This window comes from Phyllostomus discolor, chromosome 3 (genome assembly GCF_004126475.2).
Source record: "Phyllostomus discolor isolate MPI-MPIP mPhyDis1 chromosome 3, mPhyDis1.pri.v3, whole genome shotgun sequence".
In the NCBI taxonomy this organism is placed as follows: Eukaryota; Metazoa; Chordata; class Mammalia; order Chiroptera; family Phyllostomidae; genus Phyllostomus; species Phyllostomus discolor.
The window spans coordinates 65,682,861-65,754,949 of record NC_040905.2 but is presented as its reverse complement, the minus strand read 5'-3'; the positions used below and the strand labels follow the sequence as shown (position 1 = coordinate 65,754,949).

At 36.3% G+C, this 72,089-nt stretch overlaps 1 protein-coding gene and 1 pseudogene across 2 annotated transcripts; both read right to left on the bottom strand.

Moving 5' to 3' along the window:
- Positions 1 to 1,629: 1,629 nt before the first annotated feature.
- Positions 1,630 to 3,209, bottom strand: LOC114494582 (annotated as a pseudogene).
- A 15,156-nt stretch (positions 3,210 to 18,365) lies between these two features.
- FAM174A (family with sequence similarity 174 member A) lies at positions 18,366 to 48,233 on the bottom strand. Of its 2 annotated transcripts, none has more exons than XM_036020588.1 (3): positions 47,580 to 48,233; positions 30,222 to 30,371; positions 18,366 to 18,927 (listed from the first exon to the last, which is right to left on the bottom strand). In XM_036020588.1, exons 1-2 carry the CDS (start codon positions 48,014 to 48,016, stop codon positions 30,233 to 30,235), a joined length of 576 nt encoding a protein of 191 aa, XP_035876481.1. In that variant the 5' UTR covers positions 48,017 to 48,233; the 3' UTR covers positions 18,366 to 18,927; positions 30,222 to 30,232. The 2 variants fall into 2 exon arrangements, with proteins under 2 accessions (XP_035876481.1, XP_028374697.1); XM_028518896.2 differs by having other exon boundaries at positions 30,237 to 30,371; positions 47,580 to 48,230.
- Between the last annotated feature and the right edge of the window lie 23,856 nt (positions 48,234 to 72,089).

Genomic DNA, 72,089 nt, shown 5'->3' with positions numbered 1-72,089 from the left:
GGCCAAAGGCTGCTAGGGTACAAAGACGAAAGAAATGAACAGAAACCAAAATGTGGATCTCCACTAAGGAATGCAGTTTATTAGAGGTTTCTTCCTGGTAACTAATGCATCAAATATCCTCACTATTTCTAATTCTCTTTAATTAACAAAAGTGTGGGATGATTACTTTTATGTTTTAAAGGTATTGTATTGGTGAAAAACTACAGAAATGGTCAATTAAGTTCAAGGTGATTTATTTATACACTATACTTTTATATGTACATAGATAAACATTTTTCATACATTCTATATATTATTTATTTTATATCATTTTTAGTATTCTCATAAAATATGTATTTATTTCCCACTATTATTAACTGAGATACCTGTAAAATCTTAACTGCATTTTGAAAGTGATCTCTACTCTGTAAGAGTCGAAAGGTGTCTTCAAGCCCAATTTTTGTAACCCATTGAAAAAATGGTCTTGGGCCCTATGGCCAATTTTTAACAACCACATCCCATCATAACAAGAGGAATATTAAAAATTAACCAGAATTAATACCATAAAGTGGACTATCTTCATAATAACAATTTCAAATACCTCACAACCCCAAACCATTTTCTATCTGGAAAGATTACTTTTAATAATACCCCCATTAATTCTGTGATACTTTGATTTATTAAAGACCACCAACCCATTGATCTTTTCATTTTCTCTCAAGATTATTATATTTTCATTTCTCTTAAATTCCATTGTTAAATTATTATTATTATTATTATTATTTCATTTGAAAGTACTCCTAAATGTCTTGTGTTCCATTCTTTCTTTTGCACTCATTTGGCAAAACCTAAACCCAGTTCCACTCAACTATAACATAAATAGTTTAATGTCTACACAAAAGTCACTCCCCATTTCCTTTCAGACAGAATTCTATTATTATTATTATTATTATTATTATTATTATTTTCTGATAGCCATGCCAGGTAATACAGGAGAGGCTGACTCAACCCCAGAGGTGGATTCTGCTTACACTAAGCCAACCATGCTTTCCCATGCCACTTGCTGGGAAGCAGCTTAAGTGTGAAAGAATGACAGAATTGTGGTCAATAAAAATCAGTTTTCTAAGTGGCTTCTAGAACAAGTTTCTTCACACTTACAAAGAGATAGTGGTGTTATAGTCTCTTTGGTTAGATGTCTACACCTGCCACTAAAACTGTAGCAGCTATTTTGCATCAATTAGGAGAGTTAGTCATAGAAAAGGCAACACTTCAAGAATAGCCGAGAGAAAGTTTCATGAACTTGGATTACTGTGTACCATTGACTTAACCAACTCTGGAATATGCAATGCTAGGATTTTTTACTTTTTACTTGAGAATAAATCTCCCTTACTGGTTGATTTTGTGCTTTGTCTTATTTGTGACCCAAAGTATTCTGGGGAATTTGAGATACTAACTAGCAAGTAATTATGTACCTCATTTTCCTTACAAATTATGAACAATAACTTTGAATAAACACTTTGTACTCCTGAGCACTGAGTAATGCCCTATCTTCCCTTCTAATTTTTCTTCTCTAGTGACTCAAATTGCAATTTTATGCCATCTTTTTTTAAAAAAGATTTCCTTATAATTTTCTTAGTTTTACTCTTATTGATAATCTTATCAAAACCAGATGTGAAATCCTCATTTTCCTATTACTAATTTTTCAGACCTATCAGTGTCTGCATGTAACTTCTCCTTTCCTGTGGTTACATCTGAAGAAAAGTTTGTGCTCCTGTAAAATACCAAACCCTCCTCTTGAATTATAGATCTCCATCATCCTTGTTTTCTAGAGAATTTTGATTCCTTCTCTGGGTTCTTTTTCTTTTCTCCTCTTTCTCCTCCTTCTTCTTCTTTCTCCTTCTTCTTAAATGGAGAATGGGAATTGGGGATTGTGTCTATATCAGCTGTCAAGAAGTGAGACACTGACAAGCCACCTTCGTGAGGTTATCCTGAGCCTTTGTCTTTGCATCCTGATAGTATTCCTCCATTTTACTCCAAAAGAGGCAAAGACACATTTTCAAGATCTACCAGGACAGAAATGTTTTGTTTTTCTGGTCCTTTTAACCCTGTCAGGAAGTACTTCTTGAAGCCTAACTTGCATTCTTCTTTATAACATCTAAGTTCTGTCCTTTTAAAGGACTTCCTAGATCTTTCCTAGATTGTTTTGGTTCTTTTAGATACCTTATCTGGGCCAACCCTACCAGCCTAAGAATAACTCTGGATCAGGCAGTATGCCTCTACCCTTCATCAAACCAGGCAGGTTGAGAATCACCGAATAGAGAATGAGCCTTGAAGGATAGGGGTAAGGAACAGTTTATTTTAAGGTACCTTCTAAAGATTTCACCCCAACCTCCCAAATTAAAAAATATAATCTCTAAAAAATAAGTGCTTCATCTTTCAGGTTGCACCTAATCTTCCAACAGCTTCAGTTTATTTGGTCCCCAGATTCTCAAAGTTTTCTCCTTTTCTTTCCCACAATCCATGGCATCGTGTAGCTGGTCAGCAGGAACAGTTGACATAGGCTGGTTTGAACTGCTGGTTTGAACCTTTTTGGTAACACATTGACATTAAGGTGTCCCATGGCCAAGCAAACTGCTTTTGGTTTATAGGAGCTGACAGTTCCTATCTTGCTCCTGATGGTACTTTCAGAGAAGCTAGAGGCTAAATGAAGCTCATGAGGATTCCTGGAATGTTAGCCACCATGATGTGGGGATTTCTGAGTGGAAATCCACATAAGGTCCAGGAGGCAGAAGTTTAGAGGGTGGCAATAGTCGGTGAGAAATAGAGATGCTAGGTTGGTTTAGTCTGAATAACTTGGGCCAAGTCAGCCAATGGTGAGAGGTACATACTAATGGTGGAGACACTGTGGAAGAGTCCCAGCTGCTGAAGCTTGGACTCAATATTAGGCACCAGGAGCAAAAAGTAGCCAAAACCCAGGAGAAAGACCCCCAGCAGGGATTGTATTCATAGGAGTGCAGCCCGCTTCAGAAGGCAGTAGTGCAGGCACACCAGGATACTGTGGTCTGAAGCACAGTGCCCATGGTATTGCAGATGATCAGGGCCCTTGCTCCCTTTGAGGTCCTGTAACTCAGCCAGCTCAGGTTGTTGACATCTCGGGTGAAAAAGGGCAGGGACTGGACACTGTCTGGATTATCTGCATGTGCCTGAGGGCTGAGCTTCTTCAGGTCAAATGATCAGCCTCACCCTAACACCCTAGTGTCATGACCACCGACCAGAAGTGACCGCGGAATGCTGCGGATGGCTCGTCAACACACAAGAAGAACATACACAGAAACAACCAGGTCCTGTGGGGAAATAGGAACTAAATGGCCACTCTTTCTAGTGGGGAGCACTCCATTCCCCTGCTGGAGAGGCTTTTTATTGGTTTTGTGTGCATAAGAATTCAGGTAAAGCTCTTTACTCATTGCTAGGAAGTAAGGATCAAACAACATATAACAAGGAAGTCTGAGGGCCTATTCTGAGTCAGGGTCAAAGAGCTGTAAAAAGCTTTAAGGAACAAACTTACTTCTTCCTTGGACCCTTATCATTCAATTGAGAACATTCTAAACAAAGCAGGTATCACAGGATTTTACATATTTTTTCTTAGGCCTGATCACTCAGGGAACCTGCCCTTTCCAGCCCAGGGCTGCACCACCCTCTGTCATTGTTTAAGGCTTAGGTGGAGCAAGGGAAGTAAGGCAGCCAAGAGATTAGGAGATTTTCTCACAGACAATGAGGACTCAGACTATGTCAAAGCCGAGGGGCGAGGGTCCATCATCCCCTTTTGCTGTAGCCCCAAAGTCCTTCCTTGGGGGCCTCCCACGTGATCGTGCCTGTCTTAGATCATTCCCCCCTTGGGGAATCTTACCCGTCATTGGCTAACCAACCAAGCATTGGGGGCCAGGCAGGGTGAAGTAAAAGGAGCAGAAGTGGCTCTCCAGTCAGGGAGATAAGCTTTTGTCTCCTTGCTGGCTTACGGTCCAAGGTCATTCCCTCAGCCTTAGCCTAGGTGGGGGTTACAGCTTCTGATACCAGGCAGGGCAGTTCCCAACACCCTAGCCCCTTTGACTCCAGGTTCTAGATGCAACCTGGGACTGCAGCCATGTCTCAGTCCCCGCTGACTCCTTTCCTGCCTCACTGGCCCAGCCGTGCTCTCACAGACCAGTGGAGAACAGGCCAAGAGGGAGAACATGTCAGATCCTGAAAGGAGCATGCCCGCCATGTGGCCTACCTGTCTGTCTCTCTATGTCAGCTCCACACTGGGCATGGGGAACAGGGTCTGGACCCCATTTCTTCACTCATGTTCATTGAAAAAGAGAAGTGTTTTCTAGATTGCTCCTACTTCATCTCAAGTTCAGTTTTCAACTTACTTTTTCTGGCTTAAATCTCTATCATTTTAAATTATACTAATTTTATAAGGCCACCAATAAACTTCATGTTTCCCAATTTAATATGTGCTTTTATGCAGTTATTAAAACTTACAAAGGCATCTGATGCAGTGGACTACTCACTCCATCCTTCCTAAAACATTTTCTTCTCTCAGCTATGGTTTTTCTTCTTTTTCAGTTTATTGCTTTCCTTTTTTTCCTCTTCCTCTCTCCCTCTCCCTCTCCTTCTTATTCTTTTTAAAATTCTTTGTGTATCCTTCTTCACTAAACTTTTACAAGTTCAAGTTTCTCAGAGCTAAATCTGTGGCCTTCTAAATCTATATACTGTCTCTAAGTGACCAGTGACCTCATCCATTCCATGATTTTTTTTCAAAATCAAATATCACTCACACAAACACATATACACTTTTTCTGTGATCTGTAACATAATAGGCCAAGAACACTTATAATTCTTCACAAACTCTATACATTGGGCTTCCTCGGACAGTGAGTTCTCTGAATCTATACAATCTCACTAGGTCATTTTATTTACTCCATGATAAATACTATTTTTTGTCGATAATGCACAGATTTTTTTTTTAAATCTCCAGATAAGAGTCATGAATTTAAATACTACTCACTGCATTCTGGTAATACTCAAATGCACATCTCATTCCCTCTGTGTTCCTAACCCATACCTACCTGTCTACTTGATATCCCTGCTTGTTCATCTCACTGAAATCTTACTTAAACATGAGTAAAACAAAATGTTAATTTGTTGGTTATCCCAAAAAAGATACCTTCAAAGCTAACCTCTTGTTAACCTTCTCTATGTCAGACTAGTACAACTGACCCAATTGCTGAAGTCAAAAAACTGGGACACATTGACACATTTTGACTCCCTCCTTTTCTTTATGTCCCTCTTCCAATCTCTCAGCAGGTCCAGTTGGTTGGCTGTGAGTCTAAATTTTATCAGGTATCATCCATTTAGATCCATTTCCTCTGCCACCACCTTACCCCCATACACCACTTATTTCATAATCATCCTAACTGGTTGCTCTAATTTTTCTCTTAACTCATTCCAGTCTATTCTCTATATAATAGCCAGAGGGATCTTTTAAAACTTAAATGAGACTCCTTCCCTAGTTTAAACCTTTCCATAGCTTCCTATTTGCATTTCAGTTATATTAAACCCCAAACTTCTTGCTAGGTCTTTATAGCTCTGCGTAATCTGGCCCGTTTTGGCTTCTTAACTTCTCACTAGTCTCTTCCACTAACTCACTAAACCCCAGGCACCGTGGTGTTTTCTGTTTCTTCAATTGTTCAAATTAGTTTCCATTTAGGGAACTTTGAGATTCTAATTCTCAGGAATGGTTTCCTACTGATTTTTCACACATCTGTCTCTTTTCATTACTCTAGGTCTCATTTTAAATCTACCCTTTTTGAGAAACATTTCTTGAAATCTATGTTAAGTAGTTTACCAGGCCCCTACCAATACTTTGCTAGCATAGCAACTATGTATTTATTTCAGATTTCTTATCACAATGAGCAATCATTTCACCGATGTTTGTGTACTGACTCACTATCTTTCATTTTAAGTATACTCTATGTAAGTGCAGGTTTTGTCAGGTTTTCTCACTTGTATGTGCAGACACTAACACATAATAGGTACTTAACAAATTGTTTTTGGAATTAGTGACTAAATATTAAGACTCAATAACATCACCCATAACCCAAAGAGGAATGTGAGTCCATAAACAATTATACAGAAGGCCTGAGATACTTTCTAATTTTTGTCTTAAATTTTCATGTAAACCTTTTAATATTTTAATATTCAGGATTCTTTATATTCAAGCCATGTCTCAATCCAAAAAGAAACTTCAAAACCATAAATTACCTTTTCAAAATAAATAGAATGTAAATTTCAAGTTGAGACAAAAGGTAACACAGACCCCTCCAAAGGGGAGATAATATACATAACAGTGATAGCTATTGCTTCTTAAGAGTTGATATCATGTAGATACTGTGATATACCAGTTTGCACTATCCCATTATCTTTATCACAGTAAGCCTATGTAATGGTATCATCCTAATTTCTTGAAATGGGGCTCCTGAGGGCTAGAAAAACTAGGTAAGTAATATCCAAGGTCACACAGCTAACACGGTATGGATGCTGCTGGGTCTGAGTGCTGTGTATTGTATTTGCCACTGTGCTATGTGGTTTCTCAACAGGAAGGACAATAGAGTAAAAATTATGTGTGGCAGATTTTAGATATTCACTTAGCCAATGTATATTCTTGCATCCTTTTTAGCTTGCCTTCTGTAAAATAGAGGTACGTTGTAAAGTTAAAAACTGCAATTGCAATACAAAGCATACATCTGTTAATAAAATGGAAAATGAGTCAGCCTTTGACAAGGAGATCTGATCTTCTGGTATACATAATCACAGAGGTCTGTCTTTCTGGGGCAAGTTGTAGTTTCTGTTATCCAGTTCCTAGAATCGTAAGGGTTAGGTGACAAAAATGGCATCATTCATGTTTCCTTTGAACAGTGTTTTTCTGCAGATTTTACAAACGGTTGCTACTTAAATTAGTAAGAAATGTGTTGTTCTTGTGCCACAATTGATTCAGTGCCTGTTACTAGAAATAGGTTGCAATAAGCAACAGAAACTAAAATGTGGAATTGACTTAATAGAGCAAGTGGAGAGATGAGAATTCAGTCTGAGATACTGATGCTGGAAAACTGGACACATCTCTATATACAATGAAATATATTTGGTCAAATTGTCACCTAATGAACTTCATAAAGCAAACTGTACAGGGACAGAGGCTGTACCGTTAGAAAGGGGGATACTGACCAGGATGTTGGCTAGTGCTGGCTCTATTATCACCTTTAGGAAAATTCTATGAGAGCTAAAGGAACCCAGGTGAGATGCAGAAGCATGGAAGCACAAATGGGAGGAAATGCCACTTTGGTGAGAAAAGTACTCTCTCCCTGCAGTCTGATGTCTGTATTGTCATAGAATGCTAAAATTTGGAGACTTAAAAAGTTAAAAAATAAAAACACATTTCTTACTCTAAATAGAAAGCATGGGAAGGGCAGCAAAAGCAGCAACCTTAGCAAGAGGCAAACTGTTGCTAAGGTAAGCCAGGCAAATGCAGCCTGTCTGAAGGCAAAAATAAGATTAAGGTTTGGCCTTCCCCCAACTGTATTACTTTAACTCACCCCCAAGGCAATGGCCATTCAGTTAAGGGAGGGAGATAGGGAAGAATGTAAAGGCCAGCTATACCTACACCTACCGGACACTGGACACATGTAACACACTGACACTCTGGAAGAACTGCATGGTAGCCGAACACCTTCTGGACCACACAATCGTGTGCCTGTCATTGCTCCACTAAAAAAGCTGTGGAACAACTCCTAGGATCCCTCAATACACAACCAGAAACAACTGCTTTTGAAAACAGATCTATGCAGTATCTCGGAGGGCAGAGAGAGGGACCTCTAAAATGGAATGAGAGAGTAAAACATCGGCTGACCCAGAGCTTACTCTGCTGCCAGTTCAGGGATTCCTTGCTATTCCTGATTGGCAGGATTTAAAAATTGCTATGAATGTTACTTCTCTTTATTTTCTTAATCCTCTTTTCCCAAGTGGAAATTTTCATAACAGCTAATCTGTCTTCTCCAACACTGGGCTTGTTTTTTGGAGACAGATAATTTGTCTTTTGGTTAACAAACTGCCAGAGAACCAGGAACTACAAGTGGTCCCTTTGTTGAGATTACCTATCATGAAGATTACATAACTTGAATTTTGAGTTGGCTGCAGTAACTACAAGAGCGTTTGAGAATGTCTCCATAGGAAAAGAAGCAGTTATATTCTACTGTTTGGAAGAATAGCATACAAAAAATATTAAGTATCCAAGGTATGGACTACAGAAAATATTGTTCATTTTCCACCAAATAACCATTTTCTTCCTCCTCACTAAGGGAACGCCTACTTTTTTGTGAGTTGGCAATGAACCCAGAAAAAAAAAAGCACCATATTTTCTAGTCTATGCACTGCTCCTTTAATACATTCTGAAACAACTCTGGCAAATGAGAAAAGTTAAAGTGTGATCAGAATTTCTGGGAAATTTTACTTTCCTTATGTGGTAGTTATCCCCAAAGATAGCCACCCTAAATTCCTTCCTTTTCTTTACAGGCATGTTCCTTCATATATCAGGAGGCGAAGTCTAATTCTTCTTTTCATGGGATGGCTTTAGTGACTGGTTTGACAGATAGGGATAGAGCAGAAGTGACACATAAGAATTTTTCAAACTGGGTCATGTGAAATCTCTTAGTGGCAGAACATTTAGTGATGACAAACTGGAGTAATGTAGGGAATAGAAAATGGTCCTAATGAACTGGTATATCAGGTTATGGATTTCCCAGGCAGAATGTTGAAAGTGTCTATTGTTTTCTGTTAGATGTATAGGATAAGATACAAATAGAGAAAGCATGAGCTTTTTTTTTTTTTTAAAAAAAAAAGGTATTCAGTTTTACAGAAGAATTTAGAAGAAAAAGAAGAGTTAAGACTCATGGACTCAAAAATAGAACTATTTATCATCTTTGGTCTTCCCAGGCAACAAAAGGTTTCTCAAAACAAGAAATGGCCTGAGGACTAAACTTACCCAAAGTATTTCTAGTAACATACAACAGGAGGGTGAAGTTCAATGGTGCATGTAGAGCGCCCTTTACTCACACCTCAGAAACATTTATGGCAGGGTTTCAACCAGACACAAGGGTTTCTGCAAATGTCAGAGTGACTTACATGCAGAGTGACATGCAAACATAACTAGCAAAAAGGGCTCCAAAGAACCTTCAGGATGTAATCCCACACCATCAAGACTCTCAGCCCAAAATAGAGAGTAACCTCTCTGGGGGAAAAAAATTGTGGGATGGCTTTTATCTAATTAAAGTGAACCCCACCCAGTAAGAATGGACTAAAAGGGACAGAGGCAGTTCAAAATAAAAAAAAAAAAAAAACCCTTGACAACCCCAAACTTCTGAAGGCAGAAAGTAGGCTGAGAAGCTATGCAGCAGCAAACACAGGTAATTTTTAAATAAAAAGAAGTTTTAGAGCAGAGTGAGAAACTAGGGGGCAGAGGTAAGCAGCACTGAAAATTATTCTTAGGGGGCAGAACTTGGCTCCAGTCAGAAACTGGTGACATGTGCTCAGCTCGACTTCAGACCTCCTGTGGATGAGTGGTCATGATGTGCATCCCTTAATACCACCCCTTTTACTTTGGAGGTGTCTTTTGCAAATCTTATACTGTTATATCACCACTATAATATTGATTGTTTATTAAGTTCATTGAGCAGGTACATTTTCTCTTAGATCAAAAGTCTTCCATTAGAGAGAAATCCATGCTTGAGAAGCTGCACCTGAAAAATTGGATTCTCATCTTCCCTTGAGCCTGATTTAAATTATGAATCCTAGATTTTAAACCAAAGCTATAATGGAATACAATTTGAGGATATTGGAAAGAGGTTAGTCTATTTTCCATGTGGAAGGGACATGCATATTGGTAGCCAGAGAGCAGCAGACTGAGGTAGTCTCCCAAAAGGGCCACTATGGATCCCTTGCTTGTCACGTGACAAGCGTGGCTCTAATTTCCTTCCCTTGAATCTGACTACACTTTAGTTATTTTCTTGGCCGCTAGAATGTGAGGAGCAATATTCTCAAATACCTAAGACCAGGTCATGAAAAGCCTTCCTGCTTTCAGTTTCAGCACTCACTCTCAGGGCTCTCCCTCTCAGAACCCAGCTGCTGCTGCGCTATGAGAAGCCAAAGCCACAGGCAGGCATTTCATTGGAGCTCCCAGGCAACAGCCAGCATCAGCTCAGCCACAGAGTGAGTCACCTTGGACTCTGAGTCCAGTTAAACCTGCAGAAGCCTCCAGACCCAACACAGTCTGACTGCAATCACATGAGATCCCAAGTAAGGAGAGCCAGCTGAGCCTAGTCAATCAATACATGGCCATATGTGATGATAATGAATTGTTCTAAGCTACTAAATTTTGAGGAGTTTTGATATAAAAAATAGATGGCAAGAACATGTGTGTTCAGAACTATTTTTCTTCTGGTCCTTTCCTCCTTTTTTCAAACAAAGACATGAGGCCTACAGCTGGAACAATCATCCTGAGATCCTGAAGGAAATTATCAAGACATTTTTAGGGACTTTGACCCTGAATTCCTTAAACTATAAAAGAAGCTAGCAATCACAAACTTTCTAACTTCAAGATATTAGAAAAGATAATCTCCTATTTGTGTTTCTGGTCACACACAGCCATGTAACCAGATACTCCAGGGATGAGGGAAATGTATAAAATAATACCATAAAGTGTGTACTTCAGTAAACAGAGAATGCTGGTTCAAGTTTCAAGTTTTGTGGAAAAAGAAAAAAAAAATAGTCATACAATTATAAAATTGTCAGGTTATATAAAATAACAATCATATTAGCTGCTCATACTTAAAAAGATGTAGTATGATGCAGTATCATTTACCCATTGTTAACAAATATAAATTTATCTTTCACAGTTACATGTTTTATAACATCTTTTCAGCAAAGGCATAATGCCAGATAGTCCAAAGCAATTTCACAAAATCAAAAACAATGAATCTGTTTTACAGCTGTTGGTAGTCTGAATTAATCAAAAAATAAATTACAGAATATGGAGGAATTGATGGCCAATGATTGCTACTACCAATCTTTTTAAAAGCATCTTGCTAGTAAGCTTTTGGTAAATCAGATAAAACCCAGTAGTGTAAATACTGCATTTAATTAAAGATGGCCTTAAATGCTGATAAAAACATGGTTAGCATCCTTTTATGGGGCCAGGAAAGCCTAACTAGAATATTGCCTGGATGGAAGACTCTAAATTAATCTGGAGATTGGCTGAGATAGTAGCCAGTAACAAAGTAAGGATTTCCTAATAGAACATTTCCGTTCATTTTATGAAATCAGAGATGCTAACAGTTTAGCCCATAGAGTATATATCCAATAATTTTAACTTAGAAAAAATTAAATTGGGTAATTCCAAATGCCCTCTTTGACTGTGTGTATATATGACCATGGTGTTGATTTGGATATGTGAGGTGAAGAAGATACTAAAGAAAATTCATGACTTCAGGCTTGTATACTTCAATGCCTGTTGACACCCATCACTAAGATTGGGAACATAGAACAAACAAGGCCTCGTTTGTGTGAGAATGATCTTTAATTTGAGGGGTCAATGGACTCTCCATGTGGGTGTGAGAAGCATATATAGGAAGTATATATGGCAGTTCGATATATAAGTCTTGTCAGAGAAAATGTAAGGAAATACACATATGTGAGTAACCTGCTGATCAAAACGGCCTTCCCATGCCATTCCTCTTGGCTTATTTCCTACTTTAAGGTTCCTTACCCATCTATTTTTTTAGAGCATTTACTTTAGAAAACTTGTATTTGTAGATTCTCCTTGTTCCTTTGAGATGTAAAATTTTAAAAAAACAACTCTCCACAGTTTTACAATCCAGGAATGTCCTTCTTGGGGACCTGAATGCCAACTGCTGGGAGCATAAATAAATTTCAAGGGAGACTGTACCTATACCTCCCAGTTTTAATGGGAGACTAGGAGCCTAACTTTGAAGGAGCCACATTGCAAAACTATCTCCTATCATGAAGACATGGGTTTAATTTGTCTTTGGATAAAACAAGTTAGAAAATAGATGACATGATTTCCCCCAACAACTTCCAATCCAGTACTTTCCATTTCCAACTAGCTCTCCTTGTAACAGGGTGCAGCCAAGAGGGGACCCCCACGTAGGGATTTGTAATAGGGCCCAGAAGAGCTTGGAGATAATTGGCTCCACACCACAGGGCCACACCTGCCCAGAATGCTGGCAGCTGTGGCCAATTGTGAGAGGAGCCCAGAATGGAGCTCCAGAAGAAGATTGGCGCTGGGATTTAAACGGAGGCACAGCAGACAATGGGCATCTCTCTTTTTGGGATCATACGTCTGTTTAGGGCCAAGCAGCTTTGGTGTCTTCATTGGGACCATGCGGCTTGGGTGAGAGTCAGGACCATGAGGCTTTGGAAGTGTTGCCTCTTGCCATGTGAAGGGTGCCTGGAGGACTGTGTGCATTTGTGGAGAACTTTAGTTTGTGTTATTTCAAATAAATAATAAATTCCTTTCCTTTTCACTGATCTTTGGTATTAAGAGACATCTTTCCTCAGGTAGCAGGCAAAACAGACCCAGTAGGTGGGGAGGAAACCCTGGAGAAAAAGGGGGGGTCTTTTATATCATTCAGCCCTCCCCTGCTCTGTCCTGTAACATCCTCAGTGCTTAAAAACCTTCTGCTTTTTGTTTCAGTGGAGTTGAGTGTAAATTTAGTTCTGGCCTCTCTTCACTAATGCAGTAGCCTTCAATCAAGTCTTCCTTGCCTGTTTTACTTTATCTAGTACAAGTTTTGATTTGATACTGTCTATATATAAAACTTAAATCATGAGTAGTTGTGCCTAGGGAGAGATCAGAATGTGAAGAGGCAAAACCAAAAGATAGAAAGAGCTACACCCAAAAAGAGAGAAGAGGAAAAACAAACAAATGAAGGATAGCAGGAAAGCCAAGGACAAACAGTGATTCTTTTTTATAAGTTGTTTTATAGACTATTTGGGGAAAGACTGCCTTAGATGCTATTAAAATTTACCCTTCAGTTAATAATATAAATCAGTAGATGGTGTATACAAACAGAACTTTTTTGCTTTCTGTGAAATTAATTTTACTGAATTATATTGTAGTATGATGCTACTAGTCTATATTAAAAGACATTATAAGAAAGATATGCATGATATACTTTGCAGGTTTAATGTAAACATGTTGAAAAAAGTGTTCACTACTGTTATACAAGAGGACCTCAATGACATTACTTTTGAGAACCTGGTAAAAGAAATATCCCTCTAGTCCCTGCACTAGCAATAACAGAACAACTTCACTTCTCTCTTGAGTGACATTCACGGCACATTTATAGCAAGTGTGAGGGATTTCATAGTACAGATGTGAAACAATAAAATCATAGTATGACCTTAGTTTCCTACCTTTTGTTTCCCTGAGCCTCAATTCCTTCACTTCCTAAAGTTGATTTTATCTTTTCATTATATGTACATTTATAAACAACCTTACCCCTTCTTTGGAAAGTAAAAATACATTTCGTGAGCTCATATTCAATAGACCATTCTGCTACTACTAGCTGTTTCATTTGGGGCAAATTCCTAATCTTTTTTCAGCCTCAGTGTTCTGATATCTGCAAAGTGAGAATAATCTCCCCTTCAAAGAGCTAGTGTAAGGATTGAACAAATTAACAAATCTAAAGCTTTTAATACGTTACTGTTCAGTTAGACTGGATTATGAGTTACATGTGGAGAATACACCTGAGAAAAAGAATTATTGGATACTTAAGTTGAGGAAAATGATGGAGCCAGAATCAGTACAAGGTTTGTTAGTCTCTGAAACTCTGCTCTTACTCATGATGTGGTTAATCTTCAGACTGGCAGAGGATCTCATTCTGAATTCACAACAAAATCACTTCTGGAGCTTCCTAATACAGATACTCAGGCCACTCCCTATACCAAAATAATATGAATTCTTGAGTGTGGGATGAACACATGTATATTTTTAGAAATCTTCCATAGAAGATTCCCTGCAAAAAAGAAATCTTTTGCTCCTCAATATGCTTAAGAAGCGTCTTTTTGGTCCTGCTGAGTTTCGGGTTTCAAGGCCCTAGATATAAATGCTTTTTTTTTTTTATCATGCACATCATAAGGAAGTTAAAAGAAAATAAAACTGTACATAAATATCCAGAGAAGGTGCTTTTGCGAGGAATATTAAGTACCATGAGAGGCAAATAACTCAGGAGCAATAAGCAGTAGAATGCTGTGGACATGAGAAATAACCTTGATTAATCCACTCCTATCTGTTAAAGTCTATTTTACCACAGAGTCAGAGAAGGCAAAACAAAAACCTATGGAATATTGTGAAGTAAAATTTACATATGTTGAAAACAGAAATTAAAATGTATTAGAAAGCACAAAACAAAGATTTGGGATGACTACTTCAGGAACCTGGTTTGCCATATTCCAAGAAAAAAATGTTGCCAGCAGAACTGTCTAGAGTTTGTCATTTCTGAAAGATTGTACCTATTGACTTTACATCTTAGATTTGTTAAATCCATAGCTCCATGGTGTACCGCAAATATGACAATCCGAAGACAACTAATTAAAGGTCACATGTCTGTTGCTTAGAAATTTGTAGGTTTCCTAGGCCTCTCTGACCACATTGGTGCTTGTCTACCTAAAATTTAGCTGACTTATCCAGAAAAAGCTATGGGCCCATGAGAAACTTACTGGGTAAAATACAGCTGGAAAATTTGTCTGAGGATCTAGTTAGAAGTTTCATAGACATATTTTTAGGAGGCTGGTAGGAGGCACAATTGATCCAGCTGCAAAGAAAAAAAAAAGAGGGAGGCAGTATGGTTTCTTTTAGGGAAGGAGGTTAGACCCTGCATGGATGAAGAGTCATAATAGATTCAGTGGGAAAAAGTAGATAAAACAAAAGGATAAGAGCTAAAGTCTGGAAAACCTGAAGCTTAAAGATTGCCATTCTTTCTGTTTTGAAAGTAAAGAACGAGAGGGGGTTGGGAAAGAGAGAGAGAAAGAGAGAAAGAAAACAGCCTGAGTTACACTCCTCTCTGTTAAGAATTTTCTTCAGGCAAGAGAGTAAGCATGGCAGATTAAGAGAAATTAACAATCAGAGATGTTCAGTTTAGTGTGCTTTAAATGGCTAGTTGAGAAAGGTATCTGAGTAATTTTGCCTTATTTCTGGTGATATGGCATGGGTCTGAAGGAACTGTATTATAAGAATACAGAGAGCCCAAATAAAAACAGATATTTAAAGTGTGAAGCAAAAATACAGCCAGACACCTGGCTAGAGATCCTACACTGTGGTTCTGTACTAGGATCTTTTCATGGAACATGCAACATTATTGCTTTCTCAGCCAGCCAGACATGGAAGTTTTGTGGAGTGTCCCTCCCCTAATTTCTTCCCTTCTACCTTTATTCCTTTCTTGTAAAATGATGTTGTCCTGGGCAGGCAAAACATATTGAAAACTGTGGTTTTCAATATTCAACTTCTGATATAAGGACTGATACTGTGAAATGAAAGGAAAAATGAAAACGTATCTTAGTAAAACAAGCACAGCTTCTGTATTGATAACTTCTGCTTGATTATTGTAAGGCACTGAAGTAAAGCTGTTTATGAAAGCCACCCTTGAAAGTGATAGTGTAGCTAGAGGAGTATTCAGGGAAATAAGTATTCCAATTACATGTTTATGGAATGGATTATTTCACTGCACTCATTCTTTCAATCTTTTTAACTCCTAACATGAGAGAAAATAACTCCCTTTCCTTTATTGCTCCCCTAAAAAAAGTAAATTAGATAAAGCTATACTGAATAAGTGAAAGCAAATAAAATTAAAATTAAGGTAGCAAAGGAAAATTAAATAAAGAGGGTAAGTGACAAAAGGTTAACAGATTACATCCTTTGTAAGGTAACTAAACCCCCAAACCAGCTAGAAGCTGGCAAGGTGGAAGGTGAGCACCCACCCAGCTCAAGGGTTTAATTTTCACCATAGTGGTTATTTACCTACTAATCGAGAGAAACTAGGCTGAAAGGAGCAACTTGCTTTACTAGCCCCACACAGTGGTTGGTCAGAAACTTCCAGTTCAAGTGTAGAATATCTATAAATTACTTAGAAGCTACCCTTTCTCTCCAGTTACTTGTCTCCTGAGCTAGAACACAATTACACTAGTGTCCATTGAGCTGTAATTTCTAGGTTAGGTTCTTGCCAACAAAATAGCCAAAAGGAAATACAAAATGGGAAGGAAGAATAGGAACATGTTTTCACAACATCTAAGATAACACCATCTATTTTATCATGTACATATATAGCTTTGTAGGTGAAATCCTACCATATCTAATGAAGCTAAAATCTGGCATATTGTCTAGCACTTTAATCAAAGTATGGCTTATTACGATGATTATAATAGTGGATTTGCAGTTCAAGAATGAATATATAAAAGTAATGAAATAAAAGCATTTTTAACAAACATGCCAGAATTTCCATATTCAGTTGAAGTGGTCACCAAGAGAAATTATATTTCTTTTTCTTTAAAGGTTTTATTTATTCATTTTTAGAGAGAGGGGAAGAGAAGGTGAAGGAGGAGAGAAATATTGTGCGGTTGCCTCTCGGGCACCCCATATTGGGGACCTGGCCCACACCCATGCATATGCCCTGACTGGGAATTGAACTGGCAACCCTTTGGTTCACAGCCTACACTCAATCCACTGAGCTACACCAGCTGAGAAATTGTATTGCTAATAAAGTGCCCCCACTGCTTAAAACATTTTTGGTAACATCCTCTTTAAACCCAACTTAAAAATCATTTATGAAAATAATCATTACTTTATCTTAATAATTAGGATTTTTATTCTCCAACAGATTTAATTCTTACCTACACTTACTTTTAATATAAAAGTTTATAAATAACTATTATTGAATGATATTAATAATCACTTCCTAAGGTCCTAGAGTATATGCTTTTCAAATATAACAAAATGGTAGGTATGGGGCTACATGTAATTCAAAAATATGTTCTAATAATATTTTCAAATAAGGAAACTTCATATAGGAAATATGGAGTCTAACTTCTCTTGAAAATTAAAACTAAAAGATTTAGCAACACTAGGCAAGTATTCTCTCTTAGTAACCATTGGTGAGAGCTGAACAGAAGCTGATCCCTTTAGAAGAGGAAATGTATTTTTGCTTTAATCCCTGCTTACACAATATACACAAACACACTGACATGGGTAGACTTGACTCATCGTGTGATGCCAGTTAACACACAGGTAAACCTAAGGAGGCATTTTGGGTGGCCAAATCTCCAACTCATCTCATTGCTAGATTACCCATCCTTGCCTTGTAGAACTCATATATGGCCTTAAGATAAAATGTACTTTAGGGGAGAAACTTATGAACTGGCATACCCTTCACCATGTCTGAACATCAGCTATGAGGCAATATTCCAAGCAGAGGTTTGGAATTGACTTTGGCTCTCGAGAAAAGACAGCAAAGAGCAGAATTCCAGTACATAACAAATGGGCAGTGTGAGGGGGAAAAAAAGCTATGTTGTAACCCACTGTGAGATGGGGACTACTATATGTTCTAGGCAGGAGTATTCAACCTTTTGGCATCCCTGGGCCACACTGGAAGAAGAGTTGTCCTGGGCCACACATTAAATACACTGTGACATGTAATCACAAAAAAAACCTCATAATGTTTTAAATAAATTTACAGTTTTGTGTTGGGCTGCATTCATAGCCACCCTGAGCTTCACGAGGCCCACAGTCTGCAGGTTAGACACTCCTCTTAAACCTTTCCTGACTGACACACATTTAAATGACATCCCTGTCCCTTGTAAGAAACTGAGTGTGTGATCTGTGCTTTTGCTATAAGTTCTCCTCTAATTTTTAGAATGTGAAAAACTGAAGCTCGATAGGGTTGAAGCTCAACAATTCATTCAGAGATGATAAAATCACTTTTTGCATCCAGGTCTCTCTGACTCTTACTTGATGCACTTTAATTCCTTACCCTCCTATACTGTAATATGATTAAAATGTTTGTCATTTTTATTTCTCAGTATTATTAATAAAAATATCGGCTTTGAAATTTACTGGTTTCTGAAATATCTAATCAAAGTAGATATCCTGATTCAATAAGAAATTTGCTAAAATATAATAACCCTTTGACAGATTTTTTTAGAAATCATATAAAATGCATGTTAATATATAATAATTCAATAGTATGGGTTTATTTTATAAACAATTCTGTCTGCAACACTTAAAATAATTTTAAATCATATTTATTGTTTTCCATACAACTCACACATTTATCAATATTTAAAAGACCCAAAGGCAAAGTAATAAATTTGGCTTTTTTCCCCTCACAATAATGGGAAATACATCTTGATAAAGAAATTTTTAATTTTTTTTTATACAGCAGTTAGTTGTTGGAATTTATAGTTCCAGGAAAAAAATAATTAACCCGCAAAATCAAACAAACAAAGTCATTAGTATATAAAACAGTTTCCAATAATACAGTAAGTGGGAAACAAAAACTGATCAGAGAACACCCTGCTTTAAAGTACCTTTCAAACAGATGTCTATTATAGTACAGTTTACTCCAAATAACTCTAAGCCCATTAAGAGCACTTCTATATATATATGTATATATATACAAAAACATAGTAAAACAATATAGTATTTATGGCAATAACAAATTAAGAGCTGTCATAATATATGTGACTTAAATACCCCCCCAATGATAAAGTGGCTTCTTATTCCTTAAACACAAAAATTCTGCTCTTCATTGTAGAAAGATGAAATCTTTGCAAAAGGCACAGTCTTATCTGCAAGAAAAATAAAATACCATTAAATGCTCATCCTGGAATAAATTTAATCCTATTTTAAAATATTCCCAAAGATTTCGAGTGGCAAGAAGATAATGAAAGCACTTAATCTAAGGGAATTATAATAAATGACACCAATAAAATAGGTGATGGCTTTGTCGATACTAATTATATCAGATATTATAGTTTACATTGTAATTCTCATTTTTTTAAAGGGGTTTTATATGTAACCAGTGTAGATAATTAAAGAATAGTTCATAGTTTTACCAAGTTACACCCTCATATAATATTCATAAATGACTTTAATTGACTTAAGTATAAAATACAGTTGTGTCTATAATTTCTGTAAATACAATTCTTAACTGATTGTATTTCTAAATCTTCAGAAACAAGAATCAATTGAAGCAGCAGGCCTGGAAGCATATACTCTACTAAACAAAAAACTGCTTCTAATATTTATAACACAGTAACAGAATTCATCCAAACCAAAGATAAGGTCTTCCATAAACATATAATGGGGCAAGTTTGCTCATTTTCTTCCTTTACTGACTAGTTTATGGTCAAAAGAGTTCCTACTTTCACCACATACATTTTTACAGACGTTAATTCTAATTATACACCAGGGTTTACTGTTACTTAATTGAAATCATAGCTTCTAAGAAACTTCTGCTGATTAGAGTGAGTACAACCAAAGGCATTTAGGCAAACTAGAAGAATGGCCAAAGGTATGCTAATTTGACTAACCTAATCTTTTCTTACAATCACCAACATTTACAAATTCAAGGGTGATACATTTGAGAATGAGTAATGCTCTCTTCCAACTTGCTGTTTTATTTAAATCTTTAGTAAGCAATTTTAATCTCTAGATTGTTATAGGCTAATGAGATTGTAATATATTTTAACTTGGGGATAATTTAAGCTTTTTCAAAAAGATGTTGAAGGTTATTAAAACACAATTAATATGTAGTCCTCATTTTATACAACCCTTTCTTTCCCTTTTAGCCTTTGCTTCTGCTTTGACAGCTCTCAACCGAACCACTGAAACAACTTCAAAAGACTGGACCTTCAAAAGACTGGACCTTAGTTAAAAATGAACTCTAGTTCATTTTTACAAGGTCAACAAAATCATTTTCCTAGAAAATAAATTTCATGCCATTACTCCTTCACTCCAAACCATTTTTACAAATAGCAAAATCCAAATCCTTAATCTGTTGCTTTTTAACATGTTCTTCATGATTTGGTCCCAAAATCTGACTGATGTGTTGTGATCCTTTCACATGTCATGTGTTCTGTAGCAGCTCACAACATGCACACACTCTTGCCAGGACATTCCTTGACTCATGTTTTCAGCTCTGCTTGAAATAATACTCTTATTTGAATCTCTTATGCATTTTTTAAAAAGATTTTATTTATTTATTGTTTTTAGACAGAGGGGAAGGGAGAAAGAGAGAAACATGAGTGTGTGTAGTTGCCTCTTAAGTGCCCCCCACCAGGGAATTGGCCTGCAACCCACACATGTGCCCTAACTGGGAATTGAACCAGTGACCCTTTGGTTCACAGGTCTGTGTTCAATCTGCTGAGCCATACCAGTCAGGGCAAATCTCTTTCATATTTTTAAAAATAACTACAACCCAATTATCACTTCCTTAGTGAAATCTCCTATATTTCTATCCCTAACTCAGTTTCTCAGAAATCTCACAGCAATTTAAAAAATGTAGTGCATTTATTAGCATGGTACAGGGTAAGAAACCCAAGAGTTCCTGATGTCTGGAAAAAAAAAAAAAAAATATATATATATATCTGGTAGAATCAGAGAAGATTGGAGACACAACCAAGAATACACAGTGTAATTTGTGTGGACCTGTTAATAAGAGGCTTTTGACAGAAAAAGCAGGGGTAGAGGCTAAAGCCCCCAAACCAAGCAGGGCTGCAAGTGTACCCTCTCCTATGCATGGCACTATACTTCACAATTTCTAAAACACATATTACATATTTTAACATCTTTGAATCTGGGATTCATCTCCCAATTGCCGGTATCTTAGAACTGTGTCACAATGGTACCGCCCATATGTGCACAAAACTGACTGAAGCTCTTTGTATTGTTATTCCCACTGAGTTGTTGGTCTTATAAGGATGAGTTTAATAATGTTTAAAATGCCTTCAAAATATAGTATCATGAATCATCACTGACACAAAAGTTATATATGTAGAAAGCTATGAAAGATAACAGTAGGCTATAATTTGATGTCAGTACACAAATGTCTGTCACTAAAACAGTGGTGTCAATTCCATATTTTTGCCAAAAAACATTTATTTTAAATGGGAAGACATTTCTGGTAGACATAGCTTTGTTAATTTCTGTTCTAAAGGAGACTATTACACACCAAGAAATGCACATGATGGTAGAAGAAATTGACAAATACTTTAGGTGTATTGACAAGCTGCCCTACATGATCCCTATATTAAGTAAAAATAGCATTATATTGTTTCATAATTAAATTGACTATTTTTTTTCCTTCTTAGTGCTACAGCTTAAAATTAATGTCTTAGAGTAAATGACTAATGGTGCAAATCTCCACAGAACTTAGATCAACTTGGAGTAAAAGGAGGGGAAAACATGGAGAATCTTTAATTAATGATGTTTTAATCTTGAATTGACCATGTTTAATCTAGAAATAACTACTCAAATTGACAAGTTCAAGTTCTTCACCATTAGAATTTAAGATGCAAAAAGTTAAGAATGTTACATTCTTGCTCAACCACATGCTATGATAGTGACATGCAGAACCAGTACAAACAAATCTATAGTGACACAGGAAAACAGACAACCTCAACACTTAATGCCTTGATGGCTTCCAAATCATGAGGTTTAATTGCCGAAACCTAAAGATAAGATTAAATGTCAAATGTTCTGTGCTCTATCTTAATAATCATATTTTTCTGGACAGCTCTTACTCTCTGTAAAACTGCTACTCATGAACAATGACTCCTCAGCATCCTGCCTTCATTGTGTTTAGGAACACCCAAACATTCCTCTCTTGCCAGTTGCCGGATTTAACCTCAGAAAATACTTTGAATAACCAGCGCTGTCTACTCAACGTTTATTCACTCCTTGTAGTTTGCTAATAAAAATATTTTTCTTTCTTTTTTTGGTGAGTGAAGGGCAGTAGAAGGGGGTATGAAAGTCTCATGGGAGGAAGGGGACAGTTCTGAGAAATTGTGATTTCCTGATAAAGAGGTAGACGTGGCGTGATTCTTGCCCACCACCGTCTTGTTGCCTGGAACACGGTTGTGATGGATGAAACTACAGCAGCCATATGAACCAGGACAGGACAAGCATGAGGAAATGCTTGAGAAAGCTGTATAGATGTAGACTTGGCCATCAAATAGCCATTGAATTGATCCCAGGGGCCAGTTACTGCAGACTGCTTAGAACGTTGGGAAAATGTTTGAGTCTTTGTAATTCCAGGTTCTCTATGACCAGTAGTAAAAATTAGTCAAACTTAGAGAAGCATAGACTGGTGGCTGACAGGAGCTGAGAGAAGAAAACAGGGAGTTGCTATTCAGCTGTTATAAAGTACCAGTTAATGCAAGACGAATACATTCTGGAGATATGTTGAACAACCTTGTGCCTACAGTTAACAATACTTATTGTGCACCTAAAATTAAGAGGGTAGATCTCATGTTAAATATTCTTTCCACAATAAACAAATGCCATGCTTTCTATGAGGTAAAGCAAGTGCTTAATATTAACATATTTTACAGAAAATCTAAGTTTGAGTATTTTTCAAGCTTCAAGAATGCTCTGTCTCTACACATTCTACAATGATACAATAATTTTAAAAAGATATTCTTTTCAAGAAAACTTAAAAGCCAACTTGGGAATCTGAAACTATCAAAATGGTTATAAAATCAAATCAAATTTGAAAGAAAAAACTATCCTAGTGCAGTTAAGAGCATTGTTATTTTTTTTGTTCATTTAAATAAATTTGCAAATACTAGATTCCTGGAGTTATTTCTCTTCCCAGGTCTTCTTATAGTAGATACAATGCCTGTGAATTTTTTAGAATAAACACAATCTCAGAGCACTGCGAAAGGTTAATGCCTTAAGAACTGTGTTTAGGGCTTTTGCTGCCCATAAAATTGAGGTCCTGGTTCGTGTATTGTCTTAACCCCATTCACATAAATCAGCCTTCAGGGTGGTCATGCTCTGCCACTCATGTCCATCTCTCCCACTATATTCCTCAGAGAGTTGGCAGTCCCGACACAGTAGAATATAAATCCTGAACCAAACAAGTAAGCATTTCATTAAATAAAGTACTATATAAACAGAAACCTATAATTAAACTATTGTGTAAGAGTTTTCATTTAATAGAATTAGTTTAAACCAGATCAATTAAACACTTTTGCTCTAGGTCTGTGCTATCCTACACACTAGCCACTTGCCACATCTGGGAATTTAAAATTTCAATTTATTAAAATTCAATAAAATAAAAAATTCAGTTCCTCAGTCACATTAGTCACATTTCAAGGGCCACATATGACTAGGGGCTATTAAATTAGACAGGGCAACTCCAGACCATGCACTGGGATGAGACAATAGTATTACCAGTTAGAATTTAATGGAAGGTGACTTGACTGGAGGTAGTGAACACACAATACAATGTATAGATGATGCATTATAGAATTGTACACTTGAAATCTATATAATTTTATTAACCAATGTTACCCCAATACACTAAAAAAAACTAAAATGGTTCTAAACTACAAGCTATATTTAAAAATAAAAAAAAGAATTTAATGTTACATAGCATTTGTTAAAATAATATACAAATGATTCACATTCCTATCCAATAAGCATACTGTGATGTCTAATTATTAATGGAGCAAGACAAACTTTCTTCTAAGATTCAATGTCTGCAGAAAAAGTAAAACATACAAAAAATCCCACATGAAGGCTTATCTGGTTAAGTAATGACAAAGAACACCACTATCCCCTTCAGGTGCATCAAGCTCATCTGAATAACAGTGTTTATTCTGATAATGTTGTGCTCTACATTAAAAGCAGTGTTTTAAAAATTAAAACTATTTTCAAATTGATAATTGTTTAAATAAAATTTTCTCAAATAGGCTTTCTGGTTAAATACTTAAATTGAAACTGCTTTCTGATTCTGATACACTGCCATTAAAACCCATAAAATATGTTCTGGCTAAGTAACATTGAGTACAAATGCAATAAACACATACAATGTGATATTAAACTTAGTGAAACAGAAGTAGCTAAAGTGCAAATTTAGATTTTTCTTTAAAAATTACAAACATGGCAAAAATTATTAAAATAGTCTTGAAGTGATATTACTAGCTTAATAATTTTACTATTCAGTAGAAATCAAAACAGCAAGAAAGCACTGTTCCCATTTTTTGTGTTGTAAAGCATGGTTTCAAAAATGCATTTTTAGAGGCTAGTTATGAGTATTTGTTTCCAATATTTTTGAATTGTATTAAATATATAAAATGTTTCACTTGAGGAAAATGAAGGTAATTTTTAGTCAGTATATACTCTGATTCCTCATCAAATTTTTGGTCTGAGAGGGCTGAAACAATGAAAGAATTGGTATTTGTGTTTTACTTTTATAACTCCTTTGTGCAAAATGTTCCCAAAACTAAATACCTCTACTTTAAAAATCAGGATATCAATTATCAAATTCAAGGTAAATTATATTAACCAAGGTGCTCAAGTTATTTTTTTTCTACAATGTACATATTTTCCCAACTTGACTGTATTAACCTCAGTGCTTAAATTTCTAGATATAGTGGTAATGGTGGTTGCTAACTCCTTAATATCCATTCAATCCCAAAAGATAATTCTGAGCTAATCATGGTACTTTGATTTTTCTTCCCAGGGTTTACTTTAGAAATGACCACATGACCAATGATATGGAAAACAAAAACAACAAGAAGCAAGTCATTTCCAAAAAACAAATCTATTAAGAGTTTCTGGGGAAATTTTTCTCATTTCTAAGAAAGAGATGTTAAGAGAACTAGTCCCTAACTTCCATTGAAAGTTAGCATTCTGGGTATGATTATAGAAATTACTGGCATCATCCTATTAGTCTAAAAATGAAGCCAACACATGAAAATGGGCAGAACCAAGGTGTTCATGGAGGAAAGGAGCCAGAGGCCTGATACACTGTGCCTGGAGTCAGCCCTCTCTGTGACAACCTTCTACATGAAATAACACATTCTCTTTAGGAAGTTTACATTAAACTATATATTGGCAATTCCATGTCATCCAACCTTATACAAAGGATCAGTGAAAATAATTACCTCCAATCCTAACTACCAACTACAATCATTATTAAAATTTTGATATATTAAAAGGCACGATAAAACCTTCCGTCTCAGAAATAGCTAACTACAAAAGGATAAATTTATACTGTGATAAAATTGTAAGCAAGGAAATCCATTTACATCTCTGGAAATGACTTGCTTCCTGTTATTTTGTGGATAGAATTTAGAAAATGAGGAGGAACTAATTTTAGAAAGCACTTAAACAATGAAGGCAGCATCCATAAGCGATGATGCAACAAGAACTACCAGCCATTATACTGTGGACTAATATGTATTGCAATTGGCATGATAGGCAAATCAAAGTATTTATAATCCTCATCTTCAGGGTCTTCATTTGAAAATGAGTCACAGCGGGTACTGGTATAGATAAAAAATGAACAGAATTTATAATTATTCTCTTCATAGTTCTCTTCATAGATATAAATCAAATAAGTATTTAATAAATGGAATGAGTGTGCAGGAAGAGAAGTCTAACTCATTAAATCTAGCTGAGCCTCAGTTTTCCTGTCTTTAAAATGAAAGCAACAGGAAATACTTCACAAGACTGTCTTGATTTCATATAGTGCATGTAAGGAACCTGGTACAATGTCTGGTACATACTGCACTGAAGTAGATACTTACTAACAAGTGACTATTAAATCATCCCTATGGTAGTTCTGTTACCCAGTTCTCTCCAGACTTCTCCCTGGACTCAGTAACAGGACCCCTGACCTTATCCCTCTAAAGGCATTTGACCACCATTATCCATTCCATGGTTCCTCCTACCATTTATATGGCTGTTCTGGGAAACCCTGGTGAAAGTCCCCTTCCAGGACCCCCCAAAACCATTAGTCTAATCTCCATATATGCATTGATTTTTCATCTTTATTGGGAGAAACAAATAGCATTACACATGATTATCATGTGTTACTGAAGTGAATTACAATAAGATCTATATGCCTCTTTCCCATAAGATAAATTTGAACAGTTAAATAAATTGATGTCACAATGTATGTTTAATCTCTACTATTGACATCAGACCAGAGAGAGCTACTCACTGAATCAGCTTCAAATGAATTAAGGAATTTGGACTGTATATACCCGCACAGAAAATAATCTCTAAGTTACAGAGGGTGAGGATCATTTGTAAATATGGAACAAATATTGAAGTTGGAAAGTCATTATTTTGCAACTATAACAGTGAAGATCAGAACAGGCAAAAATGATGAATGAGTGCTAAACCTGGGGGAAATTTTAATATATTTCCCCATTTAATATATTTCCTTGTTAGCTGCAAAGGAAAAAAAGCAATAACATACTAGAGAAACTGGATAAAACCTAGAACAGGTGCATCAAAATCACCACTGCTAATAAAGGACAGATGAACGTCACATGTCTTCAGATGTGGTATCTTGAGGAGGAGGAAGGATGATCTGTATAGTATTTCAGCTAAGGATGCATAACCTGAATCTATGATGATGAATTATGATGAAACACCAGAACATCAAATAAACATGAAATGAAGGAGATGCATTCTTTTGTATCTATATTACGAGAGAGAACATACAAGAGAATTACATAAAATATTAATAGGTGAATCTACATAAGAAATTACAGGATGTTCTTTGTACTACTTTTATTCTTTTAACTTTTCTGAAGACTTTAAATTATTCACAAACAAAAGTTTTTTTTTAAAGTAAAGCACAAATATATGCTCTTTGAAGAAACAAAAATCAGACAGCATAGAAAAATACAGAAAGAAAAATGAAAATAAAAATGAACTGTCAAACTCCACATCTCACCTTTCCCTCACTAGAAGTTAAGTGCCACACATCAGGATTTCTTTTTCTTTTTCTTTTTTTTTCTGTTTTGTTGCTCTAATGTGTCCCAAACACCTAGACCAGTACCTTGCACTGGATAGTTGTAATATAAATAGCTGCTACATCTTTCATTTAATGGACAAATGAATGAATGGAGTGTGTGAATAGAAAAGCAGTAATTTGCTGTTTTTATTTTATCTAGACATCTGTACATTAAAGTTCTTTTTCCTAAGATTTTTTTTCAAGTAAATATGGTCATACTACTAAAAAACTCAAGGTGATTGAGTCAGGACTTTATGGTAATTATCACTGATCATTATCATTACCCCTGAAATTTGCTTTTCTATTATTATTACCATTCCTCCCTCATTTACCCTCAAAACACAACACCTAAATCTTGTTGATAATACTGTTCAAAGCCCCTTGAATAATTTACTCCTCTCTACCTCTCTTGCTATCACTCTGGTACTGGGCACCCCATGTACTTGCCTCATCTAACCAGTCTTCCAAGTCACCTGATTCCTTATCTTAACTTTTCTGCAATGCATTGCAGAATAGCTTTTTTATACACCTTGATTGTGTTTGTCTTAAAATTTTCCAAGTGGTTTTCATAACTTGTAATTTCTAACTAATTAATATGGATCACTATCTGCCTTTTTATTCTTTGTTTTGCATTACCTATCACTTTCTTTTGTATTTGAAGCTCAAAAATCATTCATTCACTTATTCATTGTCATACATGGTAATAAATCATCTATTTAAATTCTTTTAGTCCCTTAAATGTTCTATACTCTTTTTTGTTTCTGGTACTTTGTGCCTGCTGTTCTTTTTCCAATCCCCACCCAAATACCCACTTTTCATTTTGCTAATTCCTACTAATTTTTTCAGGTCTCAATTTATATATCACTTCCAAGAGGACTTTCTGGACTATTAACTTTTGGTTAAGTGTTCCATGCCCCTGCTATAAGTTCTTATACCACCCTATACTTATTCTTTCTCTGTTTATGTAACTCTGATTAATGCGCAGCTCCCTAATAGAATGCAAGATTGATGAAGTGTGGGGTAAACATTAGAGGAATGTCTGTGTGAGCCAGGATGCAGACTAAAAGATGGCTATGGGTAATTGTATCTTAATAAAACTGACCCCTTCTTAATGTCTCTTCTCTCTTCATCTCTCCTAGGCCACCTTCCTCCCTACTACAAGAAGTATTATTCTGCCCTGGTCAGGTGGCTCAGTTGGTTGGAGCATCATCCTGAATAACTAAAGGTCGTATATTCGATTACCAATTAGGGCACATCCCTAGGCTGGTGCATGTGTGGGAGGCAACTGATCGATCTTTCTCTCTTACATGGATGTTTCTTTCCCCACAACCCTGGCTCCTTCCTCTCTGTCTAAAAAATCAATAAAAATATATATCCTCAGGGGAGGACTTAAAAAAAATGATGTGTTATTCTACAACACAGACCTGATTATCTGATTACATAGACTCCAGACAGCATCAATAGTTCTCCAATGACAGCATGGTAACACCTAACTCCTTGGTAGATCACAAAACTGTGTAATTTCCCTCAGAAGGACTTGCACATCTGTGTCCTTCAGAGCTGGTCCTCCCAATCCTGCCTGTAGAAATACATGTGCACACACAACAGGCTATATTCTGGACACTTTCTGCTGTACTTTCTGAACTACCATCCTCCACAACTACTAAACTTTAGGTAGTCACTGCTGCCTACAACTAACTTTGTCTTTAGTCAAGCCTACTTGAAATATATTAACCGGGGTTCAAATTCATTTCCTCTTTGGAAACTACCCTGACTTCCTAAGTTAACAACTTCCTTTTTGGTCTTCCCTTTCTGTGTAGTACAGGAGAGACGCCCACATACACTTAGTTTTTAAGAATACTGTGAATACTATGCCCTTTAAATACTGTAGAAATTGTGTAAAAAATTAAAAGAAGTTAATAACCATATATAAGTGAGACTCCACCACCACCTTATTCAATGGGAACCTCCTGTAGGGTGAGCCCAAAATCATAGAAATGATGTGCCATTCCTTCTGTCAGTCTGCTTCCAACCGTATTTCATATTATTCTTACTGTGATTTCTAATGTATCAAGATAAGTCTTTGTTACATACAATAGTTCTTAAATGCATGCCAGCTACTTTCTCTGGTTTACACTGAAGAAGCAGAGAGCCACTAGCAGTATTTGACTTAATAGGAATTGTGTAATACTTCACAGGCAGTTTAAGGGTTTTTCAGAATACACATTCAAATATTCTAAAATTTTCATGTAATGTATTTTATTCTGGTTAGTTTTCTCTAAGAGACTGAGTCTGTAATGAACAGATGAAATCATTTTGTTAATGTTTACATATCCAGTCTCTGACTCTATTCTAACTGTACAACTGACATTTCAAATATTCATTTTTATTAAATGAACTACCAGCAACTAAAAGGTCATACAGATATACTTTAATAGACATATTATTGTTGAGTCCTTTTTCTTAAATCCCAGATTTCTGTACTCTGCATTTGTGCCTCATTATAACTCCTTTATCGAAATAATTACCCCTCTATCCAAATGTCCTTCCCTATTGAAATGAATCTTTACTGCCTCCTTCCTTCATTCATCTGCATTGAAAGAAATTCTTTATTCATATAATTTCACTTATCCAAACTTCCCAGGAAAGATCTTACCACTCAGTAAGGCTAGATCTGAGAAATGACATAGCTACACTACCAGGCCATATACCATTAGTCCCACAGTTTTGCCAGGAAATACTGCAAACAGAGTAACCCAGACTAACACCGAAACATCTTCAGAATGCAGTGATAAAATTAACTTTACTATCTCCCTCGGACACACACACAGGGTTGATAAATACTATCAGGATACAGCAGTTAAAAGAGGAAATCTGTACAAGATGTACAATAAAGATTTCTTTGGAGGATGGTATTCTATTGTTCATGTTTGGCTTAATAAAGCAATGTGAATGTGAGCTATTGGTTGGGGACTACAAAGAACTTCATTAAAAAAGAACTGAGTGAAATCATTTAGGATAAAAACTAAATATTAAATAAAATTCTACTTTATTTGTTGAATTTACTGGTCCAGGACTCACCTCCTCATTCACGAAATTAAACTGCTCAACACTCACCTTCGAGGATGATTGGCATCGAACAGTGTGTTATCGTCATCCTCATCATCTTGTTCTAAAGGTGTCAGTTCCATGTTTTCTATGTTAGTGTCCAGAACGCCGTATCTCCTAGTCTTTCGGTTTCTTCTTCGCATCCTATTAAATACATATATTAACGAATACAAATTATTTGAATATGGTGCAGATGATCCTTATATTTATTTGTAAATTAGGAATAAATTATCCCCTCTTTTTCTGGCCCAGGAGACTCTCAATATGAGAATAATTACATTTCAGAAGTTCAGCGTAGGTTATTTAAGAAACAAAGCCTACTCCCACTCACCATTTCTTCTGTCTGACATACCCTCATTCCTCTCTGTCAAGTTCGGTGTTGACTGATCCTCCTTTAAGTCTTAGTTCAGGTACCGTATTTTTACTGAAGTCTCTGGTCCAACCTTCTCCCCACCTTTTCCATGCAATCTTACCACCATACAGGATTATGTACTTTCAGCTCCACTAAGAAATGGTATGTGTATATGTACTCAGTTCCCAGCTGGGTAGCTTACAACCCTGGCTGTACATCAGAACCACCTGGAGCATTTTAAAAAGCTCCATATTCAGGCCATACCACCACACAATTAAGTCAAAATTTCCAAATACAGAAACTAAACATCAATATGTTGTTCCGGTTCTACAAGTGATTCCAGCTTCCTAGATCAGTGGTTCTTGAAGTGTGGTTTCCAGGATCAGCAGAATCACAAACACCTAGAACTATTAGAAATGCAGATCTTCATGTCCATCCACACCTAATAAATAAGAAATTTTGAACTTGGAAACCCAAAACACACTGTTTTAACAAACACTCCATGTGAGTTTGATGTATGCAAATTTTGAGAACTACTGCTCTAGAGGAATGGAAATATTTTAGGATGCTAAACATGATCTGTATACATATGAAAAGGTCTCATGTTTTAAAACTATATTCTCTGCTTTTCTCAAATAACTTGTTCTTTTCCTTTAAATTCTTTACATCGGTTTGCATTTATATGTGCTTCTGTATATGACTGTTAATTTGCCTGTCTTTCCCACTACATTTCCTGAGGGCTGCAACCATGACTGTCTTGCTCACCACTGTATGACTACAATATGTCTAGTACAGTGTGTGGCTGATTAACACACACTTCAAGTGTTGTTAAGTGTCTGAGTGATACCATATCAATGCCTACGTCATTTTTTATGCAACAACCTTAACTCCACACAAAGGAACATATGTCACACAAGTATCTATGGCAGTTTAAAAACAATACAGAAGGTATTTCAGCAAGTAATGGCAAATAAGGTTACTTAAATTCTGATTCAGTTAATTGGATGTAATTAAGTATGACAAGAAATCCTACGACTGTGGCATCGACTATAAAAAGCGATACAAACCTCTGCAAGCATGACAATAAGAACCCTGCGAAACAAACTGTCCTACGCATACAAACATACACTCAGGAAATGTTAGAGTCTTACTGAGTATCAGGCATTGTGCTGGCTTCTGGGTATAAAGTACCTTGGCTCAGTGATAAAAATTTCAAAAACATGACTATTCCTGGATAAAAATCAAGATAATCCCCACTAATCGCTACCTATATATCTATCCTTATGCCCACCCAAAGGTACTGAAACAGAAAACAGAGATTTAAGAATACTACAGTAGTTTGCCCTGGCTGGTGTGCCTCAGTGGATTGAGTACTGGCCTGTGAACCAAAGGGTTGCTGGTTCGATTCCCAGTCAGGGCACATGCCTGAGTTATGGGTCAGGTCCCCCATTTGTTGGTGTGGGAAAGGCAACCACACATTGATGTTTCTCTCCCTCTCTTCCTCCTTCCCTTCCCCTCTCTCTAAAACTAAATAAAATCTTAAAAGAAATAGTACAGTATTTAAAGCTATAAATGTAACCAAAGAAAAAGTTAATACTAATATAAGAACTAGCAATATAAGGTAGATCAATAGTAGCATAAGCTGGTCTTTCTTATACAGCAAAAAATTAAACATTTAAATTATTAACAAACATGTATGTGTGTGCATGTTTGTATCTGTGGGTGTGTGTGCACATACACACACATGCTCACACATGTGCCACATAGACCAGAGATTTAAACTTTTTCTGTAAAGGGTCAGATAGTAAACGCCTTCGACTCTGTAGATCATAGTGTCTGTCACACATTCATATTAATTGATTTGTTGTTTTGATTTCTAACTATCTTTTAAAATGTAAAACAAAAAAAATTCCTGGCTGATAGGCCTTAAAATAAAGTTCAGCAGACTAAATTTACCCTATGGATCACCATTTGCCAACCTCTGATTTAGGTTTATGAAAGTAATTCTAAATCTAATTCTAAATTCTAATTCTGACAGAAAAACTAAGAACAGAAATGATGAAAGTAATGGCTCTGGAATCAGAAATAAAAAAAGAACAAGGGTGTTCTGGTTCACTATTGGTCATTTTGAACCACATGATTTAATAACACTTGTATGTATTCTTTTGATTTGAAAAGTTAACGAAGCTACTTGGCAACAAAAGTTAAGGATAGTCAGAGTTATAATTTCTTCTCTTTCCTTTTGCCAGTTTGTTCAATTTTCTAAACCACATGGCTTTCTAAACATTCATCTTCAGTCAACAAAATATGAAATTAATGTCATGGGAAATTATTTTTTGAAATAAAACGGATTATGCCAGATTATATATTATATATCAAACAGTCCATATTTTAATAACCTGGTCATTGCAGGTCATAAAATACCTTGAATAATATGAACAGAGAGCTTACGGGCTTTTAACATGTATCTCAGAGGCCACTCTTCTCCACTGCCAAGGTATTCATCATAGCTTGAATAAATTCCCAATCTTTCAATAAGTGGCCAAACAAATCTGCCTAATAAATAATACGATTTCCTCTCTCTGTGTACAGAGTAAACATTTGACTGGGCTTTGTGAGTACTCTAATGTTTATGCTAGCTTGTATTGTCCTTTAATCGAGTATATAAATATCTTCTAAACATAAATCCAAGCTCTTGAAAATCAAGAAACTACTTCAAATACAAAGATAGTGAGTGCACTGTTATACATCAAATAAATGGGGGAATGCAGATCAATTTAAATTAATTTAGTATTTTAGTAAATGTTACTAATTCACATAAGAATAAGTCAAATAAAGAAAACTGTATAGTGTTTTAATACAATTTAAACTTAAAATGAGTTTCCCTAAAAATGTCTTTCCTAAATCCAAACATGTAGGCAGTGATGGCAACACGGTCGTGACAGCTGCATGGCCATGCAAACATCAAATACATTGTAATAACACACATGTCCCTATATATGTTGGTTTTTTTCAAGGAAGGTCAAAAACACCTGTAACACTTTAAAATTACTGGGCAGATTCAATAAACCATCTACTTAAAACACTAACAAACACTATGTGTATAATACAATACAAATAAAAATATACTGAATATACGGAACACGTTATTTTAAGAAGTTTATTTTTAAATGAATATTCAGAGGACTTAAACTTCTACTATGCTTTTTGCTTTTTACAGCAAGTGTACAAGAAAAGAACAGGAACACCAAAATTAGGCAGAGAGGTGGGAACCTTAAACAGACTTCTGCCATAAACTTTTCTATTATTTTTTATTTCTCAATTACAGTTGACATTCAATATTATTTATATTAGTTTCAGGTATACAGCATAATGGTCAACTATGTAAGTTATGAAATGATCCCCCAATAAGTCTAGCACCCACCTGGCACCACACATAGTTCTTGTAATATTATTGACTATATCCCCTACGCTGTATTTACATCTCTGTGACTGTTTTGTAACTGCCAATTTGTACTTCTGGATCCCTTCTCCATTCTCACCCAGCTCCCCGACATCCTTCCCACCTGGCAACCTTCACTTTGTTCTCTGTATCTCTGAGTCTGTTTCTGTTTTGTTTGCTAAATTTGTCAGTATTTTATTCAAAAAAGTAAAGGAGGCTTTAAATTCATGCAATTTTAACAGCTTGGTTCTTTTCCTACAAATAATTGTTTCCATTAAGCTCATGATACCCAAAACTTGCCTAGATGTGTTGATAATATACACGTAATTTACAGACATGCACACTTTTCTACTTGACATAGTAAATGTATATCACAATCTGAACACAAACTTTGTTGGCTCTTGGTTAACAAAAAAACAGGGACTTTATGCATAGAGAGGGAAATATGGAGACCTAAAAGGGCAAAAGAAATTAGCTACATGGTTTATTATACTGCATTATATTCACTCATCACATGGCATGCACAGGTAAATGATTTTGATCAGACCTCTTCTAGTTAGTTATTCAAGATATTATTCAAATAGATATCCTATATAGATGCAGATTCCTCACTGTTCCATTACACTCAGGCTGGTAAGAATTATTTAAATAATATAGGAAAACTACAGTAGAAAAGTAAAACTAAACTACTAAAGTAAGCTTGATAAAATTTTATGTAAAAATGTGTAATGCCACACAAAACAAACACAACAGAATAAAACTCCATTTCATTTTACTACTCTATGAAAATAAGAAAACCGACCAAGGTAACTGGCTGTACCTATCAGACTTTATTCTTTCTTTTTCCCTTTAAACTGAATGCCTGTAGGGTATCATTAACTATGAAATAATACAAGTAATATTATTCCTTAATTTCTTCTATAGCATTTTTTAAAACTAGACTGAGGTATATTTTATTGTATATTTTATACACATGTACTCCCCCTATGTGATTAGACATAATGATAGAGCAGAGTAAATCTTAATAAAGGTACAACTACTGAAATGAAATTTTTCTCAACTGTTTTTTGCAAAGCAGTGAATTAGTAACCAATGATGGTTTTGAAACTAATTTTTTTTTTGCCATTGTGACTTAAGGAAATAAAAATTAGTGAGCCACAACATTAGCTGTCTATGACTTTCATCAAGAAATTCAACACAATTGTATATATAACATATAGTAAAAATTATTTCTCTCATCCTCATCTCTTATCACCCAAACCCAGTCCATCAGTTTTCATTTCAAGTTTTTTAATAAGTAAACACTAATAAGAGATAAAAGTATATTGTGGGTTGAATTGTGTTCCCTGAAATTCACATGTTGAAATCCTAACCTTATACTGAATTACATTCACTCATCACATGGCATGCACAGGTAAATTATCTTGATCAGATCTCTTCTACATATTCAAGTTATGACTGAAATACCTATCCTATACAGAGATTCAGATTCCTCAATATTTCATTACACTCAGGTTGTTAAGATTTCTGTTAAATAACATGTAAAAGCTACAGTGGAAAAGTCATTACTAAAGTAAGCGTGATAAAATTTTAGCATATGACTTATTTGAAGATAGGGCCTTCACAAAGCCAGTCAAGTTAAAATAAAGCTACAAACACAAAGTTCTATTAATTGTACTTCCTGAGATTCACTGAAGCTCATTTATAGTGCTCACCACTGCCATCAATTGCCTTGACTACTAAAATAGCTTCAAACCATCTTTCTCTATCTACTCTCTGGTCACCCTTTAACCTCCCCTCCATCCTCTAAAACCTCCAATAGTTTCCTACCTCACCTAGCTCTTTACATTCTGCTACACTTGCATCATCCTAGCCAGTGCCTTCTCTCATTCCCTTAGAATGGCCATGCTTTCTTTCTCTCACTGGCCTCACACTCTTCCCCACCCACCACCTTATGGTAGTGCCTATTCATCTTTCAGCTCTGGAATTTCCTGATCAACCTAGCTCCATCACAAACACCTACTGGCTTCCACAGCACTATGTACATCTCCTGTAAAGTACTTACCAAAGATGTCTTATATACTTATTTGTGTAGTTATTTGCCTGTCTTCCTAGACCATTAGCTTCACGGAAGCAGAAAACAGAGCTGTTTTTGTTCACTACTATACCCACAACACAGGCACTGGCATAAAACAGACGCCTAATAAATATGTTAAACAAATTATTTAACTGAAATATACAGACTCACAGTATATCTTGCATTTCCTCTGTAAAACAAAGATATCTATAATTTCATATGAAAATCATCACTTTAGGGATGAGAAGTCTGAAAGAACATTTATCTCCAGGAACATACCATAGCAAAATTTAGGGGAACTAGTCAATTTTTACTTTTTAAATTTTTAAAAAGATTTTGTTACTTTATTTTTAGAGAGAGGGGAAGGGAAGGAGAAAGAGAGGGAGAGAAACATCAATGTGTAGTTGCCTCTCGAGTGCCCCCCACTGGGGACCTTGCCTGCAGCCCAGGCATGTGCCCTGACTGGGAATCCATCAAGCGACTCTTTGGTTCACAGGCCCACACTCAATCCACTGAGCCATGCCAGGCAGGGTTCAATTTTTAAATTATAATATGAATAATGGTCTTTTGTACTAGAATGATTACATGAAAAATGAACTCATTCCAGGTCTCAAGAATTTGCATTTAGGATGTTTTTGGTAAAGGCCAGGTGATTATCACATACTACCCAAATTAGAACCCCCAATATTCAACTTGTACCCTGTTCTGTGGAGTTTCATTTTTATCTTTTGGGTATGAAAATTTATTATAGTGTAACATGTAGTTATCTTTTGTCTATTCACTAACGTTTGTCCTGTCAAAGGCCAAACTGAGTTTGTGCTGTTCTCTTTAACATTCTCAGCATTCTACATGGAAGCTATATCCAATGTTAGCAATATACCTGCCTTACTATACAGGATAAAATGGGTTAATTTGACTGTTTTTTATCTCTGAGGATCATTATGATTATTCTACTTTGATGCAAAGCAATGGTGCTCTCATGAACTATTGATCCCACAGTAAAGTTTTCAAACTACTGTGATTTTAAATTTCTTTAGTTTCTTTTCATAATTGTTCTAGGATCCTCTCTGTTGTCCTATCATTCAACGAGCTCTGTCACTACCACAACCTTGACCAAGTGCAGCACTAAATAGAAGATTCCTCCAACAAAGCATCCTGCCACCCACCATCTTCAGTAAAATGTTCATTGCTAACATCCAAAAGTTAAGAAAGATCAAATGTATGTTCGTCTATGTTTAAAATATTTCAATTTTGCTTTCTCTGGTAGCCCACCTGCTTGTAACACAGCACATACTATCAGTTCTTATGCTTGGATTTGTCTCTCATTTGATGGTATGCTGGTGGTTACCTCCAGGTGAAGTAAAATCCTAAGTTGTCATACAGCTTAGCTATGACGTATCCTATGTGAAATGCACACGTGGGGCACAGTGCCCTAGTGATCTCTCTGTCTGTACACGGATTTCCTAGTGTTCTCTTTCAGGCCACAAGCCTTGGGATTCGAGGCTTGATAATTCTTCTGACCTCCACTTTTGAGTTCAGCATGGGTTTATTTCTTAAGCAGCTTTAAAGTCCTATTTACAAGCTAGTATCACCCCCCACCCCTCAAGATTCACCCCAGATGGCCGTTGACTGACTCTTTGACCAACCCCTCCAGCAAATTTCTCTTATAGTCTCCTTTCCCCTGCCCCCAACCTTATTAGGTCTGCCCTCTCCCAGATTACAGTTTCAAAGGTCAGATATACATAGTATGGTACGGGGGAGGGACTGGAAGAGATACTATAGTAACCCCCCCAAATGTATTACACTTCCATTCTAGATACAAAAAACAAATCATTAAAAAAGTTACTGAGTGTACATATATGTCAAACATTAAGCTAAGGAGCTTACAAGCATTACCTGATGTAATTCTCATAATTATTCTATAAGTACCCTCATTTTAAATATAGAAAGGAAGAGCTTGGAAAAAATTATGGTAGAGCTTGGGTTCAAATACAAGCAATCTGACTCCCAAGCCTTGGCATTTAAACATCAAACCATACTGTATTCCTACTGATTCAAAGTAATTTTAATCAAGGTCACAAAAGTGACTACCAAGACAGTCTTCTGATCCCAATACCTTACATTATACCAGATTGGGTGTATTGTTCTGGTGAACTGTATTTTTTGGTTAATCCCTTTGTGGTAAAATGTAGTAACTTGGTAGCTACTTGCATTAATAAGTACATTTTATTTATCCAACAGGAAACCCTCTTCTCCCTTAACAGGGCCACAATTTTGTTTAGATAGAAGTTGAGCCCAGCCCTAAGAGATACATAATTATCATAATAATTGGTATAAACTAATCCTGAAAGTATAGTTTTCCTTTCACCAATCATTGTCTAGGGTTGAATACACAGAGCAGTTCAGACAAACAGCATAGAAGGTGATGCCTCCAGTAGCAGGGTTTCTGGAAAAGATTTTTCTCCCTGATCAAAACCAAAAGAATATAGGAAGAGAAAGCCCATGTTTAGGGTCCCTTCCCTCTTTCCTGGATGAGACACTAATTGTGTAAGAATGTAATACAAAAAACTGAAGTAGCCATCCTATGGAGAGACAAGGATGGGAAAAGGCAGAACTCTTGTTAATCTCACAAAATCATTGAACCAAGCCTGAGCCTGCTCATACTCATGATAAGTAAATAACAAAAATGATAAATATTTTTATTAAAGTCACTTTTAATTGGAGTTCTATTACTTGTAGGTGAAAACCTAACCAATAAGGGCACTTAGCATCTTAGCTTCTCTGAGGTAGGCTGTCAATCTTCCACCATCCAGATATGTATTTCCTTCTGATTCTCTTCTTTTCAAGAATCTTTCAGGCAGGTTCTATTAACAATCTGTCCACCCTGAATACATCAGTCATACATTGTTGTTTTTTTTCCTCTTAGCAGTTGTCAATCAAAAACCAAAGTGCCACACACACATACATAAACCGCTAACTTCTCATAGTTTTATTCTACTTGATTTTGTCAGCTTAGCTCAATGGTCCCATCTTCATCTATATTATCATATCCTTTTCATCTTTTTCTCTCCTCAGAGCTTCAGCAGCCCAAATTTATTAAAACAACTGTTTTTATACTGGACTCCTCAGAGCCCCAGGCTTCAGTGGAAGTGTTGCCAATCAGTATAGTGTCGCTTTTAGCTAGCTTATATACTGGGGCCCTAACCCTAAAAACGATGGAAATCTCTAACACTAGAAAAAGGCACAAGGCATGTTATCATGTGACCTATCACGTCCACTGTCCCTAGTCCTGTAAGCTCTTCTGAATGGGAAGGATGGTTAATATCTTCTATTATGCAACCCCCCCCTCCACTCTCAGCTACAACCAGTATGATCCTGGGATGGGCACCTTTTCTAAACAAAACCTATAAATCTCTAGATTGTACTGTGATCTATGATGTAGCCTAGCCTACAAAGATAAGCCAATCAGATTATCTGCTTTAGGAAGTCCCTAAAGGAGAAAACTCATGCACACAGGTGCAAACTGGAAGATAAGACACTTTGAAAGGGTAATGGAGACTAAAGGACTCTTGGAGATACTATAACGCATTAAGAAGGATGAGGCACGGTAGACCTAAATTATAAGAAAGTAAAAAGTAGAAGCCAGAAGCTATGAAGTAGAAAAAGATACACATAGTAAATTAAGTAAGCCAGTCAAAGTGAGAAGAAAAAAGAACAGGCAATTAAAAAGTGGATAAAGTTTGTCAATTTTATATAGCAGTGATACTTTTTCAAGTGTTGGGATAGTTTTGCAATGGGTATCACTGTGTAGCCATTATAATGTACATACTTTTATAAGAAAGCATGGGGGAATAACGCAGACTGAACTGTTAAAACATTATTTATTTGCTTATTATTTTCAGTTCAGTATCAATAAAAATTTGTTTTACTATTCTGTGTAATACAAGTTCATCCCAATAAAGGAACATAAATATAATCAATCAATAATTTCAGAACTCACTGAGCAACACAGAAGGAACACCAAAAGCAGAATTCAAACTCTGGGTTCTGGAGGAGCTTGACCAATTTCCAGCTGTATGACCTTTGGTATTACCACTTCAAATGGCAGACATTACTTGTGCCTGCCAAATCTGTCACTCACACACTCACACACACTCACACACACACACACACACTTCTTTCTTCCCAGCTCTTTATATAGACTTGTTTCTAGGCTGAACCAGCCAAAAGCCCTTCTGCATTCTTTAGTCTCTCTTACCCAACCGTGACAACTGTGAAGGGCTTATGCTGAAATGGCAAACTTCTGAGGTAGAGAGATAATTTTAAAGATAGTAGAACCAATGAGAGGCTAAGTATTTTAATCAGGTCCATATAGGTTATGCTGAGGTAACAATCTCAATCTCAATGGCTTAATGCAATAAAAGTTTATTTTCCATCATGAAAATTAAGCTGCAGGCTTGGACTATCCTCCAGGACAGTTGTCCTCCATGTGATAACTCAGCAATTTGGATGGCCTTAAACGTGTAATTTTGATTAAAAATAATAATGGCCCTATACAGTAATCTCTTCCTGCTTTTATAGACTTTGCTGTGAGAAAAATGTCCTACAAAGAGGAAGGAAATGTAAGTATTAAATGAGATCTTCATACTTCTTTGTTCTATCAATAAGTAGCAATTACCCTTAAATTTCCAAATCTTCCCCACCTAACTTATACAGCAAAATAAAGAATTAACTAAGAACACTCACTCATTAGCTAACTACTTATGCAGAGCCTACAAAATGCTGTACATAATGTTCAGGAATGGGGATTTAGCAGGGAATAAGACAGACAATAAGTTTCTCATAGAGATTATATATTAATTTTAGGAAGCCTGATCTGTTCCTACGGTTACTTGCAATTAGGAATTTTTCAATTTCTAATTGTTCTTTAGAGTATTTCCAGATTCAAAGTTGACATTATTTCTAGTCACGTATTCATTATAACTGGATTAGATGAAAATAAAACAATTTGGGAGTTTAATGGATATCAAGAATATGTTACAAGTAACATATTCTCAATATCACCTCCTATCAGTTAAAGAAATTATGATTGTGGTGTATTCTTCCCTGTTGGCAAATATCACTAATGCTGGTGTGCTGTCACACACACTGTGGAAGAGGGGGGCCCAAATGGGAATTCACCAAATGAATGGTTTTCATCCCACAACATGGAAGCAAAAGGTATATGAGTTCTGAACACTGGCCAGATATTGTTAGCATCAATCAAGCTTTGGACATCACATAGCCACTAAATTTAGGACTACACTGAAGGAATAAAATAGATGCTGGTTAAAGAGTGTAGTTTTGGGGGGGCATAGTTCAGAATTTGACAGTGAACATACAACATGTTAGTGAGTCATTCAACCTAATTGGACTGAAACAACTGTAGCCTTCCAAGCTTTACAGCAGTAAAGATAGAAAATCAATGGCACTTCTGGTCAAGATGGTGGCACAGGCAGACCTGGCTCCCCTCTTCGCACAACCACATCAAAATTACAAATAAAATATTGAACAACCATCACTTGGAACCATCAAAAATCAAGCTGAATGAAAGTCTGACAGCTGCAAAATTAAAGAAACCGCATCCATCCAAACTGATAGGAGGGGCACAGATGTAGAATGGGCTGGTCTCTCACCCACATGTGGTGGCTAAAAATTGGAGAAGGATATCTCAGGATTGAGGAGTCCCAGACCCACACCAGGACTCTAGCCCAGGGCTCCAGTGCCAGGAAGAAGGGTCCCCACAACTTCTGGCTGCAAAATCCAGCAGGGATTGAGTCAGTGGAAGATACTTCTGGAGACCCAAAAAGTTTTTCTTAAAGAACTCACACACAAATTCAACTAGTCAGACTCGCTCCCTCCCAGCTGTAGCACTGGGGTAGCAGCTTGAAAACCACTAGTGGAATACAGGGAGAAACTGAAATGTCTGAGATCAAGGCAAGCAGAAGCCATTGTCCCTTTTCTAAACCCTCCTCCCCACAGAGCCCACAAGCTGATGCCATATCTGAGACTCCATCAACCTGGTTAACACTGTTTGACCTGCCTTGGAGATCCACAGAGACTCTGCCCCATTCAATTTACTGGTCCACCCAAGCTTCATTTCCATATGAATGGATGGTCTTGGCTCCTGCTTCACAACTTCTTAAATCCTATCAAACAAGCAACAGCTGGCCTCAGTAAGCCCCAAGCCTGGTATTAGCAGCAGTCAGTCTATATTCACAAATTGGCTTCCCCTGGAAATCTCCAACCTAGCAAAGTAGCAGCCATCTCAGATTGCTTTATAACACAGACAGCATGGCCCTGGAAAAATACAGGAGCAGGCTGATCTTGACCTTCACCACTAGGGAAACCCTGGGGGGGCAGCACATGTGGTGGACAGCTACAGACCATGTCAGAGTATCACCACCCTGCCCCTCCACAGAGAGCAGAGGTTGGTGATAAGTGGTCACAGCCAGTCCTTGCAGATGACTGACCTGGGTAAATCCCTCCCATTGATCTGCCAACAGCAACCAAGGCTCAACTAAAAGAGGAGGGTGTACAAAAGAGGGTGTATTCAGCCAATACAAAGGGTACACCTTGAGTACCCAGCTTGGGCGATAGGGGAGGCCATGCCACTGGACCCTACAGGACACCTACTACATTAAGCCACAATACCAAGACATGGAGTCAAAGCAGCTCTACCTAATACATAGAAAAAAACACAGGGAGGCTGCCAAAATGAGGAGACATAGAAACATGGCCCTAATAAAAGAACGGTCAAAACTCCAGAAAAAGAGATAAATGAAATGGAGATAAGCAATCTACCAGATGAGAGCTCAAAACACTGGTTGTAAAGATGCTTAAGGAACTTAGTGAAGACCTCAACAGCATAAAAAAAGATCCATTCAGAAACAAAAGATACACTAACTGAACTAAAGATACACTAACTGAAATAAAGAACAATTTACAGAGAAACAACAAAAGATTGAATGACACTGAGAATCAAATCAATTGATAGGGAACAGAAGGAAGCAAAAAACAACCAATCAGAACAAGAAAAAAGAATCCAAAAAAAATTAGCATAGTATAAGCAGCCTCTGGGACAACTTCAAGAGGTCCAACATTCACATCATAGGGGTGCCAGAAGGAGAAGAGATAGAGTAAGACATTGGAAATCTATTTGAAAAAAATGAAAGAAGACTTCCCTCATTTGGTGAAGGAAATAGACATGCAAGTCCAGGAAGCATAGACAGTCTCATAATAAGATGGATGCAAAGAGGCCCACCCCAAGACACATCATAATTAAAATGTCAAAGATTAAAGGTAAAGAGTGAGTCTTAAAAGCAGCAAGAGAGAAGTAGTTAGTGACCTACAGGGGAGTTCCCATAAGACCATTAGCTGATTTTTCAAAGAAACCTTATAGGCAAGAAGGGGCTGGAAAGAAGTATTTAAAGTCACGAAAGGCCAGAACCTACATCCAAGAGTGAACTCTATCCAGCAAAGCTATCATTTAGGATGGAAGGGCAGATAAAGTGCTTCCCAGATAAGGTAAAGTTAAAGGAGTTTCTCATCACCAAATCATTGTTATATGAAATGTTAAAGGGACTTAACTAAGAAAAAAAGATTAAAACTAGAAACAATAAAATGGCAAAAATACAAATCAATCAATGATTCGATCTAAAAAACAAACTAAGCAAACGAGAACAGAGACAGAATCATAGATACAGAGAACATTGTGATGGTTGCCAGATGGCAGGGTGTGGGGGAATGGGTAAAGAGATGAGGGGTTTAAGAAGTACAATTAGGTAGTTACAGAATAGCCATGGGGATGTAAAGTGCAGTACAGGAAATGAAGTAGCTGAAGAAGTTATATGCATGACCCATGTAAATGAACAATCGTATGGGGGTGCTGCTTGAGGGAGTGTGAGTGCTGGGTGGGGGGGGACAAAGTGGAAAAATCAGGACAACTATAAAGCATAATCAATAAAGTATAATTTAAAAAGAAGAAAATCAATGGCAATAGCATTTATATATACAGGGGTACGCAAAAGTAGGTTTACAGTATGTAAATCCATATAAACAACTGTAAACTGACTTTTGCCCACCCCATAGGTATGCATCCCAAAAATTTAACATAGACCCATAATTTACAAAAAAACGTAATATGCAGGCTACTCTGTATCTTTATAGGAACTACTATGAATCCTTGAACAACACAGTTTGAACTATGCAATTCTATTTACATGTAGATTTTTTAAAAAATATACTGTAAATGTATTTTCTCTTCATTATAATTTTCTAAACATTTTCTTTGTTTTAGCTTACTTTATTGTAAGAATATTGTGTACAATACATATAACACATGAAATATGTATTAATTGACTATGTTATCAGTAAGACTTCCAGTAAACAGTAGGTTATTCGTAGTCACGTTTTAGGGGAGTTAAAAGTCATGCCCAGACTTTCCACTACATGGGGATCCACATCCCTAACCTCCAATGTTGTTCAAGTGTCAACTGTACACAGATGGCACTAAATAACGATCACAGAGTGGAAAAAAAAAAGGATTTTTGCTTCAATTTTCTTCTATGTCAATTTTAAAGTCTCAGTTTGGTGGTAATATGACTTTATCAACTCACAAACATTTCTGAACTTCCCCTTTAAAAGAAAGTGAGTCTGGATTCGCTTGGCTTTCATGAGCAATAGTATTTAGCTCAAATAATAGTTTACACCAGTCAGTCTCAAATACTTGGTCTTGGGTTTCCTTTACACTATTAAAACTTAGGACTCCAAAGAACATATATATAGAGAGAGATACAGATGTGAATATGGATAGATATATTGAATATGTTAATTAAATATAAGAAAAATTTTAAAGATTTAATTAAAAAAACCATTGCATGGTAACATATTTTCTCATGAAAAATATATTATCAAAATGAAAGCCAAAATTGTAAAAAAATGGCATTGATTTAGATTTTTTCAAATCCCTTTAATGTTAAACAGATAGAACTAGATAGAAAATAGAGATAGAAAATGGAAAATGACAAAAAATAGAAAACTAAATTTTTGTATTTGCTTCTGCATTCCATCATTTACAATGTGTTGTTTGATTGTAGGATATGAAGAAAATCTAGGTTCACATTGACATGAACTTAGAAAAGAGAATTTTAATAGCTTTTCCAGAGGCTAGTGTTTATTCTTTTTTGCTACTACAATAAAACTCAACAAGAGGAAATTTCTTAAAAGTTAGTTGTAATGTGGAATTTGAAACTCTATCAGTGAACTTCTTGTACCCTATCTACTTGTAGGAGAATGTACTATTTTGAGAATAGTTTTCATCTTACAGATTACCTGAAGAGGTCTCAGAGAGCCCTCTTTCAACTGCCTCCTCAGGGTTCCTTGTATTACATATCCAGAACTGGTAGTTTACACAGTACTTTTCAAAATCAGCTGTTTAAACGAATCAATGTTGGTTTCCCATTCATAAAATAAACAGATTTTTAAAGGAAACTTTAGTTTAAATAAATGCATTTAAAGAAATGTATGAAATAATAGAAGGTTAGTAGTTATGGGAAAAAATATCAAGGTTGGAAAACAATAAACTGGTATATTCCCACAAATCTACCATCTACTCCATTTTATAAAGGAGGAAAACTCCCTTAGCTCTCCCATTGGCTGGCTCCTTCTAACGATGACATCTTGGCTTTATATATCAGCTCTTCAGAGGGGGTCCCCAAGTAACCCACTTAAAGAGGTTTTATTACAGGTTTTTCCAAATCAATCCTATTACGTGGTTGGAATATTTTAATACCATGAATGACGCCATAAACAATTCTGTGTCAGTAACAAAGGAATGCATCAAATGGAGGTTACTGATAACAATAACAAATGTCACTAATTGGATTATATAATTCTTTTTCTACATGATAAGGCATTAAGGGTAGTAGAAAAAATAAATGGCAATCATCTACTTTTATTCTTAACACAGTACTTACAACATAATGATCTGGTTTACTTAATTAGAAGGTTATCATTAGTCAGGATACAGGCACCTTAATTGGAAAAATATCAAACAAAGCAATGAACTGTACTTCTGGGTCAGCTTCCTCATAGGTAAAGGGAAAGGTGTCATTTAAGTGATATGTGTTCCAAATCTGAAATTTATATAACCACACAATCGAGCATCCTATAGTAAGGCTTTAAAAGCTGTTCATTTTGGCCCAGGCTGGGTAGTTCAGTTGGTTAGAGTGTTGTCCACATAAGCCAGGATTTCAACTGTGATTCCCAATCAGTGTACATGCAAGGACGAAACAATGAACACATAATTAAGTGGAACAACAAACTGGCGTTCTCTCTCTCCCTTGTTTTCTTTCCCTAAAAAATAAAATGTTTATGTCATAATCTTATGACATGTTATAAAAGTGTTTGTCATAAATTATTGAATGGCAGAATTATTATTTATAGGTGAATTCATTTTAGAAGGGTTTATGTGAAATATCAGATTGATCCATACACTAATTAAAATATTTGTAAATTTAAAGTCAATATATCAATACTTACAGTTTTGTTAGGATACTAAACATTTGCTCTAATATTAAAAGTAGATCATATTTATGACATTTTCTTCCTTTGCTGCAGAGATTATTAGGTTTCCATCTTACCATGCAGCTGATAACACTTTGCACTGAAATACTTTGTGACATGAAAGGTAAAGGCTAAATGTTTCTGATTAATAAGGAGTATGACACAGATTGAACCATACAAAATCGTCACTTTTCCAGGTCAAAACTGGTGGAATATAGGAACATACAATCTAATTACTGGGAGGGTAGATTAAAAGCCAATGCTAAGAAACCACGGTTAAGGAAGAAATTTTCTTCTTTTATATTTTATAAAATAACCATAAGAGCCTTCAGCAATATTACTCCACTCAAATAAATATTGATTTCTTATTAAGTGGAGATATTGTACAAAGTACATTAGATAAAATAACCATCAAGTTCTTCTACAATATGTACTATTAAACCACTTAAATATTAATTTCCAATTAAGTGGTGATATTGTACAAAGAACTCTGGGACTTAGAAATGTTACTAAATAGGAATCCTGCCCTTCAGAAGTTTCCATTCTAATAGGCAAAATGACAAAGTATATAGAGTAGAGAGAAGCATTACAAGATATTGGGATTGAATACAAGATTACTTCTTCAAGGTAAGTGTGTTCTTTGAGGCAAAGTAGAGCAATTTGGTGGGGGCTACTAATTTATAATTTATAAATGAAAGGGAGCAACTACTTGGTGGTTTAAATTCTCCCAGAGGCACCACAGGCCTTTAAGACATCTTCACATCTCTCCCTCAGGCAGGCACCACTGAGAGTGGGAGCGGAGAGAGGGCAAAGCCAGGTCCCTGAACGCTGCCATGCTAGAAGGTCACCAGGCGGCCCATCGAGGCTTTGCCTCACCTGACAGTCCTGACGACGAAGTACACCAGCACCACGCCGCTCACCACCATCAACACGGTCAGGGCCCGCTGGGTCATGGGCTCCTGGGTGGGGTGGGGGGTCAGAGCAGCGCCACCCACCGAGCCTTCTTCCCCCGCCTTCCCTGCTAGGTCATCCGCCGCAGGCGCCGCCCTGGGGCTGCTGCCATTGCCACCCTCCGCGCTCCGCGGCGCCGCGGCCTCTGCCCGTGCGTGGCCCGGGGAGTGGGCGGCAGTGGGGCCAGGCGGCAGGGGGGACAGAGTCCGCGGTCCACGGTCGCGAGGGCCGGAGTCCGCAGCTGCCTCTGCCGCCTGCAGCAGTACCGCCAAGGGCCCTCTTAGCCCTGGTAGGAGTAGCAACAGCAGGAGGGAGGAGGCCAGAAGGCGGCGGGGGCAGCAGCTGCAATGCAGGGCCTTCATCGTCCCGGGCCAGCCTCTCACCACGCCGGAGCCGCCGGGCCCGCCGTCCTGGCTTCAGGAGGGACCATGGGCACGATGGGGATCGAGGAGGAAGAAGTGACCAACTACCGGGAAGAGACCCGGCCGAGGCAGGTGGCAGAGACGATTGCAGTTGCAGGGCAACTGCGGCAGCGGCCGAGAAACCGGAAGTTCGTACATCTCTGTAGCCACTGCTACTACGGACGCTTTCGGTTGCTAACTTCTGGTGCAGGCGCGTGCAGTGACGTCAGGGCGCAGTGCCCTCTGTGCACGTGCCCAGCCAGGAGAGGGGTCGAGGTGTATGGATAGGTCGTAAACAAAAAAAGTAAACAACAACAACAACAGAAAGGTTAGTGTGAAATGTTCAGCAACTCTTTACACAAGGAAACCATGAGAGATCGCGAGCTCATAATTTGAATTCCTTGGTGCAGAACTGCAGAACTTAATCATTGATTTAAGACTGTCTTGACTTTCCTCTCAGTTCATGGTTATGAGTGTTAGACAAGTTTCTTCCCGCCTTTTAGGACCTGACCTTCCTTTCCTCAGGTCATTAACTTTAGAAAACTTGTCCTCGTAAACTCATTATCTGCCCCTTTGAGATATAAACGTTTAAAAAGTTTTTTTTGTCAGTTTTACAACCCAGGACTCTGTTCAGGACCAGGGAGCCATCCTTTTGAAATTCAATCAACAAAGGCCATAGCATCCCTATTTGCAGTTTCAGTGGGAGGCACCTTGTTCCAAGTTGTAGAACTGCCTTCTGTCATGCAGCTAAGAAAACAATTAACTTTTCCTTTTAATATGTTCAATTTGTAAACACAAGTGTCCTATGGTGCTCCCTACTTCAACTTTTTAAGTCTCTTCTAGCTCTTTGTTTGTGGGTAGTAGGTCTCCGAGTTCTGTCCCGTTACTATCACAATCTTGAATAGTGTCTTTCTCACCAGTTTAACTTTGACATCACTAACATGGAATTTTGGCTTGAGCAGATATAACAAACAGCAACAAAACCTGACCAGAAGCCAAAGTTAATACTTGTTCTTTAAAAAAAAAATACTTAACAAATTTTAGAATTTCTATTTGCTTAACACTGTGCTAAATTACGACTATTGGAAAGTAGACAAATAAGATGTAATCTTTGCTGCACTTAGGTTCAAATAGAGATAACAAAATAAACAATTGGACACATTTTGAATGCTGAAGTGCATGTTACAATGACAAGTGTGGGATCTATAGTAAAATTGTTTTTAAAGGACTATTGTAGGTAGGGTGGATAGAATAGTGGCTTGAGCTGCTTAGGGGTAACAGATTAATGTAATACCTCCTCTGTCATCTTAATGCTGGATTCCAGTGTGAGGAAGACCATTGCTGACACACACTAATTTTAGCTTCCAATCTAGTATTTATCAATAATAACGTGGCTCTTTAGATTTTTCACCCCCCTTATTCACAGCCTTATTCAGAGCCATACGTGACACAGGATTGGTATTTTATGTCATCCTCCTTCACCCTTTAAAAAAGTCCAATCTACAACACAGCAAAAAAATTGCATCCTCTTTCATTCCTTACCATATCACATCTTATTATTGTGTTCCTTATCATGGTTACTAGCATTATTCTTCTCTAAGGTTCTCAGTCCTAAAATCTTGACATCATCCTTTTCTGTTGGCTTCATATCTACAGCAACCCTTGCCAGTAACTGGAATATGCAAAGTGCTAAGTAATTCTGATATAGCAGAGTCAAACTAACGGTTTCAAATGATTAGAGTATACCATGTTCTAGGTTTCTCCAAGAATGATTCTCAGCTTCTTGAACCAGAATCAGAAATGAGATGTGTTAAAAATATGGTTTCTAGGCCTGAGTCAGAATTTTGGGGAGTGGAAACATAGACTATGTATGCATTTTTCTTAAGCTCTCAGGATAATTTTCATTTACACTACAGTTTAATATTCTGTTTTCCTTACCAACTGCATCTAGCTGTTGTCAAATCTTTTTCACTTCCCTAGTGTTCTTTTATTAATTAACTCTTTTCTGTTTCCTGCTTCTGAAAAAAAATCATTTTTATATTGCTAGGGCTATCCATGAGCCTGCTTGCTTTCCAGGCCTATATACCTTCAGTTCAACTCTATACGTTACAATTAGGGTAAACTTTCAAGCTCAAATTTCTCTTAAAATAACAAAGAACAAACAACTAGATTTCTGGCCAAAGGTTCTCAGTCCTCAAAAACAGGGAATGCTACTGCAAATTATTTTATCCTCACCCAAGGACGTTTTTGCATTGGTTTAAGAGACAGAGGAAGATAGAGAAACTTTGAAGTGAGAGAGAAACATCACTTGGCTGCCTCCAGTGGGCACTGGAACCGGGACTGAGCCAACAACCTAGGTTATGTGTCCTGACTAAGGGCTGAACCTGCAACCTTTCAGTTTATGGGGCGACGCTCCAACAAACTGAGCCACACTGGCCAGGACGCAAATTATCGTTCTTTTCTCAGAATACCATGTTACTTGTAAAGCGTCATGAAACATTATTTTCAATTCTATCACAGGAATGTGAGCAAGTTTCCTGGGAGAAAACATTGTATTTTGCTTGTGTAATATAAAATGACAATTTTGGGTACATATGTCTACTTAAAAGACAAGCTTTCAAACTAAATATAATTGTTGTTTCTGATTTTTTTCAATTAATAATAATACTTGTATGTTTACTTGTTTTCAGTTGGCTTATAAAAACATTGAGTCAAGCACTCAGAGTTTAAAACCATAGGGAAGAAAAATTCTTATAATGTATAGTTTATATCAATTTACTTACATTAATTTGCATACTGGGAAAAGACCACCATTATTCTCATTTATCAGGAAACACACCAGTCTTTCATGGAAGTATAGCTAAAAGCCACTGGCCTACTGAGTAAAAATCTAAATTCCACAGTGGTATTGAATGATAATTTTGAAAATTAATTAAGCATCGTGTACTGGATATAGTGTTATCAAATGTTAAATGATTATCTTTGTTTATCCTCACCAAAAACAAACAAACAAACAGAAATCCCACATCATTATTCCTGCTTTACAATTAAGGACACTGAGACACATGGTAATCAATTTGGTGAAAATCCACCTGAGTAGAAACAGTAGAGCTGGGCAGTGAATCCAGATAGTCTAGCAGCAGAGGTGAGCTATTTCTTGCTACATTTTATCTTCTCCTAATGATGGGTTTTCGTGATTTGAGTCTAGCTTATTGTCTCAGTCAACTATTTCTAGAATAATGTTGTATAAAAATAACCCAAAAGATCCCAGTGTCAAATAGCAAATAAGCATTTATTTCTCAGATGTCGTTAGTCAAGTTGGGATTAACTGATTTAAATTGAACCTGTATAGACTTGGTTCTAGGCCACAGGTTTAATTCAGTTTTACTCCAGATACCTCTCATTCTTTTGAGATCACACAGCTCCATCTGGGTCGCATACATCAAGTCTAAGATCAGAACTTCCTGGTGCAGAGTGGGTGAGTGGAAGGGGAGTTGGGACCAGGCATAAAAAGAAGTGAGGAGTCATGTGTGTTATTTTTTAAACAAAACAAACCAAAAACAGTGAAAACCAATGGTTAGCTAAAAGCCCCACTTCATTCCCCTGATGTGAATCTTGTTGGTGACAGATATGGCACATGGCCACTCTAGCTTACAAGTCTGGGAATTTTAATATTTAGATGGATATTTTCTTCAGCCAAATTATGTTAGCCAGGAAATAAAATAAAATTTGCATTGATAAGCATTTCATTTTCTTTTCATTTTCATGGAAAACAAGGTTCAATAAGTATTTCTTGGTGTCAAAATTCCCTTACTTGTCCAAGCTAGGGGGTTGACTCAACTATCACGGTCACATTTGACAGAAGAAATCTCTAACACTTTAAATGGCAGGAAACTTCCACATAGGGCACTGTCTATACCCTGAAGTCCAAAAGGACACAAAGTTAAGAATATGAATGGGTCACAATACCAGGAGGCCAAGAATACTAAAAGCTAGAATGTGAAGGCAGAACTGGAGTGTCAAAGAGACAACTAAAGAGCAGGCATGAGAAAAGAACAGTGTTGTTGGGATAGGCACTGCATAATCAAGCAGGAACATGAATAAAAGTTAGGATTAAATATGTAAAAGAAAACAAACTCATACTTGGGCTATGGCTATTGAGAGGAAAGAAAGAAGGTCAGCCCCCGTTTCTCTGGATCTCTGTCTCTGAAAAATTTTCCAGCTGCAGTGCATTGACTTAGAGTTCAATCAGAATATGGAAGTCTCTCTTATATAAAGAGGCAGAGGTTAAATTTCTGGACTTTTGAGCTGGTTGGAAACTGTGTGACAGGGCATTAAAACAAGGAGTGTTTAGAGGTCACCAAGTTCATGTAGGAAGGTTACCCCAAGTCCTTGCCCGAGAGCTGGACTGGGCAACCACAGGCATAGCCATTCAAGGCTTGCTTGGTAATTCTTAGAGGTGAGAGCCAAACAGAGGTGTTAAACATACCCAGACATACTGAATACACCTCTGTAACACTTTCCAACAACACGTGAATCAAGCTGAGTCACTGCTCTATGGTAAAGGCCATACCCAGAGAAACACCCACTCTTGTAGCACTTTAACAAAACTTACAATCAAGTTCTAACAAGATTCTTGGAAGAGATAGAGTTAGGAGACTGAATCTTGCCAATTAGAGTGGGTTGGGAAACAAAGTATGTCTCAAGAACAAAAATAAAAAATGCTAAAGAAAATGAACAAAACCCCTATGAACTTATAAGACAATATTATACAATTTAATATATATGGATTGGAGCCCCCCAGAGAAAAATCAGACTATAATGTGGTAATGAAAAAATGTTTTTAATGATAATTGGAAAACTTTGACCTATATTTCCAAGAAGATCAGGGAGCAGTAAGCAAGATAAATGCAAAGAAAACCATATTTAGGCATATCAGAGTCACACAAACTTCACAAATATCAGAGTCCGAAATAGAAAATCTTGACAGAAACCATAGAGAAAGGATGCATTACATACAGAAGGACAATAATACAAATGAAAGCATATTTTTCATCAGAAAGGATGGAGACCACAAGACCATGCAGTACTATTTTTAAGGGGCTAAAAGAAAAGAAGCTATCAATCTTGAACTCTTTATCCAGTAAAATTATTTTTAATGTGACAAAATAAAGATATTTTCAGACAAATGAAAGCTGAGGAAATTTATTCAAATGGACTGTATTACAAGGAGTACAAAAGGATATTTTTCAGGCTGAATGAAAATGATACAAGATGGAAATTTCAATTTATAGGAAGGAGACAATAGCAAACAAATGGAAAATCAATGTGTATATACAAAAACCTATTTTAATCTTCTAACTTTCTTAAAAGAAATTTAATACCTTTCAGAATAATAAGGACACACTTATGATGTGTGTACTCAAAATATGGAATCTGTTAGAGATACCATACTTGTGTTTCAATTCTAAAAAGAGCATGTCATATCTGGATAGTAATCATTATATTTTAAATGGCTCATTAATTTGAAAGGATATACTTGATGCTGGACAAAGGAAAAATGCTTCCTAATGATAAATTGCCTTCATATTATGAAAACCTATCTTTAAAAAACCTATTTTTAATAGATATTAAATTCACATGGTTCAAAATTCAACATGTGCAAAAGGAAATTTACTGAAAAACTCCTTTTTGTCCCTACTCACCGATATACAGCTCCTCTCTCAAAGCCTAGCAATGTTTTCAGTTTCTTGTGCATCTTGCAGATATATTCATGTACAGTACACATACAAGTTATATGTGTACTTTTTATACATACAGTTTACATACTATATAACTTTTTATACAAACAGTACAGTATTGTTTATTATTTTTTGAAATACCTTAGCTATCATTCCACATATCATGAAATTTGTCATTTTATTTCATTTATGCCTGATTTATAATTTTTGTTAGCCCCAGGCACTTTTGTCTTCTTTGGCTCCCTTCTCCATTAAAAAAATTAAAGTTATAGTTTGGGATGATGGTATAAAATGAATATAATTCAGACTGGATTCATTATTATTTACTATTATTATATTTGTTTCTTCTGATTTGATTTTAATGGAAATTAAAATGAACAGATTCTCATGGATCCCTAAAATATTGTGGGACTTGAGCACTATGTCTATTTTGACTAATTGAAAGAAAATTCAGCTCTGGTTTTATTACTGCAAAGTTTTCTGTAATAAGGGCATTAGTGCCCTACCTGGTGTGGCTCAGTAGATTGAGCACAGGCCTGGGGACCAAAGTGTCATTGGTTCAATTCCTAGTCAGGGCACATGCCTGGATTATGCGCCAGGTCCCAGTGAGGTGTGCATGAGAGGCAACCATGCATTGATGTTTGTGTTCCTCTCTTCCTCTCTCTCTTCCTTTCTGTCTAAAAATAAATAAATAAATAAATAAATAAATAAGGACATTGTTTTAAATTAACTGTCCATTAATGGATTCTGTTTACAAACTTCATGATGTCTTTTTAACAGTAAGTGGAGTTTGCATACCCATAAGTTAAACGAAAAGATGAAACCAAATAATATTTACATGCTCATTTAGAATAGTACTTCTTTTTACATTAACATTATTATTTTCTATTTCTGTGTTTTTTAGGCTGGTAGCAAACCAAATAGCTACCTATTGCTAGCTGTACATGTATAGGAGTGCTTGATATCTCTCTTTCATTATTTTTCTTTTCTTTTCCTCTCTTCATACATCATTTTCTTCTTTTTTTCTCCTACTTTCCCTCAGATAAATATTACCATTCTCCTTACATTTGATTCGTATTAATTTTTGAAGCTTATTGTAAAGACTTATTTAAACACTTTGATAAAATTAGAAGTTGAGGAAATGGCCTGAATTTACACCAATTTTGTTAACATTTGAAAAATACCTGCATAGAATTTCCTCAGGTTCAATGTCAAGATAAATAACCTAACATAAAAATTAATCCACAAGATGTAGAATGTCTTATACACTAAATTATTAAATTGTCTTATATCCTGGATTCTCACAAAGCTCATCAACTGTATTATGTCTTTCTCTTTATTCTGTTCTTTATACTTATTGTGACAACATTGTCTCTTAGGTACATGTGTTAAGTATCTTAGCCAATTTTCATAGCGGAATTAGCTCAGTCTGTCTTCTCTCTATGATGTATTTTCCCAACCACTTGCATGTTTGCAGATCAGGGATTGAAGCTAAATGGGGCCAGGAGGGGTAGGTAAATGCATATATAATTGACCAGAGAATGGTCTTATCTAAAGTAGAAATTAGTATCTTTAGTCAGTTTTCATCAAGAAAGGGTATACGTTGATTTAAAACAAATAAACCAGAAGTGGATATATTTATGTAAAATTACTCTTTAATAAGCAAGTAAAATGTTAAAAAAATCCTGTAAAAATCACAAATACCATTCAGTCAGCACTGCAGACCAAATCAAATATATGTAACATACACAACTCATTGGACAGCAGTATGAAACTTCTGTGAAAGCCCTTTAAGAACAAGAATTTGTAGTGGCCTTGATATTTAACAGCAAAGCCTTCACTTGGTTGGTAAGCAGTAAATATTGCTTAATTTGTAGAATGAATAAGAAAGTAAAATTCATAATTTTGGAGAATGCTCATGACATTTTTTTTTTCATTTAGGTACCACAAAATCTCCTAGGAATAATAATAAAAAAAGATACAATGAAAATTCTTCAGGTTAACCAACAGTTATTATTTGAAAGAAAAAAATTACACTAAATAGATTTCCATATTTTGTAAAATCTTAGAGCTATAATGGACTGTAGAAATAAATTTAATACCTTCAATTTTGTAGACAAGGAAAGGAATGTCTAGATCTATTGTATAATTTTTCTAGCATACAAAATATGACTAAAAGCCAAGACTAAATGCAAACCTGATTTTTAAAATGGGGCCCCTTTACACAATATTTTCTAATCATCAATAGTACTACAACAGAGCAAACAATTGCATTATAGGGATTTACTCTCTGACATCCATTAAGGGTTTAGATTTTTTATTGAATTTTCGTTTATTAAGAAAAAAGTTTAAAAGTTAAATTAACTGTTTTTTCATGTTCTAAGTGGAGGTAATATAACTTAACTATATGCAACAAAATTTAATTATATAGATATATATATACTATTGAAATCATTAAATCCATAATGAAATTTGTAATTGTGGTCTGAAAACCACTTTGGCATGGTTAATTAGCAGCAATAAAGATTCTTCCATTTTATCAAGTAAACCCATTTTTAAAGTTGAAAATTATGTAGCATACCTATAAAGTTCATCTCAAAGGATGACTAGGATCATAGATAAATATGTAAATAATCTGTTTTACAAATTAAGAATTTTTCTTTTAAAATTCTTATTAAATCTATGTTCTATGTAATTTTTTTTTCCCACAGTCCTAATAAGATTCAGGCTTCCCTGCTCATTATCACCCTCATGATCAGCACTGACATAGCAGGAAGGGGAATGTGGGTCGGTTGTCAAAGAAGTACTTCCCTCCCACAAACACTGTTGCAAGCTCCTAATTTTGATTTTGTAGAAAGGGTAAAGTAAAATAAACCCATGATGCCAACTTCCCTGTAACTTTAGGAATGCCCCAGAATGTGTATACATCTGCTGTGTAAGCCCTAAAGGTGGAGGAAGGAAGAAATTAGCCTAAGACTAAAACTTTAAGTGGAACCGGGTGATCTGTTCATATACCTTGGCACATCAGATAAATAATCACAGGCCACAAGCTCGTGATGCAGTTCAGATACTTACCCAGCACCACTCTCCTGTGTCTGTACTCTGCCTCTGGCTTGGTCCCTCATTTCTTGGCATGCTTCTTGGTTTTGTTTTACTTATGTTGTTATTGAAGACACTTAACCCTGCACTTGGCTTGCATCCTGGCTTAGCATATTGCAACCTCAAAAAAAGGGGTTTTGAAAAATTATAGTGTTTATAGAACTATTAATGAAATTCTACTATGTCTTATAGAGTCTTTGTGAGAAAACATCACTAAATTAGGTAAAAGGAGTTAAGGGAAGTAGAGACCGGGAACTCCACTATTTAGTGTGGGCACTATTCCATGTTTTGTGAACAAACATTTTTGCTCAACATGAATCACTGGAGGACACTGATAAATAAAGCAGTTCTAAAAACATACACTGAATATCCTGTTATGTGGATACTATATATTTTCTTACAAGGGAAGAAAAAAGATGAAAAGCCAGTTCTGTACTTGTTTAAAGGCTTTCTTACTAATATGAAGTCAATACAAGTACAGCAGAGGGTAAAGGATGGGAATCAAGTATCCAAAAACAATGTCAATCAAAATAAATTGCTTTAATTACTATTTTGCTTGTCACCAAGGGAAAAATACTTTCCTTTCTAAGGATGTATCAGTCAAAGCTTATTTATAAAAACTTTTGAACTGGATTTTATGCTTCAGTGTGAGTCACTGGTTTCTTCGTCTTTTTATCAAACCTGTATGAGCACTGCAGGGACATCTCCACACCTGCTGGGAGCTGCTCTGCAGTCGCATTCGGTGGGCTTCGAGCAGCCTGACTCCACTTTCAAGCCACATCTGGCAAAGCAGGTGGGCTCCTGATCCCAGATGGGCCATTCAGAGCCCATCACAATAAATTTAGAGCTGAAACTAAGATTTGACTCATACCTCAGAATGTTTATTGAATGGTTAAAAAATAAAAACTCAGCCAAGTTTTCTGCCATGTGGGCTAGGATGGAGCCAAAATTCAAATCAACAATGGAAAAATGATAGAAACAAAGATGAAGAATGGATAGTAACTATATGTTTGTTTGCTTTGGTTCATTTTGTTCTGTTGTTTTAACAACAAATAGCATTTTAGTTTCCAATTCTGGAATTTTCCAAGGCCTGGCTACTTTCACATCAATATTTTCTTTAAAATACTGTGTTCTTATGTTTTCCAGGTGTTAGTCGAAACTATTGAATCAAAAAAGTTAGGGCTAGACAGTCTGTGATTTTACAAGTTCACTATGTAGCCTGGAAGCTCACTGGAGTTTAGGAACAACTGCAGTCTGGTATTGCTACTAGGAAAAGATTGAAACCAATTGACAAGAATAGTTGTTTTCTGTAAATTGAACCTTCTGATTGTAAAACTAGTTTCAATCTTGGCTGTATATTAGAATCATCTGGGGGACTTTAGAACATTTCTTATACCAGGGCTACAAATCCAACCAAGTAAGTTAGCTTCTCTAAGGCTGGAACTCAGGCATATTTCGTAAAGCATCCCAGGCTACTATAATATATAGTTAGATTTGGAACTTGCTGCATTTATGGACTGAGCTCTTGAAAGAAAGTAGTGTCCTGTGAGAGCAATACAGATATTTCCTAAATATTAGGGTCACCTTTTGAGGGGATAGCAAATGAAAGTGCTTGATGTGGAGATGGATTAATTACTCCCCATTTTCTGCTTACCCCGATGCCTGGCTACTACCATTCCGGTCTTTGATGTTTATGAACTTGACTATTATACAACACACAAAAGTAGGATCATAAATATTTTAATTTTCTGTGTCTGGCTTATTTCACTTACCACAAGGTTCAAAGTCCACTTGCACCATCCACATACTGCAGAAATTTCTTGTTTTAAAGGCTGAATAATATTCCATTTAATATGTATGTCACATCTCTTTTATCCATTCATTGTCCATGAATATTTAGGTTGTTTCCACACCTTAACTATTGCAACTGGTGCTGTAATAAACATGAGAGTACTAATATCTCTTTGAGATACTGATTTCTTTTGTTTATATACCCAGAAGTAGGGTTGCTGTGTCCTATGGTAATTCATTTAAAAAAAATTGAAGAGCATCCTCCTGTTTTTCATGGTGGCTGCACAATTTCATATTCTGAACAACAGTGTACCAGGGTTCTAATTTCTCAACATTCTTACCAACACTTAACTTTTATTTTTTCCATAGCCACCCTGACAGGTGTAAGGTGATAGCTCACTGTGGTTTTGATTGGCATTTCCCTGATGATTAGTCACAATGAGCAATTTTTTCATATATGTGTTGGCCATTTGTATATCTTCTTGGGAAAAATGTCTATTCAATTTTTAGCCTATTTTTAATCATGTTATTAGGGTTTCTTTTTGCTGTTGTTTTTATTGTTATTAAGTTGTAGGAGTTGCATATATAATTAGGAGATTAACCTCATACTGGATATATGATTTGCAAATATTTTCTCCCAGTCAGTTGGTGACTTTCACTCTATTGATTGTTTCTTTTGCTGTGCAGAAGTTTCTCAGTTTGATATAAATCAGAGCCCCAAAGTTGATTTTACAGAATTAGGAAAAAAAACAAGAAATAAAAAATACTTTCACTTTATGAAGTTACTAATAGAGTAGAACCTCACCCTTTCAGAAACTATGATCTTTTACACCAAGGACATTTAATATAAAAGGTTCTATTTTGATTTCAGAATTTTACCAATCTTATTTAGTTCATGGTGTCTAGGATACATGGCAGGCACTGAAATTAAGGACAATCTCTACAAAAACTGTAAATATTTACATTCTGCAGTGATGCATATTTATTGTTCTTTCTCCAAATAACTTTGGCTTCTTACATTAGTCTGTACACATAAATTGAAGGTATAATCATACTGGGTTATTGGAAAGATAAAATGAGTAAATGTATGTAACATTCTTCCAACAAGTGTCCAGAATTTTGTAATTACTATATATATTTCCCCTCCTGTATTACCTCCTTCTTATCATCCTGACAAACAGGGATACTATTAGGGAGATCTCAGCCTGTCATTGGGAACCTCATTTCTAATCCAGAGTTTATTTTCCCAGAATGCTTTCTCCTGCATTCTTATCATGATCTTGTTTCTTAAGTTATTTAGCTGAACACCCCAGGTTTGGGGTCCATCTTTTAAATATAGCCTACCCATTAACTATGAGATCATTTCAAAGTGTTTTAAGCACAAGAAGGAAATGCCAATAATTGTTGGTCCTTTTATAAGGAAAGGAAATATGGTTTGATTTAAAGGCTACAGCATTGATTAACCAAAAAGAGAAATGGAGAGGAGCATTAGCAAACCAGGTTTGAATACACACTCTGTTATATAAGCAAGAAGTCTAGAATACACCTCCAATACAGGTTTAGACTTACTATATCATTTGTTTAGAGATAGATTTTTCTTATTTAAAAAAATACTTTAACAATACTTTAACATCATAGTAATTTAACCAGAAAAGTGTTAAGGGAGTAAAATTACAGAGCAACTAAAAAGTCATAGCAATCCATATACTGAACTTGGAAATAATGTTTCTAGTGATTGGCCTGTACATCTGATATATTTCATCCAATCTAAGATAGCATCAATTATAAGATGCTTCACTGTGTTATGAACCATTAAGAAAGAAAAAAATGCTGCCAATTAAAACTATGATAAAATGCTTGCCTATGACATATTTTTTAATTTTTATGCACTAAAAAGACCTTTGTAGACATTTAGCACATACTTCAATCATATATTGCACATGTACATGCAGCAAAAAGAAAATAAGAGGCAAGCAAACTGGTTAAGATACTCCTAAATTATCTCTATGTGAAATGCTAACTCTGTTGAATCACTTTTTGTCTCTGAGTGGTCCATTTACATGTTTTCCCCCATGATATCTGCTGCAACCACAAGAGCACAGATGATGCAGTGTTTCTTAACAGAGTGTTTTATTGTCTTTTCTGAGGTCTTTCTTTAAGCTGCTGACACCCATTCTGCAAGTTTTGATGCACATACACAGGCAGTTGTAAATAAATCAGTTTTGCTCTCTCTTCATCAAAAATGATAATATCCAATCCATTTTCAGAGTTGTTAGGACATCAAAACAATGTGAGCATCAGTTAATGTTCAAGCAGGAAACACTGTCAGGAAATTCAGTAGAAATAATTTAGTAGAGAACTACTTTAAAAATGTTAGAACCTAAGAGGCAGATAGAGGTAAGACAACAAGAGATTAGCCCTGTATGGGAACTGATCTCAATTTCAGGGTGAGAATAAAGGAATAGGGTGGTGTTATTTGGCTACGTCAGCCACGGTACCTGGCAGAAACTAAAATCACGGCAGGAGCCTGAACCACAGAGAGAGAGACTGGTTAGAGCTAGAGCACAGAGGAGATGCCTGGCTTAAGATGCCTTCTACAGCAAGCAGAAAAGGAGAGATCTATTTTATCTCTTCCCTCCCCTTCCCCAATTGCTCACATATGCCTTCCATTACTTGAAACTAAAAGTAAGCCAAATGGCAAGAAGCCTAGGGCATAGAGTATGCAGGGTCATCAGAACTAGGATGGATGGGAGAAGGATCTGAGAAGAAATGTGGAAATGACTAGCAAAATAAGCATTGTAGAATTGATTAAATATGGCATTTCTCTATTACTATACTCATCTCTATAATGAATGTGATCGTATAACGCATGTACTTCTATAATCCAGTTTTTGTGCTCACAATACACCTTGTATGTAACGTCTGCCCTAGCTCTGTTTGTCTTTTTTTTGGGAGGGGGTTGCATTGGTGGTTGTATTGTTTAGATAATATTTATTAAATGCTCAAAAATGTTTGCATTTCTGTGTAGCTCTACAAAGCTTTACTCATTTTTGTTTTCTTTGCTCAGTACACATATTTCTTTTTGTCCCCTTAACAGCATAAGCCCCTTAGATGCTATTATATTTCATGCATATTTCTAGTTAAGATAATTTTTACTTAGTCACTTTTAAATTTCACTACCAATGAGACATAAGCATGTATATATTTATTAAACTAGATCAGTTAGAATAATAAAATAAACATTCAGATTATAATTTTCCTTGAGGAGGCCATTTGTTAGAGGGGAAAGCTCATGTTTTCATTTTATAGTTTTATGCATATTTCACTATATTTTAGCTTTAAACTTCAGTTTTTCCTGCTACCTAATGGGATAATAATTCCCACCTTTTAATTTATTGTGAAACTATATAAAATATGCCTATCACATAGCACACACGCAATGTTATTCCCATCTCTCCAGCATCAGTCTTAAACAATTCATGAAATTTCTTCTTTTTATTTTATGTTCAACAAATGACATACTTGTAACCAATTTACTCCCAGTGAGTTCAGACCTGCTCCCTGCTCCTAAAATATAAGGACCTGCCTACAAACAAACGTCAATAAATAACGTGATTCACAGAACTTGATTTGTTGAAAATAGTTGAATTGTCAACTCCTGCTTCATGTTATATAGTAAAATTCAACAATGCCTTCTCACTATTGCTTTGTTTTGATTTTTACAATGCAGGGCTCTAGAACTAGGAAGGGGAAAATGATGATTCATAAGTACATATTTCTTTATATGCATATTGTTTCAGTCACCCCTTCTTTCATCCAATTAGTCATCCATTCATTTATTAATTTATCAAATACCACCTACTAATGTCAGGTACTACTACACTGGATCCTGGTGTTGAAGATACAACAGAAACAGAGAGAGAACAATACACTCAGTTTATAGTGGTGGGGATACTACTATTAAATAATCATGTGAGTTTAGGAATGTAATTTCTGACAAAAAGCTATGTGAAAGTAAAAGATACAGCTAGAAATTATAAAAGTAACCCTGGTTTACTTTGTAAGTTGAGGGAAGGGTTTCTGAAAAAGAGACATTTAATCATAGACCTGAAGATTAGTTGAAATGACAAAGGACAATGAAGTAAGAGTTTGGATGAAAGAATTAGCTAATTTATTCATCTTTAAACAAGCTTCTAGTGTTACCAAATTATAGTCCTGTTGACTGAATAGTTATCCCATCTAAAATGTGTAGTGAACTCTGTACTTGACAATTAGCAATCTGGGCTTTCTATCTCAGCCTTTCTGTTGGGATGGTAGGCTGACTTAAAGTGTGGTGCTTTCAGTACTGAACTCATTCCTTTCATCATTTTGTGGAAATGCCAGTTAAGAATAATATTAGACAATGTGGATCTTTTGTTGACTTTACTTTGTCCTTTATTTAGTGATTAGGACACATAGCTGTACTATTTATAGCCATAATGAAAAGTGACACAGACAACAGTATAGTGAGTACCAGAGGGAAGGGGTGCAGAGGTGGTGGGAGGTAAAAGGGACCTAATATATGATGACAGAAGATGGTTTGACTTTGGGTGGTGGGCACACAATGCAATATATGGATCATATATCATAGAAATGCACACTTGAAACTGATATGATTCTATTAACCAATATCACCCTAATAAATATAATTTAAAAAGAAGAAAAAAGTGACCAAAATTCAAAACAATTAAATACAAAATGGAATTTATTGGCTCATGTAAATCAGTAGCTTATGTTTACACATTATTCTTGACTGGAGAGATCTAGGTAATTTAAAATGTTATCAGAATGCTCTCTCAATTTATCTCATATATGTACAGTACCTAAGAAGAGAGCTATCTAGAATCAACACAAATACCTCATTACTGATTTTTTGTACACTACTTGGGTTTTAATACATTTTTAAACATCCAGATTTAATAGGAAAAATCTTGACTTGCTGTCACTTTTGCTTAAACTGGAAACATGTTCTTTTTAGAGAAAATAGAAAGATAATACATTCTCCTTTATGCAATTGACAGGAATGTGTTTTCTTAAACTTGGAGCCAAGTGAATTGGTGATGTAGTCAATGTCAGAAAGAATGACCTCAGATCAGATATTCCAAAACCAAAGGCATCTTTTGGCCTTTGGTGCATGTCTTTCAACAATTTACTGCTTTATATCTAGCAATGGACATGTTGTTGGAATACATACTATGGTATTTTATTATTAAGAATTCATGGGTGCTTTAATGAAAAATACAAATGCACACAAATACACACCTTTTAAAAAATCAGAAAGTGTAACTAAAATGGACTGCACATATTTTCTAGATTAATATTCTTGTTGCTATCACTTTTTGCTACAGACGTTCAAAGCATTTACTATCTACACATTCATTTGATTTTGATGGTATGATTTCCCAGTAGGTGCCAGAAGTTGCTTTCAAGAATTCTTTGTCCTACCTTAGTGCAGAGGTGTATATATATTATATTATATCGTGTGTCTTTAATATATATATTAAATATACTTTAGAAACAATAACAAAACCAAAACGTACAACTTTGTCTAGTAAAGATACTTATCTTTGGTGCCCATATGAGCAATAGTTGTGCTTCATTGAGAAACTGGCTGATCTTTATATTTCAGAAGCTATAGGGCAAGTAACTGGTTGTTTCCTCTGGCTTTACTGTTACAGACATTGCACTGCATTCTAATTAGAGGCTTGATGTTAGTTATAGCACTCTAGAGCAGCAGTCCCCAACCTTTTTGGCACCAGGCACCTGCTCATTCTCAAACTAAGGAGGGAGGGGCAGGAGACAGGAGGAGGAGCTCATGTGAGCTTCAGTTGGGGACAGGTTCCTAACAGGCCACTGGCTGGGCCTGCGGGGTGGGGACCCCTGCTCTAGGGCATGCATTTTCTGCAACTTTTGAATTTATTCCATTGTCTCTGCTCTTATTTATCTGTGCCAGAAATTATTCACTTCTTTTTGATATGGATTTTGTTACACTATGTATTCTTATGTTTCCCCAAATCATTTCCAAAAAAACTGAGTATACAAATATAAGTGAAAAATAAAGAATAGCAGTGACTGAGGGTAGCATATAAATCTTTTTGTTTGTGTTATACATTTGTTTCACATGGTCCACAGTTTTAAAGTGCTTTCAGAAGTGGTTTTTAATAACATACTTTTTGTAGTGTTTATTGTAACTATTTACTATTAAAATTTTAAAGCTACTAATGCATCTTTAATAAAGGAGCAAAAGGGGCCAATATTGAAAAATAAATTAAAAAGTATTTCAACCTGAATGGTGAAGCAGGGAATTTCTCTTCTCCTGTAAGGTTTAAAAATGTATTTTAGGCATCACTGCTTTAGGTAGGTCTAGTAGTTTGCAGTCATTTGTTCAGAAAATCTAACAAAACTGAATGTACAAGTTAGAACATGCCTGCTCTGTCTTTTGCTTATAAGCGTAATTATGAGTTTCTGCTTTGGAATGTATTTTATTGCACACTTGTATACTTTAAATGTGTGCATAACTAAGTTTTGTCTTTTAGTAAACTTGCAGTCATTTATATGACCCTGTTTTTATTTCTTTTAGTTTTAAGGTTGCATTTGTAAAAGTTAATGGTAGATACTGCGTCTTTTGTTGCTGTTTGGCACAAATGTGTTGGCAATTCTTATTGCATTGTGGTAGGATGTACTGATGATTGGAAAAAGAGTGAAAATGGAAATTGATTTTTCATGTTATATCCTAAGTGGGACTCCCTAATATATAATGCCATCTATATAGTAATCATTCTAAGGTATGTTTAGTGGATAAGAGGAAAGCTCAAGCTTTCGGCATAGCACATCTAATAAACAAACCCTAGAGATCTGCTGTGAACTATTTATTCCAAGTCACATATTAATTATGCTGTAATGGAAACATGGAGTGTTAATCAAGAGAAAACCATCGAAATTCTATATGCAAAACTCTAGCAACAATAGGTTAGGTAAAATTAAAAAGCACTATTATGTCTATATTTATACATCTATATCTATATCTAATCTATCTAAGCTTAACAAAAGCTACTATAACTTTTTGGGTAGCAGGTATGCACAAGAACACACCATGTCCTCAGACAAACTGAAGAGACTTCCCTCATCACATATTTTATCCCAGCCCAGGCCTAAGTTTTGTTCTGTGCTTGCTGCATGTTAAGTGCTCAGTAAATACCTATAGAATATTTGATGACACTTGAAAGAAAAAGAAAGTGTACCTAGGACTCAGGCATGGCTGTTGGGGAAGAAAAAAATGACATGCCCAGGTTGCCAAAAACCAAGTTCACTGGAATGAAAAGAAATGGCTGTTTGGTAGCTCTTAGTGAGCGAGCTGATACATACAGCTCACTTCACTTCACAGGTGCTTTAATGTCAGGTTAGAGGATATGCTCATTGCTCTGTTCATCCTTGGCTGGAAGCGTCAGAGCAAGGCTGATCCTTACAGAAGAAAAAGAAAATGTGAGCATCACTTCATTCGTGTTTGCAGTGAACTGGTATACTGTAAAGACTTCACTCTTAATACATGAAGAGTAAAACCTGTGATAGTGTTTCTATAGGCTGTTAACATACTTAGGGACACACTCTCCAAGTAGTCATCAATAGGGCAGGGAATACTAGAACCAAGTTACTTCAGACTGAAGATTCTAGTGAGCCTGAGAATGAATATTTGAAGGAGTAGCTACTACATGCCATATTCTTTCTACCTTTGGAGAAACTCAGTGTTATTGTGTAAAATAATCTCTAAAATAAAGTAAGTACTATAGAGTTATGTTTTCAGGGATATGGAATGAAATCAAAGATGCTTGATCAAAGATCAAATACATGCTTCTAGGTTCTACTAACTCCCTTAAGAGTGTTTGGACATTAATCTCTTTGATTAATTCCTTATCTCTGCCTTACTATTTTATCTCTCAGGATTTGGCTTGAGAAAGTAGGATCACTATAATTGATGTAGAATGGAAATTTATTATAGAGAATGTCACGTCCAACAGCTGTGGGAGCTGGTGCAGAAACAAAGCTGTTGCTGTGCATCTCGTACTAGGCCTCAAGTCTTGAAAGGTTGGGTAGGTCAGCAGTCTTGAAAGAAAGCTGGATGCACAGTAGGGGAGAACTAAGAAAAATTGGAACCTATGAATGTAACAAGATGTAGCCAAGGGGGAACCCTGAATAGAGATTTGTAACGGGATCCAGGTAATATTACCAGGTAATATTAGAAAACATATATTTAGGATATCCTCACCCCGACAAGTCTGAGCTGGGGGATGGGGCACATGGAGCAGGGCCATGGAGAGTTGTTTTGAATAGCAACAGTTTTGCAGGTAACCTCTAGAATGGTTGTTTAACATATCTATAACCTTTAACTGGTTTCATAGATATGTTAAACAGCTGTGGCCATGCTTTGCACCTGGGGGATGGGGTGACTTCAACCCATGATGTAACTGGGAGGCAACTCCCCCTGGTTATAGAGCCTCCATAAGAGCTTGGAGATGATTGGCACCATTTCCAACTCCTCCCATAGGGCCATACCTGCCTGGACTTACTATGGTAGCCCAGTAAAGCTGGAAAAACACGGGACTGCTGGCAGCTGTGGCCAATTGTGGGAGGAGTCAGAAATGGTGTGGCAGAGGAAAGATTGGCACTGGGATTTAAACCCAGTTGTGGCAGCCATGTGGGGCTTCTTGGGATCATGTGGCTTGGGCAGACAAGAACCACAGACTTCTATTTCTTTTTCTGAGATACGGTACCCTGGACTGGACAGAGAGGGAAGGAAGGACTGTGCATTTGTGAGTATTCTGAAGGACTTTGGGATCTCAATGAAGACATTAAGTTATTATTCTTAAGTTTGTTTAACTCTTTAAATAAATAAACCCTTTCCTTTTCACCAATTTCTGGCATTGAGAGACATCTTTTCCTGGTGATGAGCAAGGCAAACCTACTACAGGGTGGGGGACCCCTAGAGCACAAGAGTGGGTCCATTCAGTAATAGTATATCGTTCCTCCCTCTGGGTCTGTTCTGTAACATGAAGACGAACTGAACCCATGAAACCAAATGGAGATCTACATCTGTCTTTTACTCCTACCAAGTCTATGATGCCCATAATCTGTCGGAGAAGCTGCCTTATACCATGGAACAGGATACAAAATTTAAAGTTCATGGTTAACCTTAAGTTCTTCAATAACAGCATTTTATCAGCTTGCTCCTATACTTTCCCTCACACTCTAAAGCTGTCTACAGAGCATTAAACATTTGTCAAAAATATATTTTTAAAAAGCTACTAAATCATCATCTGAAATTGAACCACAGTTATTTTCAAGAAGCTGAACACTTTCTGAGAGTACTTTTAGACTAAAAGTGGATCTCTAAGAAGATGATACTCAATACAGTAAAATGGAATCTTTTGCCTACAATTTTAGGATCAGTGTCAGCAGTGGTAGCATTAAAAGAAGATTCACTGGTCACATGAAAAATAGGACTTTTCCCATCCTTGCTCCTCCAGAATTAATGTTGTATTTTGTCGCTGTCTCTACAAAGTCTACCAGACTGCTCCCCGATCACACAACACCATCCACTTATAGTCATCCAGATGACCTGTGTTGTATTGGACCATGCTGTTCAGGCATTTAGTGCTAGCTAACACAATGGCTGGCTGAGCAATGAAGCTTTGATGTGCCTGATAGTGATGCTATTTTTATTCTTCCTCTAGGAATGTTGGAGTCTGGTTCTTTAAAAAAAACAAAAAAACCCCACAAAAACAGTTTAGAATGAAACAGCCATATGGCTGATTACAATGAGGCTTTCCATTTTAGTTCAGTTCCAGTGAAGATAGAATTTGATGCTGTCAGTGCTCTCTCATGTAACAGAACAAAGTCCGGCACTGCAGGCTTAATGTTTAGGTTTGTATAAACCTTGAATTTCTAAAGTGAAGGATCAAGCATGATATAAATTTTAAATTTTAAAAATGCTCATGTTTATATAATGCCTTACTGTAGCATTTAAACTTTTTATAATTAGAAAATGCCTTGTTATAACATTTATTCTAAAATAATTGGAAGTTGAGTAAGAAATTGAAGAAAAGACACAAATATCCAAGAATTACTCCATAAGAAAGGGGTCACCAGACAAGGTTTACCTAATACAAGTGAAACTGAAATCAAGCAATTTATACACCTTCATGTTCACATTTTTAGGTTCAGTTCACATTAATAAGGACTTTGAAAAAAGAGATGCTTTGGTCACATAAAAGAAATGATTCTAACTATTCTTTTTTCATAAGAAACAATATTGTCTTTTGTAGCAATTTATTGTCTTTTCTTTACTAACATCTTCTTATAATATAAAAGATGTGGAAATTAGAAAAGAAGGGGAAATTCAAAGAAATATCAGATCTATGTATATTGCTGCAATGATTTTTAATTTGTCCAAATGTTTTTTCCATGAATTTTGCAAACAATTTTTTTCTAAAACTGAATGCCAGAACAAAGTCCATCAACTTGCTATATAGTAAGTTTTAGATAGAAAAAGTTGATCATATTAATTTTAATATTTGTTTGGGAAAGTTGCCTTTTGAAAAGAGTTGCATTATATTCAAATCTTGAAATATAAATGCTATGTTATTTTAGGAGTATCATAATATCACAATAATATATCTGTTACGCCTATCACATAATATCATGTGTTGATATTGAATTATTATATAATATCATTCTTAGACATTGAATATAATTTAATTTTAATTGATGTTTTTGTGTAAAATAGAAATAAATTATGAGGGATTAAGAAAGATATGAAGATTTCAGTTACATTTAGAAATCTATTCCCAAGAGCTGTGCAGTAACTTGGTACTCCAAATATCAGGTTTTTCAGTTGTTTGACATTGGAAGTTTACTTGAGGAGTCTATAGACAATGGTGACCTTGACCCTCCTGGGGAAGCCCTAATTTGTTAGTTCATCAGTTAGTCTACAAGTCAGTCAGCCAGCCAGCCAGCCAGCCAGTCAGTCCAGTCAACTAATTCATTTATGCAAGGTGGGACAAAAGTAGGTTTAATGTCATCATATGCAAAAAACAGTTTGTTCTTGCATGTTTTATTAATTACTGTATTATTCTCCATACAAACAACTATAAACCTACTTTTGTGCCACCCTGTATTTCCTTGCTACAAGGTGGAGCATTTTGTAACCTGAGAGTGTTGCTTTCTCAGCACTGCAACCACATGATTTAATCCCTCATCTAAGCCGCTATATAGGGAGGGTAGGGGAAGACAAAGAATCACTGAGTACTTTAATCTGGGGATAAAACGCTGATTCATAGTTTGCTTGATTCAAGTAAGTAACTTCAGGTACTGCTCTTGTCATATCTATGGCATCTTGAGAACTGTGTGATCTCAGGCAGGGCAATAGACTATGTTGTACACAACACTAGGTCCAAACCCTGGTTCAGCTCACCAATCCCTTTTAAGATTTTTAGCAAATCTAGTTTTTGGTCCATTGTCTGTTTAATTAGAATGTTTGCCTAAAGAACTCCTATGTCTCATGAATCTAAAATGTTATGATCTTTTTCTTCATGTGTGTATATCTCCGAAAGAATAGTGATTCTCAATGATTTCACACAGCTACTCCATGTGTTTTGAGCTCTTCTCCATAAATGACTTCCAGCCGATCGTTGTGTAAGCACTTCATTTTGTTACCATTAAGTTTACAGTTGGAGTAATGTCCAATCAAATGGATCATTAAGTTGAGGGGATTGTGGTATGCAACTGGTATAACTTTCTACAAATAAAAGTAAGAAGCATGGCATAATATTAACCCAGTGCTAAAGAAAAATAATTTCCTCAAGAGGGTATTATGCCAGTCAAATTAAGATAGCATACACCCCACTGGTGTAGCTCAGTGGATTGAGTGCTGGGCCTGTGAACCAAAGCATCACTGGTTCATTTCCCAATAAGGGCACAAGCCTGGGTTGCAGGCCAGGTCCCCGGTGGGGGCCACGTGAGAGGCAACTACACATTGATATTTCTCTCCCTCTCTCCCTCCCTTCCCCTCTCTCAAGAAATAAATAAATAAAATCTTAAAAAAAATAGAGGGCCAGGTGGCCCAACACCTGCCTGGCTGGTTGGAGTATCATCTCATGTACAGAAATGGTTACAGGTTCAATTTTCTTGTCAGGGCACATACATAGGTTGTGTGTTCAATCCCTGTTCAAGGTGCATGGGGGAAAACAATGGACTGAATGTCTCTCTCTCTTTTTCTCTCCCTCTCTAAAATCAAAAGAACATAATCCTTGGGTGAGCATAACAAAAATTTAAGATAGTATACAATTCTTGAAACAGCATTATTGCTAAGTGAGAAAATGTGGGTGACGCAATAATTTAGTGGCTTTCTGAATACTATGAGAACTTGTTATATGAGTACTTTATAAGTGATTTTTCATAATTATATTTGCCTTTTTAAAATGTCATCCTAGGTTTTTAAATATTCCAAGTGTGCTGCCAAATAATTCTGGCCTTCATAGGGGTTTTACAAATACAAGAAGTTTAAGGTTTACTATAGAAGGTTGATAATTAAGCCGATCCAGTAAATACAACTCAAGTCGGATGAAACTCTCTGAATCGTCTTGAAATTAAAAAAAGAAAAACATATCTAGAGACACACCACTTGAATTCTACTATGACTTAGTACAGCATGTTTTTCTAAGTTTATTATAAATGAGGAAATGTTTAAAAAGCAAAGCTTTCACCCAATGTTCTGTTATGCATTTTACTTTGAGAAATGTGCACTCCGAGTTGTTATAGTGAATACGTATTCCCCTTGCACTGATATTCTGTTTTTGTGGTTGTTTTCTTGGTAATTAAATAGTTCCCTAAGTTATGAAATTCTTAAGCAAAACATTATTTATTGATCAGATTTTAAAAATACTTGTGGGATTAATAATAAGTATGAAGAAATGCCTTGGCTCAGAAATGGAAAAATGAAAAGCATGGATCAAACTGTGTGACACCTCTTTGACAGTTTGCCCTAAGGCCAGAAGCAAGAGTTTACACCAAATGTTTTTAAAATACAACCTTTAGTGTTATTTGATTTTTTTACCCTAAGCAAATTAGGATGTGAAATTTAATAATCCCATTTGACAATTTTAGAAAAACAGGCTGACATGCTTAATTGATGACAGGCCTCTTCACCTGCCACCTCCAGGCATTTGCTGTAAGTTACTGATATGGAGTTCACAGCCTCTGTCCATCAGATCTTCCCCTGCATCTGTGTTATTAACCTTTGGTTTGATCTGAGAGTGGCATCGCCCCAACTAAGTGGCTGTCATGTCAGCCTGGCAGCTGGACTTTGCATG

Coding starts and splice junctions, on each gene's coding strand:
- FAM174A (XM_036020588.1), bottom strand. CDS start 48,016: ATGAAGGCCCTGCATTGCAGCTGCTGCCCCCGCCGCCTTCTGGCCTCC. Junction 30,372..47,579: donor TTCGTCGTCAGGACTGTCAG/GTGAGGCAAAGC, acceptor TGTATTTAATAG/GATGCGAAGAAGAAACCGAA.